The sequence below is a fragment of the Meleagris gallopavo genome, chromosome 6 (genome assembly GCF_000146605.3).
Source record: "Meleagris gallopavo isolate NT-WF06-2002-E0010 breed Aviagen turkey brand Nicholas breeding stock chromosome 6, Turkey_5.1, whole genome shotgun sequence".
Lineage (NCBI taxonomy): Eukaryota > Metazoa > Chordata > Aves > Galliformes > Phasianidae > Meleagris > Meleagris gallopavo.
This window is the reverse complement of record NC_015016.2, coordinates 33,889,090-33,952,950: the sequence shown is the minus strand read 5'-3', so window position 1 is coordinate 33,952,950 and position 63,861 is coordinate 33,889,090. Positions and strand designations below refer to the sequence as shown.

General features: G+C 37.3%; 3 protein-coding genes across 8 annotated transcripts; 2 read left to right on the top strand and 1 right to left on the bottom strand.

Annotated features, from left to right (window-relative positions):
• The first annotated feature begins 1,187 nt into the window (after positions 1 to 1,187).
• Positions 1,188 to 25,616, top strand: ANKRD28 (ankyrin repeat domain 28). The gene is made up of 20 exons (XM_010712827.3): positions 1,188 to 1,427; positions 1,859 to 1,973; positions 2,394 to 2,476; positions 4,105 to 4,168; positions 5,426 to 5,494; positions 7,014 to 7,154; positions 10,594 to 10,705; positions 11,339 to 11,365; positions 12,120 to 12,194; positions 13,402 to 13,603; positions 14,719 to 14,806; positions 15,422 to 15,539; positions 16,146 to 16,365; positions 17,472 to 17,559; positions 17,656 to 17,739; positions 18,212 to 18,357; positions 18,534 to 18,616; positions 19,378 to 19,460; positions 21,305 to 21,396; positions 23,594 to 25,616. Exons 1-20 carry the CDS (start codon positions 1,376 to 1,378, stop codon positions 23,878 to 23,880), a joined length of 2,229 nt encoding a protein of 742 aa, XP_010711129.1. The 5' UTR covers positions 1,188 to 1,375; the 3' UTR covers positions 23,881 to 25,616.
• A 5,241-nt stretch (positions 25,617 to 30,857) lies between these two features.
• Positions 30,858 to 41,263, bottom strand: BTD (biotinidase). 5 transcript variants are annotated; one of them, XM_019616503.2, is made up of 5 exons: positions 41,141 to 41,263; positions 39,635 to 39,692; positions 36,284 to 36,518; positions 34,609 to 34,758; positions 30,858 to 32,781 (listed from the first exon to the last, which is right to left on the bottom strand). In XM_019616503.2, the coding sequence occupies exons 2-5, from the start codon at positions 39,679 to 39,681 to the stop codon at positions 31,597 to 31,599; spliced, it is 1,617 nt and encodes a 538-aa protein (XP_019472048.1). In that variant the 5' UTR covers positions 39,682 to 39,692; positions 41,141 to 41,263; the 3' UTR covers positions 30,858 to 31,596. The 5 variants fall into 5 exon arrangements, with proteins under 5 accessions (XP_019472048.1, XP_031409795.1, XP_010711128.1 ...); XM_031553935.1 differs by lacking the exon at positions 39,635 to 39,692 and adding an exon at positions 40,739 to 40,881 and having other exon boundaries at positions 41,141 to 41,262; XM_010712826.3 differs by lacking the exon at positions 39,635 to 39,692 and having other exon boundaries at positions 41,141 to 41,262.
• Positions 41,264 to 41,400: 137 nt separating this feature from the next.
• Positions 41,401 to 61,475, top strand: HACL1 (2-hydroxyacyl-CoA lyase 1). Of its 2 annotated transcripts, XM_010712822.3 has the most exons (17): positions 41,401 to 41,512; positions 41,597 to 41,701; positions 44,393 to 44,433; positions 45,673 to 45,753; positions 49,719 to 49,791; positions 50,286 to 50,363; positions 51,004 to 51,098; positions 51,539 to 51,651; positions 53,093 to 53,228; positions 54,060 to 54,165; positions 55,188 to 55,271; positions 55,509 to 55,610; positions 56,244 to 56,398; positions 58,016 to 58,174; positions 58,470 to 58,577; positions 59,155 to 59,341; positions 59,754 to 61,475. In XM_010712822.3, the coding sequence occupies exons 1-17, from the start codon at positions 41,462 to 41,464 to the stop codon at positions 59,784 to 59,786; spliced, it is 1,707 nt and encodes a 568-aa protein (XP_010711124.1). In that variant the 5' UTR covers positions 41,401 to 41,461; the 3' UTR covers positions 59,787 to 61,475. The 2 variants fall into 2 exon arrangements, with proteins under 2 accessions (XP_010711124.1, XP_019472047.1); XM_019616502.2 differs by lacking the exons at positions 41,401 to 41,512; positions 41,597 to 41,701; positions 44,393 to 44,433; positions 45,673 to 45,753 and adding an exon at positions 46,907 to 47,204.
• The last annotated feature ends 2,386 nt before the right edge of the window (positions 61,476 to 63,861 follow it).

The window sequence follows — 63,861 nt, the reverse complement described above, 5'->3', positions numbered from 1 at the left end:
AAAAAGGTTGCTTGCTTGGAGAAATTGTCACTTATGTTATATTTGTTCAGTTTTTAAGTCCTTCAGTACAGAAGTTCTTGAAGTAAAATTGATTGTCCAGTCCCTCAAGTGGCTTTAGATTTCTTCTTCAGTGTTTCTTTGCTGCTGTTGTGGATATGTGGATGTGGATGTGTCGTTTGGGTTATTTGCTGTCAAAAAAATCTACTAGCTGAAACATCTGAAGACAACATAGCTGTCATCATAAAGCATTTTATTTCTGTCAGTTTATGTCTGAGAAGCCAATGTTTCCCATAAACACATTGTTCTAGGCAATATGTACTGCTTTTTGCAGTGACGTTGCTGTCAATTCCATGTTCAGGTCATCTAAAACATAGCAGATTTTCAGTAACATATACATCCTTAGAGGCTTTGTCAGTTGTTTCCAAAGGAAGAGTAAAGATGGAAGGCATTTCTGCACAGCAGCCAGCTATGACAATACATCTGTTCATATTTTATGTTCCCCCTCCCATCCTTCACTTATTTTAACTTTGATTTTTTTAATGTTTTCTATTTTTCAAAGCCAATATTTAAAATGTAAAGATGCACTGAGTCCAAAAATGCTTTTATTTTGAGTGCAATTTTTGTGTGCAGTTGTCAAAATTCTTCTGCATTCAAGCTTTCCCATTACCTATGATCAAGTACAGAAAAAAGAAAGTTACCTTAAAGAAATAACAACAGAAAAAAAAACCTGTTTTTGTAAGTGCATTTAGATTGTGCTGTTTAAAATTGCAAGTCCCTTATGCATTATTGTTGGCCTATTTGAAGAGCATATTTACTCGGTGAGTGACTAAGTGCACACTTGGTATGTATTTCAAATGTATAATACCTATTGTGGTTGAATAGTTCTACCCAGGCATTACTTGTGGTTTGTGATAAATTACTTACAAGTATCATTTTACAGAATTTCTGGTGGAACAGAGGAGCTTTTTAATGTGTAAACATCCATAGTAAATACAGCTGTTTTCTTTCAAGAAAGAAATTTTATGTAAAGAAGCATTGTGTTATTTCAGATTTAGGTGGGGGGAGAGTTGGGCAGAGGCTTGTTGTTCTGTCACATCCCCTTGAGAGCGATTATCGTAAAAGAATAATTGTGAGTGAAGGGGCATCATTGAGTTGTCACTCGGAGCTGAAGGAGTGATTAAGAGCACCTCTTTTGTAGAGTTTTTCATGTCATGCTGACTTCTAACTGCCAGCATCCATCTTTCAGAATTGCACAGGAAGAATTTAAAGGAGGGAGTAGAGGTCAGGTCCGATGGGTTACTTTTACTGGACATAAGCAAATGCTTTTTTTCTTTTTTTTCTTTTGCAGAGTAAAGATGGGAAAACACCTTTGCACATGACAGCAATCCACGGTAGATTTTCAAGATCTCAAACCATCATTCAAAATGGTAAAAAAAAAAAAAAAAAGTGGGAAGGAGTAGATCTGTCATCATCTTTCCTGTATTTCATATATTTTCCTTCTTTGTATTGATAGCAGCATACTGAAAGTTTCTTTCATATCCATTGCCAAGTAGTAGTTGGGTTAATGGTGGAGTCTGGTATGTCTGCCTATAAAGTTTGAAAAGTTGCATTGAAGAGCTTTTTATTTTTCAGAATACGGAAAGAGCTAATTTGTTTTTTATAACCAGAGTTGCAGAACACTTGTTCCATATTAGCTTAATGCTTCTCTCCGTTTTGCTCATCGTTAATACTAAATTCAGAACAGTTATTACTGAACAACTATTAATGTTGCTGGAATTATTATCAGTGCTGTTTTTCTAACAGAAGCATCTGCATGCCAACATGTATTCTTAGTTAATTATTACTTTTTACATTATAGGAGCTGAAATAGACTGTGAAGATAAGAATGGAAATACTCCTTTGCACATAGCAGCTAGATATGGCCATGAGCTATTAATCAACACTCTGATTACGAGTGGTGCTGACACTGCAAAGTAGGTAACATTTGCTGACATGAGTGCAAGCTGAGAGAGTTTAGAATTGTGTTTATTAGACTAACAAGTCTAGTAGGATCTTTTCATATTGTCTAAAATTTGAATTAGGAAATATTTTCTGCATTATCCTGTACTGTGCTTTTTACATATCTGCACAATACATTACAATCTGTACAAAAGGGAATTTTTTTCTCTGTAAAGCAATATATTTGAAATAAAATCTCTGTTTTTATTGACTGTTGCACTGAATTAGTACACCCTGCCTAATAAGAATGCATTTAGTATGTGAGGTTTTCCTATGGCTCAGTATTTTAATTAGGTAGTTTGGTGAGCAAGCCATACACGTTCACTTTGGCATAGTCATGTTTGTCTTATTTCAATTGTAATGAAACTGTGATACCTGATTATGGTGTATCTTAGGCGGGGTATACATGGGATGTTTCCTCTCCATTTGGCAGCATTAAGTGGATTTTCAGACTGCTGCAGAAAGCTCCTTTCATCAGGTAGGATACTCTTGAAAGTCTTATAATGGCTTTATAATTCATTTTTATTCCATAGAATAACTTTTAAGTCTTAATTTAGTAACACGCAGGAATCTTTAGAGTTTACTAATAGCCTGGGAACAGTGTGTATTTTGTTTGTTTTAATGGACTGTAGAAAAAGTGAAAGTAAACTTCTGTATATGTTATTTCTTTCCACCTAAAAAAACAATCCATATTGAAATAGTGTCTCTGTAACTTACAAATATTGTATTAAGTTGGTCAAAGTGATAGAGTAACTGGTCCAGGCTATAATACGACTTCAAAAAGAAAGGCTAATGTTCTAATTATTCTATTTAGCATCTTTCATGTCCCTGCCATGATGTCTTTAGTTTTGTACAGGTTGGTTTATTCCTGTCTATTCCTATAGCAGACAGCCTGATAGCTCTGAAGACTTTGTGACTGCTCATTTAAAAACTTGCATTGATGTTTTATTGTTAATGCAACTTCTTGCTTTAAAATAAGTGAAGGTGAGCATGTAGAATGGAATCAGGGAAGTTTTATTTGCATGAAGCAGTTCTGAGGTCCAAGTTCTGGTTAAGATGGAAAGTAGTTTCAATTGCTCTACTTGATTACTGCTTCTGTCTGGGTGAATCTCATGCTGATTTTTGTGTGATCATTTAAAACAGAAGTCAGTATTGTGGGTTGTTTTCTGTAGCTAATACTGCCCAGAGGAGAGAGTTTGTGCCCTTGCTTATTCTTTCCAACACATGTGTTACTCTGTGATGTATAATTCAGGTGCTGCCTTTATAAATTCCGTATTTGCAGCACAACAGGATAAGAATCATTGGGGAGCATGAAGTTTATGAGTAGAAGAGTACGTGTGTGCTGATTGGTGTCAAATTCTAAGAAAAATCCCTTCATTTGGAAGAGGGAAAGAGGGGTTGTCCTGGATGTACAATTTGGCTGAGACGTTTGAGATGTCCCATTTGTTTTGACTGTTTAGACTTCTCCTGCTACAGCTTTTTTTTCAAATACCTATCTTAACAACAAAGATAAGTTTGACCAGTCAGTTTTTAGTTACTTAAATAATAATGCATGGAGGACAGTCTTTCTCGTGGAAATGTCAGGACAAAGTTAAAGCTTATAATGGTAACTCAATATGGATCTCCAGCTTAGTGAAGATCTTTGCCTGACACTAGAGAGCTAAAATGGAAGATAAAATGTAAGTTGATTCTGGATTTGGTAGTGTTGATACCTCCCTCTTTATTAAAAATAAAACAAAAACAAAAATTATCTGCAGAACATGTAGAAATTCTAGCTTATTCTTAAGTTTTCCTATTATCTTCATGGATATTATGTCCAGTACGAAATGATACAGAAATACTAGCAGTTAAATTAGATAAGGAACAACATAACTTCTTACCTCAACATTGCAAATTTTGTTTTACTTTTTCCCTTTCAGTTTTATTTGAATGTGCTTTTCAAAACACTGCAAGTAACAACAGTTAGTTTCAAATTAATCTTGTTTCCAGTGCTTTTTCTCGAGTAGCTGCTAAGTTTGCTTTGCAAGCATTTCTCTTAAGGGTAGATGAGAACAGATTTGTGAAAGCCTGCGTTGCATAACTGCTTTACAAATACTTGATTTATAGGTTTTGACATAGACACCCCAGATGACTTTGGCAGAACTTGTCTTCATGCAGCTGCAGCTGGAGGGTATGTAAAAAGCATTCATGCTTTTATTTTTAGTGTTCATTTTTTAATTGCTGATCATTCCTTTTTTTTATTATTCTTTCTTCTTTGCATCTCTCCTATGCTCTCCCCTTGGAATTATGTAAATGCGAAAATAATTTCAAGATGGATTCCATCTACAAGCAATAAAAATTAATTAAATATTCAGCTGTATAAGTAATTACTGGAGTACAGTGTCCAGGTATCATCAGCTTTATCTTAGGTTTATGCTTGGGGATGAACTGGATTTTATTTTAATTTCCCATGGGTGATGATACAATTGCTTCTAGGTCACCATAGGACATGAGGTGAAAAACAGCAACTTTGGGAAATACGTTTTTACCATATCCACAAACAAAAGATCAATCAAGCAAAATTACAAACTGTAATTAAATTCCAGAGTTTAGATGGATGAAGTGGTTCAGAACTACTTGATAGATCACTTGAGTTGTGATCTATATTGATTATTGTTATTGTATTGTAGGTTATCTATAGCAGCTACTCAAAATTGCCTGGAAGAATTGGGTAATAAATCTCATGATACACTTTGTGGGACACAAAAACTCCATTATAATGATATTTTCATTTTCTATTGCAATGTTACTTAAGTAATACTGCTAAATAATCATTCTCAGTGGAAAGTTACTTGATACGTGCATTCTTGTTACAAATGATTAAGGTTAAAATGCTGTCATTCTGTATAAAAACACATTATTTGTGACTCATTCCCTCATTCATCTACAATTTAGAAAAGTTATTAAGATTTTGTTTAAAGAGGTAGTGCTATACATCTGTTAGTGTGGTCATGTTGTATTGAAAATGAATTGCTTAAGTAAAATATTTGCATTACATTATAACTTACATTTGAGCTTCAAATATATACCTTAAAAACTTGTTTCTGTGTTGGAATCCTGGTAACAAAAATCATGTGCGGTTCAGGTATAACTTTCATTTTATTTTTTTAAGAATTGAGTCTCCTATTAGAAGAGTTAACATCCATGCCCTTTATGCATGCCATTTGATATGTATGTGGTCATGAAATAATTTGTGTTCTTTTCTGCTTTGGTTCTGGAACTGTGAAATGTGTATTACGTATACAAATTCACAGAAAATATACTTTTCAAAAGTTTTCATATAGTTTAGTTGTAAAAAAAAAAAACAATCTAAGATGCAGTTCTCGCATTATAAAGGCCAATATTGCAATAATCTGCAATCACAAGCAATATTGCATTAATTTAATAGGAATTTGGAGTGCCTAAATCTTCTGCTGAATACTGGAGCAGACTTCAACAAAAAGGACAGATTTGGGAGGTAAGAGATTTTAGAGTTGCATATTTTGAAGGGTTTCTAAAGTGTTATAAAATGTTTGCTATGTGGTCAAACCCGTTCATTCCAATTTATGTGTTTTTAAACAATTATGTCCCTTATAAAGTATTCTTCAGCATATGTTATAGAAAGCTGCATATATATATATATATATATATATATATATATTAGTTAGGTAGGTGCTCAGTCTTGTTTTTAAAGAGTGCATTACATACTCAGCTGCAATGCGACGAGCCTTCACTGCTTAGAACATGGATGTAATGAGTTTATATGTCACTCATTCAAAGACATTAGCAATGTTTTCCAAATAGTATGTCAGTCTGTATGTTTGTTACTATTTCTGAAGGCTTTTTCTTTAGTTAAATGTCCAAGGTTTTATTATAACCTCTCATTATATCCATCTGTTACTGTTCCTTTCCTCATTTGTGCTCAGAACTTGTTTGGAATGACATGAATTTCTATTTTTGATGTAGAATTATTTAAGTTCAGATTGCACGATCACTACTTGTGCAAAATCTGACATAACATCCTGAAATCATTGCATTATTCATGCAGTACTCCTGCTGTTCACTTCCTGGAAAATCAGTAGTGCATAAGGAAATGTTAAGGATATAGAGTTGTGTTTCACTTTGACTTCTTCTGTTCTTTCCTGAGAAAGCAACAATTGTTTGTCGCAACTTTCCTCATTGGCAGCTTTGTTTTAACTTGCATGCTACACAAAACAGTTATTTTCATGGATGAAAACTATTAAAACAGTTAAAATTTAAGAAAATTGGAAAAAATTATTTTGAAGAAGTAGAACATTTTGAAGTGCCTCCTACCCTCAAAATGGAGAAATCTGTAGAAGCAATCACTTTTTATAAATAGAAACTGAAATTCTTTATCATTGCAGTGCTAAACTGCTATTTTGAGAACTGAAGGTAGAATAAGTTTCCCTTGAGATGATTCATCAATATCAATATTTCAGTATGTCATGATTTTCTTACAAGGAAACGATGTATATTTTCAAGATTTTTCTTTAACAATACCTCTGATATGTTATTACAGTTAAAAATACTGCATGTCTGTGTTAGCTAAAAATTTGAACTTTTTGCAGAAAATATTGACTTGCTAACTGTTGTATTTCAACCTTGTTTAGTTGCTGTGCAATTCTTAAATTTGTCCATACTTTTCACGTAGCTTGAAATTACCTATTTAACTAAATCAACTAAAATGTCTAATGTAAACTGGTTTTCTCTGTATGTTTAAACAAGAAAATTCATATAGAACTTCGCACCGCAGTATGTGTATGTGCTGGCTGACAAATATGTCCCTAGATAGCCTGTGTTACTAAATGGCCCCTCAAAGACAATTTTTAACATTGTATTTATGCATTCTTCACCACAAATATTTGCTAAAAAAGGAAAGGAGGATTTAAGTTTCATTTTCGTTTGCATTTTCTGTCTCTCTAGTATTATTTTGCTGTTATTTACCTTTGTACTTTTTATTCAAATGTGTACTAAAGAACTCCACTCCATTATGCTGCTGCCAATTGTAATTATCAGTGCCTGTTTGCCCTTGTGGGATCTGGAGCTAGTGTGAACGACCTTGATGAGAGGGGTTGTACACCTCTGCACTATGCAGCCGCATCAGACACAGATGGAAAGTAAGTGTGGCATGCTTTGTCCTACAGAAATTATCTTTAGAAACATCTGAGCTGGGACTTTTGGGTGTTTCAGCTTTGCTGAACGCATCTTTTATATTTTTTTAAAGGTTAAAACTGGCAGTGACTTGTTCATCGTATGGAGAATATTTCTGAAATAAGTGAATGTGTTGTAATTTTTTTATTACATTCTGTAGTGCGGATGTCCTAATGGTGAGCAGAGATTTTGATCCCATCTGCTGTGTAGTAGAGGTTGAGTAAATGTTGTCTGTGGGGGGATGCCATGTAACTTTCTGATGGCTGTAACCAGTAGGGTCATTTTACTTCAAGATCAAACTTTGACGAACAATGGGGTGTTTTGTGGAGGGTTCTTCACTTTGCCCTCAAATCTGCATAGTTAGTCGGAAGTACTTTGTCAAACTAATCTGTGAATAACAGTAGGCCTATACCAGGATAAAGATGAACTAAACATGTAACTGTGAGACCACTTTATCCATTTGGGATTTGATTAAGCTATTCATGTTCAGCATTGGAACTGTCTTGATATAAATTTTTGTGAAGTAGTTAAACTTGTGTTAACGAAATGCATCCAAAGGCCTTTCTAAATCCATAAGTGTCTTTTGTGTGTGTTAGTTTTGTAACTAATGATTGTACGTACGTAAATTGGAATAATGTTAGTGCATACACGTGAAGCTTATGCAGATAGCACAAAATTAATAAGGTTCATTGAGTGTCAGTTGTTGTGTATGTAACAGGCTTAAGGGGAGGGTCTCTTCTGTGTGTGCACATTCACACAGAGGTCAAAACAGACTGGTGTGCAGCATCCCATTTCAAAGGCATACAGCTTCACCTTCCTGGAAAGTAATGCTTTTTGATGCCATATCATCTTGTTTGAGTACAACAGTTTTTAAAAGGTGGAGTAGCCTTTGGAATGAGGCTTGTAACTTGCTGGGATACCTAAGGATAAATAAGGAATATTTTCATGGCCATGTAACTCATGTTTTTCAAGTAAATGCCTCTTCTCCGTAAAGACAAATTTCAAAAGAAAATTGTCTGACAGTTCATACAGATGCACTCAGTTCCTTCTGGAATTTGTTGAGATAGTACTTCTTTAACTGCACTCTTACGTGTGTCATCTGAAATCCAGGAAGAAAACTCTCTGACTCCAGTGTGGTATGAGAAGGCAGCATTCCTTTATTCCTCAAGTCACATACCAGGTGGCTTGACAAATTTGCTCTCTCAGAGTTCAGGTTCTACATCTAAACAGTTAATACACTGGCATACATATTCATTCTTTCCCAAAAACTCATTAATATATGTTAATGTCCCGCTGATAGTGGCCTCTGGTAGTTTTAGACCACTTACTTTCTCCTCATTTTTCCACCATCAGCTTCATCATAGTGACTTTTGGTTGACCTTTAGCTGTTCTTCCTCAGCTGGGCAAATTTCCATTGCATGTTACACCATAATGAGCAACTTTTGCTATCTTAGTGCACTGAAACCCAAAACAATGTATATGAAATCTGGGGAAGAAGTCTTTGCACCTGGTGCTTGCAAAGATAAAAGTAGTCTGTCATGACTCCAGTGCTCCTGTGTAGCAGGATAGTTAAGAATAGCAAGGTTGTTCACAAACCAAGCACTGCTAAACTGTAAAGTATTAGAACTAGAAGTCATTGATTCCTTTTCCAAAACTAATATGTTGGTCTTTAAACTAATATACTGATACCTATTGCTAAACCAGCCTCTTCCACATGTTGAGCTAAGGTTAATTTTAGCTTCACAGTTGCTGAGAAAACTTCCAAACTGCAGTAGTTCTTCAAATGGCATCATTTTTTCCTCCTGCCTTCTAGAAGGGGGACAGTTGCAAATTATGATGGCAATATTGCAGAGCTTTAGGAGATAACTCAAAAGCTTGTCTTGAAAAGCCATGCAGTTTTACTGTTCTGATTAACAGTTGGCTCTCTGCAAGTCGGACTATAGAGCAGAATGGCCCAAGGGAGCAGCTTTTAATGTTGATGCAGCAAGATGATTAGTAACAGCTGGAAAGCCATTGCTCCTCAGCTCATATTCAAAATAGGAATTAAGCTAAAAGCAATTGCTGATCTGGAATACAAAGCCTGGGAAAAATGTCAGGAAGTGATCTACAAGTATATGGAAATTCCATGTGTATTTAAGTGTGTTTTTATGGATTTTGTTCAGATTCTTTCAAGACCGAATTTAGAGACAAGGATGTTTTTGTTGAAAATTATTTTCCTGTTTGTTTCTGTCTGCAAATGCTTCGGATCTGGAATGTACACCCAGTAAGCCATACTTTGGCAATATTAGAGAAATATGCTCACAGACTAAAGCAAGCTAAGCAGCATACTAGGGGAAAAAAAACATGATCTTTCTACATATATTAGAATTACTTAATAGTGCACTACTAAATAAATGGCAAATCTAAATTTATTTGGGCATTCAGAAATTTTCATTTATCTCCTTTTTGAGAAGCCTATTGAAGACACTCAAGTAAAATTAATCTTTCTGGATGAAAAGAAACATTAAAACAATTGATTTGGTTTTTTATTTGTTAGAATGCTACTTGACAACTTTAAAAGACATCACTTCTTGCAGAGCATGTTGAGTTTTCTGCGAAAAGACAAATTCACAAAGTACGAAAGTAAAGGAATTTAGATAAGGCCACTGATGTTCCTTGTTCCTTGCAAAACTTTGGTTAAGTGGTGAACAGCATGAAATTACGAACGCATAGGAATCGTGTAGCGTCCATATATGAAGTATTTCTTAACGAAAAATAGTACTAGTTCTTTAAGAGAGAGAGGTGACATCAATATCCCATTTCTCATCCTCCTGGCTTGGGTGTCAGTGCTTGAAACTGCTGATTACGTTCTGCCTTACAGCCTCAGGTTACAAGAGGAATGATTGGTAGGATATGAGTATGTCATCAACTGTGTTTAGAGTGTGTATATATATAAATCAATACATTAGTATCTGGTAGTGGAATAGAGTCAGTGTGGCTCTACTGAACTATAGATTCTGAAGAACTCAGCTGTTAGTTCTTTTCCTTCCATATTAGGTGCGGAAAAACATACTGATATATTGTATAAAATACAAAAATAGTAATCATTTATATTAATGAAAGTATCAGCAGCTGTGTTATCTAAGAGAAAAATAGCCATGGAATATTAGTTGTAGCCAAGTCCTGATTCAGAAGGTTCTGGATGTACACAGAGAAGGATTCTTTCAGATTCTGGAAACTTTGTGACTGACCTTAGCACTCAGTGTACTCAGTTAGGTGTTCTTTAGTCCCAGCCAATATCGTGTATTAAATTGCTAGTCTTCTTTGTTACATTCTATTTTCCAATTGAATTGGAATGATTTATCGCTTGCTATAAACTTGAAATTCAACGTTTAGATATATGGTTCCATATTTCAATTTAAACAGGTGCCTGGAATACTTGCTAAGAAATGATGCCAATCCAGGGATCCGAGACAAGCAAGGATACAATGCAGTTCATTATTCTGCTGCTTATGGTCATCGCTTATGTCTTGAATTGGTAAGAAAACTTTATTACAGGTGAAGGATGTAACAGCTGTCCTTACAGAGCAAAGGCCAGGGCATTCCTCCACCTTCGTTCTTCACTTTAGCTTAGGTTTTAGGTTTTCAGTTCCTGTGAGAATAAATCTTCAAACACTTGCTACTCTTAAAACAGAGGCAAGATGAAAGCTAAGGTGGTAGATACTGGTGTAAAAAGATAGCATATTTGGAGATGAGGTAAGATGGTTGAGGATATGTGACATTAGTTTACCATTGTTTTTTTTAATTTAGAATACACTGTTAATTTCTTTTCTTTATGGCTGAAGTAAAATACCCACACATATCCTCCTGAGGAGTGTTAAGAAATTTTGCAGATTTCATCTGAACAAGTAAATTTAAATATAGAGAAAAGCTGTCAAGTAAGGATGCCTTAAAGTAGTTTCCACAGTAAGAGTAAATTAACAGCCTTACAATTGAATTTTAGATAGTAGGGCCTCCAGTTTGTTTTTAATGGATTCCTTTGCAAAAACATGCATCTTACTTGATATGAGAGAATTTTGTCTGCTCTGTGTTGTACAAGATATTTTTATTCAGATTGTACTTTTATATTCACATGTATTAAAATAAAAATTCTGAATGTTTTTAATTGCAGATTGCGAGTGAAACGCCTCTAGATGTTGTAAGTGTGCGTGATTTCTCACTTTTAAAGTACTAGGCAGCAAAAGGGAACGTGTCATTTTAAAAACACTGCTCCTTATCGTTAAACTTAGTCAAACGTTTCTTCAGTGCATGGATGTATTATTTAATTTCAGTTGCAATGAAGACTTAATTGCAGTTCAGCATCGTAAAATACAAAAATATTTTTAAGCCATGAGCTGACTGAAATTTATGTGTGACTGCTATAAAATAATGATTGTGAAAACGTAGTGAACTGAACATACTGGGCGTTCACAAACACTGTGTTTCAATTTTGCTACCATAAAAAGCTAAATAGTCATGAAAAAGACCCAGGGTTAAAACTTGAAAAGCATGTGAAAGTATCAAATAAAAATATATATGCGTTTTTTTTCCCTGCAATTGTTTTCTCACCAGTCCTGAAATTCCTTTTGTGTGAATGTCATCTATTTATTTCATACGATTGCTTTGGAAAGTCTTAATTTTACACTAATTTCTGATTTGATTATTGCATTATTGGGCAAAATTTTAAGCAACTTTAGGAGATGAGTAGGGGGGAGGGGTTGCAGTAATTGCAGTTCAAAGCCATTAGAAAATTGGAATGAATCTAGAATTATTAAGGAAATTGTAGTCTTTTATTTTTTTTTTCCTAATATTGTGTCTTATTTTTTAATCTGTGTATACTGGAAGCTAGCAGTTATTGCTGAATGTTTTTAAAGGTGATGAGTTCTTTACTCACTCAGACTTTCTCTGTTAAGCTAATGGAAACATCAGGTACTGACATGCTGAACGATTCAGACAACAGAGCACCTATAAGTCCACTGCATTTAGCTGTAAGTATTTCAGTAGCCTGTGATGAGTCCTCCTCTAGTTGCAAGAGTTGTTGGCATAGTTTTGATTCATCCTGGTTTTGGTTTTTGTTTTTAATTATGCCAATAAAATGAATTAAACCTGAAAATACAATGCATAATCACAGGATGATTTTTGCCTTTCACTTGAAATTTGTGGAATTGCCTTCACTTTGATTCATATAATTAAGATTTATTTTATGAATTATATTAATTAAACTTTTGTAAAAACTTATTCTACAAATAATAGTGTTCTTTTTTTTTTTACCATCATCATTTATTATGAGAAATGTTTATCTTTAATACTTGTGCAAAATTGCCAAAACAGTAGGAGAAGAGCAAACCTGTCGAAACTGTCGAGAAGTTGGGAACTGAAAAACAGCTCGATGTGTAACTTTATTCTTTTCACTGGACTTCCAGCAGTGGAAAAACCTCAATGTACTTTCTGAAAATAGCCTAGGTCTCACGTAGTACGTATATTGCTATATATATGGCTAAGGGAACAGTAATCTTATACTGGTAAAAGAAAGCTGCTAAAGAGACTGTTCCTGGAAATTTCTTTTTCTGGAAATAGAGCTTGTAGGTCTACGAGAAGAAATTCAGAGTTTACTGTGGAAGCTATAAAACCATAGTTGTAGTTGTTTGTTTTCATTACATATTTTGATGCTTTGTCTTGGTACTTAACTACATTTTCTGTTTTGTTTTGTTTTATCCTTGTATTTCCATTCTTATCTTTTTCTGTTTTGTTTTCTAAGTCCCTTCTATTTTTACCAAATATGGTAGCTAATTGTACTGTCTTTTTTACCTACAGAATTTTACACCTTTTTTTCTGAAATGTTTTATTTAAAACCTCTAGGAATTAAATATGCTTGCGTATGTTCTTCACTTGAAATAGTCTGAGGATTATGTAACTTCAGTATAAGGAATGTAACAATCAGTATTCGGAATACTGATGGTTTTACAAATTGGAGGCAGGGAAAAATTTATGGAAATGCTTTGTGGCTTATTTGAAGAACGAAATGAAAAAGCACCAACCTTCATGTTGAAAGAGTTTTCAAAATTAATTGTAAATATTTTGTAATGATCTATATGCTGCATCAGGAGCTCTTCCATATGTAAAAATAAAAATACTGTCTTCACTGTTTCATTTTTGTAGTCATGGGAAAACTGATGAATTTTCTCATTCTTTTAGGCCTACCACGGCCACCATCAAGCTCTGGAAGTGCTGGTACAGTCGCTGCTAGACCTCGATGTGAGGAATAACAATGGAAGGACACCACTGGATCTTGCTGCCTTCAAGGGACACGTCGAATGTGTAGATGTGCTCATTAATCAGGGAGCATCAATCTTGGTGAAAGATTATGTTGTAAAGAGAACCCCAATACACGCAGCAGGTTTGTGCTAACTGACAAACTCTAAAATTTTGGCTTTTGAAGTGGATCTTCCTTCATCTTTGGAAGTCTCTTAGCATTCTAACAGATGGTGTTAAGCAATGAGTGATCACTTTTGGGTTACTGTTAAGACTTCTAGATTTTTATATACTTGTAGGTATAGATTATTTTAGTAAAGGTAACAAAGTACTTACAGTGGAAACCTGTATTAACCCCATAAATCATTTCAGCTTGTGAATTACCATTCCATGCTACTCTGTAAAAGAGTGCATGCAGTGTTTTGGATTGGAAAGGACTTAAGACCATTTAGTTCCAACTTTGTCCATTCAGCTAGCAAGACTAATTGTACTGAGAGGTGTTGGCAGTATGTTCTTGTTTCTCTCCTCATCTTTCATACAGCCCAAATTTAGATAGTGATTTGTGTTGCCTGTCCTGGCTGTAAAATACTTCTATCAGTTTGAGAAGAGACTAGAAAACTGTGTTCTGTTTCTTCCATGTTTTTAAATCACTTCTTACTGCATATTTTCAAATAATAGCAAACATTCACGATGTTTTCTTACTGACTTCCAGGAAAACATCTATAAACTCAAAATATGGCAGTCATGCCTTATTCTCATTTTTTTTCCTGTCTTTGAAAATAGGCTTATTTGAATTGATGTTATTGTTATAAGCTACATGGCTACACTTGGTAACAAATTCTGTATATGACTGTGTATGTGTTTGCTTGTTTTAAGGCACAGGTATAAGTTGTGATATTATATTTAATTATTCCTTTTTGTGGACAATGTGTAAGCATATACTCTTACAGCTGATGTGTGCAACCCAATTTATATGTCAAAAACAAATGCCTGTTGGTAATTGACGGTTGCAGTTGATTCTGTGCAATACCATATAATTGAGAATACCTCATATCTGAAATCATTGAGTGCTCATACTTTTGTTATTATGTATTAATATGTAATACATGTTTTATATATTAAAATCAATTGTATCAGTGATAAAGCTGTACACTGGCTTCTCAAACTATGGAGTGTTAGCGTGGGCAAGTTACTGTGCTCTTTCTGCTGCATACTTGAAGGCAATTCTTGTAAAACTGGTATTTTGATGATGTTTTACAGCTACAAATGGTCACTCTGAATGTTTGCGACTATTGATAGGAAATGCAGAACCACAGAATGCAGTGGACATTCAAGATGGAAATGGACAGTAAGTTTTAAAAATACACAATCTAATATGCACAAATTACTTCATTTTATAAAAGGGTAAAATAAATACAATTTTACATTGGTGATTTTTAGTTTGTTGCTTTCAAACGACTTGATATTTAAACGAAGACAAGTGAGTGCATATTTTACAATAAACAGCTTTGGCAGTGAAAAATACCTTGTTCAATTGGGAATCTCTTGGCATTCTTGAAATAAAGGTATTGCTAGAGAAGCTTATGGATAATCTAAATTTCCAGTGTTCTTTGATAGTGCCCAGTGCCAGAATGAGGCAACAGGCACAAACTGAAACGTGGAAAGTTCCATCTGAACATCAGAATGCTTTTCTTTGCTGTGAGGGTGACAAAGCACAGTCTGCCCAGAAAGGTTATGTAGTCTCCTCAGTGAGCATCTTCAAAAACCACCTGAACATGAGCTTGGGTAGCCTGATCTGGGTGTTCCTGCTGGAGAAGGGGTTAGACCAGGTGGACCCAGAGGTCTCTGCCAACTTCAGCCATTGTGTGTGTGTGTGTGTGTGTGTGTGTGTGTTATATTTCAGCTGAGCACTAGACTGTTACATTTCCATGTAAATTATGCTTTAATTTCTCTCTGTGTGTAGGACTCCTTTGATGTTGTCTGTTCTCAATGGGCACACGGACTGTGTTTATTCACTTCTCAACAAGGGAGCAAATGTAGATGCCAAAGATAAGTGGGGAAGGACAGCATTACACAGAGGGGTAAGAGAATATTTCCTTTCTTTTCCGTTATTGTACACACTGAGTTAAAATACAGGCTTAGTTTATAGCACTGATTAATTTCTTATAATTTTGATAATGCCATTCTTAGCTTTAAATTGTCTTTTTAGTTGCTTTCAAGGCTAGCTTTTGCTTGTTTGCTACATAACCTCAGAATTCTGTTAGATTTCCTCAGTCTCATAATGTTGCTATAAATTGTTGGCTGCAGAAGACCTGAAGTACGACTTTTTGTCATGGGGTGGGGAACATGTTAATGGATGGAAGAAAATTGTGCCAAATAGGTTTGGGTTTTCTGTTTTTTGTTTGTTTGTTTGTTTGTTTTTAAAATCTTTGACAGATAACTGAACTAGCCCTAGGGATGAGTAGTTCATTCAGTATTGTTCCAATAAATTATCCTCTCATGAATATAAAAGTACATTGCTGTTTTTCCAACAGAGTGGCTGTTTCCACATGTTAAAAACAGTAACTGTGCTTATTTTATTATTACTTAGAAATTTAAGACATTACCTAGAGTTTGCTTAGTTTAGTTATACACCTTGACACTCCACATGAATATTTGCAAACTTGCATTTCGTTTCTTTCTCTCAGGCAGTTACTGGGCATGAGGAATGTGTGGAAGCACTACTTCAACATGGTGCTAAGTCCTTATTAAGAGACTGTAGGGGGCGAACCCCTATACATTTGTCAGCTGCCTGTGGGCATATAGGTGTTCTAGGAGCTCTCTTGCAGTCAGCTACATCTGTGGATGCAATACCTGCAATAGCAGACAATCATGGCTATACGTCGCTGCACTGGGCCTGTTACAATGGTAAACATGAAAGCATGCTGGGGGGGATGTATCTCTCTGTAGGCATAGTGTCTCACAAAGGATTTCCAATACAATTAAAGCATTTTGAATCTAATTAAGTATTCAACAATAAAATAAAAATTGAGAATCAAATGAGCCAAGATGAAAAGATTTTTTCTATTATGTTGGGCATTTTCTGTGTGAAAATGTACAGGGCTGTTATGTCATGTTTGTTTTTATTACTTCCAGGACAGTAATCATCACAAACTTGTAAATCTCCCTTTTCAATGATTTGAGTGTCAACACTCTATTGCTTAAAATCATGTATCTCATATCTGAAATCTGAAGTTAAATGTCAGAATGTAGATGTAACTGCAGAGGGAGTCAGCAGTTAGAGGGAAAAGCTGAGGAACAAAACAGTGCATTAACCTTGCTGGATGCAGTGCTGCGTTTGTGTCAGGACCTGGAAATCATTTAATTAATAAGAACAGAAGTTTCTAGTAATTTGGGGAGGTGCTAGCCATTTTTGGACAGCTTTCATTTTGACTAATACAAATGTTTACATTTTATCATATTCTGCAGTCAGTCATGTACATTCAAACTTGATTTCGTACAATCTGTAATTAGTGAAGACAAGTGACAAAATGAAGTTTATATATAAATAGGTTTGGATTCCTTAAATAGGAAGCATCTTCATAAATTAACAAAGCATAGCAAACTAGTAAATAGTAGTTGAAATGGTTTCCAGGTATAAAGAAGTACCCAGATGCTTCTGTTTGATTGTTATATATAAAATGTCCCATTGTTCATTTTGTTCTCTTAGTCTTGGAAAAAATGGGGTTCATCAGTTACAGAAATACAAAGGTTTTCACAGTCTTGTATACTTTGTTTCTCCTAGCAAGCACATGTTCTTTTTAATGCAAAACTTCTCCTCTATCAAATGAGTTGACAGTTAAATACATGTAATTGTTAATACAGAGATAGATGTTACTAATACTTTAAAACTACTTTAAAACTTGAAAATAAAATATTGCTCAATCCAATTTAGATAAATATTTCTTCTAAATCATAAGTAGTTCTTTTCCTTTTTTATTTATTTTTTTAAACTATCTCTGCATTTACTTCAGGTCACGACAGTTGTGTAGAACTTCTCCTGGAACAAGAAGTTTTTCAGAAAATGGAAGGAAATTCTTTCAGTCCATTGCATTGTGCTGTGTAAGGAAAAGCAAGATTATTCTTCATAAACTTAATCGTGGTATTTAACAAAAGATTTATCATTCTGTAAATAACAGCTTTTTTAATTCTTTGTAGGATAAATGACAATGAAGGTGCTGCAGAAATGTTAATTGATACATTAGGTGCTGGTATTGTAAATTCAACAGATTCAAAGGGAAGGTAAGAGTGCATCTGCATGGTGGAAGAATGTATGTAGTGGTTGCATTCACTCTGCTAAATTCTGTTGTTGTTTGTGTTTTTTTAATGGCTACTTAGATTATTTCCTACTTCCTCCTTTTTATTCCTTGAAGATTTAAATTCAGAGTAAAAAAAAAATTTTTTTTTTAATCTAGTTCTGATTCAGTAAACCTGAATGGGCTTTCTGTTGTGTAGGCATGGTTAAAACTGCATCAGTTCATGAGTATTATTTTATGTGTACTTTTTCTGTCTGAATCAAATTCTATCAGTACTGTGAACTACATAGATAAGAGTTATGTATTTGAAACTTGAAGGCACCAGTCATAGCTTAACGTTCCTGATCCCATCTGATCAGTGGGAATGACTGCCCAGTCTCTTACCTACAGTCAGGTCTGATCGCAGTCAGTGTGTCTGTAGAAAGCACAGCTGAGCATGACCGTGTGATCTGTTTCAGGACCCCTCTTCATGCAGCAGCTTTCACAGATCATGTTGAGTGTCTACAGCTTCTACTCAGTCACAATGCTCAAGTAAATGCTGTAGATGCTTCTGGGAAAACACCTTTAATGATGGCTGCAGAAAATGGACAGACAAATACTGTTGGTAAAGTATCTATTTCTGCTGTTCAGTCTGTTGATCTTGCCACAGATGAAGTTGCCTTATCAGTTGATTATTGTGGATATATTTTCTCAAAATAACATATTCGTTTTGCACAAATGTAAACTATTAGAACTTTACAGACTTTGCTTTCAGTTAATAGAAACCTTTATTTCTTGCAGAGGTGCTGGTTAGCAGTGCTAAGGCTGATCTGACTTTGCAAGATAGTTGTAAGAACACAGCACTCCATTTGGCTTGCAGCAAGGTGCGTGCATAGTCTGACCTCACTGGTACTCACTGGTACTTTGTGTTATCAAACACTGTTTACAAATAAGTGTTTGCCTGCAGCCCAGCAGTGTGCCCTTGCAGCCCAGAAAGCCAACTGTGTTCTGGCTGCATTTAAAATGGGGTGGCCAGCAGGGAGAGGGAGGTGATTGTTCCACTCTACTCGGTTCCTGTGAGGCCGCATCTACAGTACTGCCCCCAGGCCTGGGGCCTCCAGTACAGGGAGGATATGGAACTCTTGGAGGGGGTCCAGAGGAGGACCGCTAAGATGATCAGAAGGCTGGAGCACCTCTCCTATGAGGAAGGGTTCAGGGAACTGGGCTTGTTTAGCTTGGAGAAGAGAAAGCTCTTGGGAGACCTCATTGTGGTCTTCCAATACTTGAAGGGAGCATATAAACAGGAGGGGGAACGGCTGTTTACAAGGGTGGATAGTGATAGGACAAGGGGGAATGGTTTTAAACTGAGACAGGGGAGATTTAGGTGAGATATTAGGAGGAAGTTTTTCACCCAGGGAGCGGTGACACACTGGAAGAGATTGCCCAAGGAGGCAGTGGATGCCTCATCCCTGGAAGCATTCAGGGCCAGGCTGGATGTGGCTCTGGGCAGCTAGGTTATCTTTGAGGTCCTTTTCAACCCGGGCCATTCTATGTTTCTATGATAAGAACTTATTACTTTGGAAAGGCATTCAAAGCTTTTTTTGAAGGTTATCTGCTATGTGACAAATGTTTATTCTGTATTAAGGGTCATGAAACTAGTGCCTTGTTAATACTGGAGAAGATTACAGACAGAAACCTCATCAATGCCACCAACGCAGCCTTGCAAACGTATGTATCCAGAGTGGTTCTTTTCAGATTACTTTTTGGTGTGTTTCTGCTAAGACTTTCTTATAAAGAGAAATGTTTTTGCAGATTTTTTTTTCCTAAATTGGTTGAATTTTGTTTGAATTGCTAAATACCAGGAGTTGGACCAACCTGAAGTGAGAAGGTATATTGTTCAAACCTGAACTTCTAGTTGTAGCTGAGTGAAAAGGATGAGAAATAAATCTTAACGTATTGTGATTCAGGGAATCCTGTGTGAGATTACTGCAATCCATTGAGATTATCTGTACACCAGTGTATTTGTTTTACAAATTAAATAATTTTTCACTTAAAATTCAGTTCTTTAAAATTCATTGCAGGCAAATTACATTTTATTTTCCATAGCTAACCATTGAAACCTAGCTAAGTGTGCTTGTATTATTCAGCGTGCTTGTATTATTCAGCATGCTTTCTGTTAGTAAAATTTATCTATTACTGAGATGGAAGACTTTGTTTTCCATTCAATATTATTTTATCGTTCTACATTATATTCTCAATATCCCAAGTTGGAAGGGACCCACAAGGATGGATCATGAAGTCCAACTCTGGGTTCCACAAAGAACCACCCAAAACTCAAGTCCTGTGTTGGAGAGCATTGTCCAAATGCTCCTTTAACTCCAGCAGGTTGGGGCCATGACCGCTGCCCTGAGAAGGCTGTTCCATGCCTGACCACCCTCAGTATTCTCAGTGCTTCCTGAAGATCTACCTTCAAGTAGAATTAAGCCTGTTTTGTTAGCACTGTTATAGGAAAAGCTTAGAATGTCTAAGTTGTACTGTGAAATGTATTTCAGAATGAGCTACTAAAATAACTTTTCTGCATATTTTTTTTTTTCCTTTTAAAGAATGTATTTGTGTTGTAGGTGATATTTAACACCTGATAAGTAGCTAAGTTACACACATGAATTCTTGGATTGCTTTAGCAATGTTATCACACAGACCATTTAGAATAAACACCAAAACTTCTGAGTAACTTGTACATTTCTCTGGCCTTGCATCCCTTCTGGAATCTGTCATGTTCAAACCCCTACAGTCTTACAAACTATTCTGAGAGATCTGCAAGAGAAAGCAGAATGGAAGGAAGCTGATTATTCTGTTTCCTGCAGAGTGGTGGTAGGATTTCTTTAAACCAGTGGGAATCGATTCTGGAAAACTATTTCATTTAAAAAAGGTGTAATCAGAGAAGTTGTGGTAAAGTTACACTTTCCTTGATACATCAAGACACCACATGACATGCTTAATAGTTTGAGGTTTTCAAAAGTAATTTGTTTTCCTCCTTGCTTTATGCAGTCTAAATTTTTCGTCTCTGGTCACAAAGGAATGTAGTGGTTTCTGGAAGGCAGATTGATGGAATGTGTCTTGAAAGCATTAATATGCAATAAATAATGTAGCGATGTTTGTATTCTAATGATTATTGCTGGTAACACAGTAGATCTCAGATGTGACGCAATCTATTAAAACTGTTCAATGAAAGATTTATTAACAGGAAGGTAAAGGTGACTAATTTTTTATTGTGATGAAGTTCATAAGCACGCATATCGTTTCCAGCATCTAGTTCCTCACATGTGGTTCCATTAATAAAAAATCATAATAAGAATACAGAACTATTTCTGTCTTGATTCTCTGCAGCCAGAAGATGGCTTTGTTAAATTTTCCCATCTTCGTTTTATATCTCCTATATTTGGGTGATGTGTAAATAACATACAAGTAAAAATATGTCAGTAATCATTTAACACAATGCATTTTACATTTTATCTGTCTTGTGTATTACATTTTGTTCTAAGGTTTATCTACCAGTTTGTTTGTCTTCACAGACCTCTGCATGTTGCTGCTCGAAATGGACTAACAGTTGTAGTTCAAGAACTCTTAGGAAAGGGAGCAAGTGTACTTGCTGTGGATGAAAACGGTAAGAATAAATTTAACTTTGTTTCCCCATAAGCAGCTCTGCTTTTAAACTCAACTCACTGGAACGCAGTAAGCGTGTGGAAATTTCATACGAACCTTCCAATAGGTTCTGCCATAGAAAAAGCGGCATGTTGATGATGAGTCACTTTAGCAGAGCATTTAAGTTGGATGGAATGGCCACCCATTTTGTCTGGGGTAGATATGTTAGTGTTGGCTTTTACAAGTGAGTGTGAATTACAGATTTCAGTTAGTGGGTCTCAAGCTTCTGGCTCATTAGAGCTTTTTGTCACATGTGAGTAAGAAAACATAATGGAATTTAAAAAATTGCAGAGAATAAATCCCACACATTGTAAGGACATAATTATATCTATGATTTCAATATGCCTAGTAACTAAGAGCAATAGCTGTTTTGGGGTTGTTTTTTTTAGTGGTTGTTTTCTTGTTTTGTTACATTTTTGTGGGATTGTTTTGTCTCTTTTTTTAAGACAGGACGTGCCTGATTAATAGCTCTAACTAGATTTCCCTTTTGGAAAGCTTGTCCTCTCTTGATGTTTGCTGTGACTTTCCTTTTACAGGGCTTCTCAAATTGCACTGCTTAAATTGACATGGGAGATTTAAGGATCATTCCTCCCCTGAAATAGGGTAAAGGGTAACTGCTAAATGAAACTCCATAGAATGAAAAGACAGGAAAACATCTTTTTTTTGTGTTTCAGCTTCTCTTCACAAGTATGCCAACTGGAGACATCATCTGTGTTTTCTGTGGGTTCTTCATGTGCAGCCCATCAGTGCCATGCTGGGGTGGATTTTTGACATAATAGTTGTCCATACAGAAATTACAGTTCTCTGGCAGCCAGAGGATCTAACTAACGTTTACTCTTCTCTTTAAATCTGCTAATATTTTAAATTTAAGGCAACTCCTCAGTGCTACCTAATCTAATTCCTCTCTGTGGTTCCTAGCATTTCTTTCTAATAGCAATTACATTGCTTATAAAATCTCAAGCAGCCTTGAGAGTATTCATAGAGCATACTCTGAGGTGAATGTCCCTGCTCAAAGCGCTGTGTAGACAAAGCCATGAATACTTTGAGGTGAGAGAGAGCGAGGGAAAGAACTAGAATATGGTATTTCATTCCTAGTTATGGAAGCTCAAGATCTAAAATTGAATATTAGTGTAAGTTCTGGGCTTTAGAGTTGTGGTTGTTTTTTTTTTTTTTACTAGAAACAAATCAGTTCATCTTTTTGTTGACCTTCTATTTTATTTTTTTACAACGAAGTGGGATGCTCTGTTCCAGAGGTGAATGAGTATTGTCTTACACATCTGAAATATCCACTTCTTCCATTGCTTCCGCAGACTGTCACTGTTGACTCTGAGCTGTTTAGTCAAGGCTGTCTATTGCTTGCTGTTTGCTTATGTTCTAGTCGCAATGAATTTCCATCAGAGGCCTATCTGTTTATAAATTCTGTGCAGTGTGGTTTAACCTCATGGTAACTATTTCTGAACCATGTCCTAAAACCTGACTGGATCATTTCTGCAGTAAAGGTGATTCCTTAGTGGTTGCAATACTTGCTGGTAAAATAAGCATTACCTCATTTTTCATGCTTTCCAAGTATCTGAATAGAAGCCTATCATGTGGCTTACCATAAAGCCGTGCATTATTAAATGCATACAAGTAACTTTAAACTTAGATGCTGTACACCTTCAAGCTGTGAAGCGGGAGTAGTGTGGGACTTCAGGCTCTCAAATGCACATGGCCATTAGCCTGTCTGCTCAGCAGAATTAGCTGTCACCTGTGGTTGTGCTCATGGTGTGATGAACAGCGATAGGGAAGCTTCTGGGTGAAGAAATATTTCATGTGCTGTAGTTTCTGCAGTGACTCTCTGGTGAGTGCACTCAGTTGCATCCCCTTGGCCAGTTGACCTCTGCACCATTTCCAGAACCAGGCTTTTATGGTTGGCCGAGAACATCTGACTGTTTAAAAAACCCTGACATCTCTGTTCCAAAGAACTCTGACTTCTGGGATGCATCTGTAACTGAAAGCTGTAAAAACAAAATAGCACAAGAAAATTTTATGATGTATTTAATTTTATGGCCCTTTTTAAACAGTGTGGAACTAAGTAATATGAAAGGTTTTTGCAGCTGAAAGATGACATGACCTTGGACAAATTTGTACATTATTGTTGTGTTTTTCTCGGCTTCCAGGTTACACACCAGCTTTGGCCTGTGCTCCCAACAAGGATGTGGCCGATTGCCTCGCGCTTATCCTGGCCACGATGATGCCCGTTTCATCAAGCAGCACATTGCCTTCCCTTACGTTCAATGCCATTAATCATTACACCAACACCTCTAAAACAGTCACCTTCGATTCCTTGCCAATCATGAGGAGTGATCATAGCTCTTACTGTACTTTCAACAATATTGGCAGGGAGGATGGCTACCCCTATACAGAAGAAGACGAACTCAATGACTCAGATTCTGAGACCTATTGAACACTGCATTTTGTAGGGCTGAAGAGTGACCCCTAATGCTGGAAGTCGTCACATCTGTGCTTTTGAAAAAAGCTGTTGGAATTTGAATACAAAAAGAGGACCGACCTTTGGAAGATGCTTTTTATTGTGGTTGCATATAACAAAACAAAATCCATGAGACTCTGGAAGGATTTTTAAGAGCATATTTTGCAGAAGAAGCAGAAATTCTTGAATAAATTCTTGGAAACCGTGGCAAAAAAAAAAAATTTAAAGAATGTCAAAACTGCTTTATTTAACCATTCTGTTTCTGGTGCCAGGAGTAACTTCTGCAGACTGGGCACCCTCGTTGATGTAAATGAACGACACTGTTGTACAACACAGAGGATACTAGATTTAAATATTGTCAATAAAACGAAAATCATTTTGAAGGCAATAAAAGCGTTTGGTACAGTAGGCATTGTTTGTGCTGCAAACTGCCAAAGGACCAAATAACTTAAAAGGTTGTTTTTGTTTTTGTTTTTTTTAATTAAATACATTTTTGTGAAAACTGGAATAGATTATTTGAGAAGTTGTTTTAACCAAACCTTAATTACTTCTGGGAAAGAAGCTTAGATTTGGTTTTAAGCGTTGACTTTTTTTTTTGTTTACCATCTAAAAACCTTCCAGCACTATTAAATGTACCATGAAAGAAAGCAGATTTATTTTTAAGTTTTCTTTTTCTTTTTGACAACACGAAAATGGAACTTGTTGTACTTTTGTAATACTAAAACTAAACCAGCTAACAAGGTGAAGTCAGGGTGAAAAATGTACAGTGTAATAAACAAGGGAAGGGTGGGAGACGGGGGAGGGAAACGGTCATTGTTGCACAGGTTTAGACTGTTAAACTTTGGATTGAATTGAGATTTTTTTTTAATTTAAAATACATAACTTGGAAACTATGAAACTGCATAAAGAGAATGGAAATGTCTCCATAACCCCACTGGGACTGAGAGTTCTTTGCAACGATTGGTCTGCTTCCTTGCATCGAAAAAATTGTACGTAAAGTTCAAATTGTAAATCCCTATCACTTCTTTTTTCTTTTTTCTTTTTTTTTTTTTTTTAAATCCTGGAGTTACTGGGGGAGGGGGAGGTGAATTTAAAAGTGTATTTCCCTATTAGAAAGAAGTACAGTGTCTGGTCTGTGGGAAGAGCTGTGTATCTTTGTTGTGCTCCATTTAGAAATGAACAGCAGAAGCAGGTCCCCTAATGTAGTTCAGCCTCACCTGAAGATTTTTATCTTTTTTATTTATAACAGACTACTGCATTTTTTTAATTGCCTGAAGAATGAAAAAGTGACATAAGCAAGCTGAAGTTTTATCTGTTAAATATGCATATTTACTTTATTTGGTTCTGCTTTAACTACAACTGTTACTTTTCAAGTGAAATGGCTTATGTACATGCAAGGATTCCTTGCGTGTCCTGGTAAAGTACAAATAAATTACTGCAAACCGAATCAAATTTCCTTTTTATCCTTTTTGTATTGTGAAACTGGAAATCTTTATGATATTGTAAATTATCAGCTGGTTTTCTGAACATAAAGTGGAAACACGGGACAATATTTTGATCTGTTTGATAATTTTGTGGGTTTTTTTGAAGAATTAATGAGCATGTACATAGAAATAGTGACTGCTTGAATACTGTATTTACCTGCACTCTTTCAGTACTTCAAGATTCTTGTATATTTTACGGAATATAATAAAACCCAAATGTGAGTTCTACTAAGGAATAATTTATTTGTATCTATTAAGCATTAATGACAAAGTCTCTTTTGTTGAACTGTTAGAATTTATAAAATCTGCTTTCCAAAGGCTTTGTAATCCTAAACTGAAGGTGAGCTATTGGAATTTCAAGTAACCTTAAATGTTAGCTTATTAATTACTCCTCTAGGCTTTAAGTATCACTTTCTTAACCATTTGTGCCTGTGTTTGTTGTTTGCATATGCAGTGTTTGTCTTGGAACAGAATTAGATGACTTCAGGGCGATGGTGATCTCTGTCTTCTTCCCTCTCAGTCTCTCAAAGTACTCCGTGGGGATGACTGACGTGCTTTGGCCAAGCATGCGGGCAGCTCAAAAGGTCTGTATTGGTCTGCCTTGAGATTCACTCCATCTATCTAAATACCGAGGTTGAAACAGCCTGGATCCATTCATCCTCACTTGAATCAGAATGGCAAGTAGCATCTCTGCTACTGGAAAGGTAACAATTAGGTGTTTCTGTTAATGAAGCTGCCAAGTTTTTAAGATGTTTGATTTTTACTACAAGTTGTTAACTCTGTTTAGGGATTCAGAGTTGCATGTATGTCTCATCATTTAGAGCTCACCCGGTGAGCCTGGGTATCTCTGTTTGCATGAATTTACTTAATGGACAGGTCAGGTCAGTAATTCTGCCTTGTAAGTGGGACTCCTACTAGAAAATATGATTCCTAAAATGGAACAAAGTTTGTTTAAAAAACTTAATGCTCTTGTCTGCTTTCCTAATGAGAGGTCAAGAAACAGAAGGTTCCTTGTTTCTGTAAAACAAATAACACTGCCTGCAGTGGGTATCACCGGGTTTTTTTAATCTTCATACCTGAATGGAGGTCTGCTGCTTTCCAGAAAATGATTCTGCATCCTCTTCTTTTTTCCCTTCATCCAAACACCCACTTGAGTTTTCACCAGAAAAGAGCAGGAAAGTACAGCTGGATCATTGAAGCAATGTAGTGGGATAAAATAAACCCTTTTTATACTAGGGGAAAAAAAAAAAAAAAATGAAGGGACTTCGGTAATGACAACAACCAGCTCTGATCAGTTTTCTGTGCACTCTGCTGCTGTGTTTTATGGGTTATTCAGTTCTTAGGATAAAAATTACATAGTAGAAAATGCCAAGCTAGCACAGAACTTACTGGACTGAGTAACTGTTGTTTTCAGAGAGTGCTGTGTTTGTGTAAATGCCTGATCCTGACACAATCAAGAGTTCATCTTCTTTCTTCCTTTTGTTGTTGCTGTTGTTGTTGTTGTTGTTGTTGTTGTCCTTTTTCCTCTCCTTTCAGGAGTGACTCCTCTATAATGAAGATTTTCTTGTAGCATTGTATAAAGTCTTGCCTCTTACTTCTTTATTTCCTCCTACTACTTATTGCTTATCCAGCACCTGGATTTCTCCAAAACAACCATATAAATGCTAAAAAAAACCAAAGCTGTTACGTTATGTATGACTGATAACGTTCATAGGTTTTTCAGTAATCGTGTTTTTAAGAATTAGCTTCCTGTCTTGCCCAAAGATTCTGTCCATTTAAAAACAACAAATACTGTAATAATCCAAATATCGTTTTCTGTTTCTATTCTAGTTTGAGAGAGAGAGAGAGCTCAGTAAAACCTTCTAAGCAGAAGTGAATACCATAGAGAGCAGATAGTTGTGAGAAGTTGCACGATTAAAGATGCAGGTAAACATTTTAACAGTGCCAGATGTGTCAGGGGAGCTTATAATCCTAACTCCATATTTGGAAGAGTGAAGTTCACCTCTTAAAAGCAGAAAGCTATGTTAGAAGCGGCAGCAGTTCTGCAGAAGTGGAGGGCGTGCTCTTTGCTAAGAGTGGTGTACAGCGGTGAGGGGAGGATTCCCTGCCTGCAGTTGCAGGAGTGCTCTCCTCACTCCCCCCTTTGTCCACTCTGTGACTGTTGATGGTTCTTAGCCTCTTCTCAATGCAAAGGCCACTGTTTTTGCTTTAAAAACGTTCATCTGTGATTATGATACTCCCTGAACTATCCAGACTAGTTTCAGAGTATTAACTTTGAAGTGGATGGTCTTTATCGTGTGCTAGTAAGTACTTCAGACTTTGAACACCATTTCCATAGATCCGTATTTAAACTTAGTTAAGTACATTTTAAGATCAGTTGAAAAACAGCAAGTATTGAAATTCTTGAAGTTTATCCAGCAAATTCATATAAGTCCTTAAATCTGAGATAACTGGTAATTATGGCCACTTGCAGTAATCTCTAATACTGGTGACAACTTCCTTTTCCTTTAATATGCTGCAGTTGATGGATGGTCGAAGAAAAATTCTTCTAGATTAGGAATAAAACACTTTATAAATCAGTAACAGTGACTGCTGTATGAATTGGACAAGTAAGAATTTATAAAACCTTGGTCTTCTTTACAGACTTAAACCAGAGATTCTAAATGTAGACATAATACAGATCTGTTGATTTCTCTTGTTAAGATGACAGCTTTGGCTTTATTTTCATGTAGTCCTTCTCGCTATAATATCCATATATATTTTGAAGACTGTTAAGGAAGGAACCAGATCCTTTTGAAGTGTCAAAACAACTGGTTATTCTTAGAAAACAATACCCTGCTGTCATGTACAGTCCTACAGCTGGGCCCTTAGTCTGATCCACACATCCTTACCTACCTACTGAAAGGAAAACTGAGATTTCAGCCGTTGGGAAGAGTATTTCCTTCAGCTGTTCGGTCACCTGAAGCTCAGCAAAATGCCTTGTTTTTTCTCTGGGGAACAAAGCCTTGACTAACATCCCCAAACTGCACTGTGATTTTGTTTTTCTGTTTCGACTCATCTCTCACTGATGATGGAACTCTTTCCAACCTGGCATCCTGATCTCGTAGCATTGATACTTTACTTCAAATGAAGCAGTATCTAAATTATCAATGCTTTCATAGTCACTGTATATCATGGTAAACTGAACTCCCTGTCTTCCCATACTGCATTTTAACAATTTTCAAGCTGAGTCTTGCAATATTTCACCATGTAACTGTAAACATGGTTGAATAATATGAAACCTGAGGAGTATTTCAAGCTGTCTTAAAGTTATTAATATCATAAACATTTAAAAACACCTTACGTTCTCTTGTGCATCAAAATTGCAGTAGCAGTGATCAGAAATTTAGTTCTTCAAATTCACAACAGAACAAAAGAGGCCCTCACTTCCAGGCCTTTTCAGTGACAGATGTGCAGGTTTTCTCATTGCATCACAGCTCAGAAGGACACTGACGTCTCAGCCTCAGACGCTGTAAGTTTTGAAGCAAAATGTAATGTTTCATTCCCTCTTATATCTCCTCTCCCCTGCCAAACACCCATTATTCAAGCTGCCTCCATAGTTTTATTTAAATCTTCAAGATATTTCTTGAAATTCATTAACTTCTTACCAAATTCAACTTCTCTTCTAATCTCTTCTACTAAGAGCTTGACCTGCTGTGGGTACCACTAACTGTTGGCTGTGGCTTCTGCTGTTGCCCCAGCTGCAGGCACAACAAATGTCTGAAATATTCCTGTCACTACTGACCACTAAAAAAACTGACTCAGTGAAAACTCTCACTTTGACCTCTGGTTATTTGTAATTAGTGATATTTTGTCGCTTTTGTTAACATGCATAAATGGAGGTGGGCATTAGTTCATTCTAGCCCCTGAATCTGTGTGTGTCGCTGTCATTGTTCAGGTTCTCTACAGTTCTGAATTATCATTTGGTTCTTTTCTTCAGTTCAGCTGGTATATCTGAAGCAGCCAAAAAGGGAGGTCAGCGTACTTTGGTGCTCCTCTTGGGCTTCCTGTGATGCCAGGGTGTTAATTAATACTACAAGAAAGGTCACAGCCTGGGCAAGACTAGGCCATGCCACACAAGGCTGGCACCTCTGTTCCATGGTGGTTGCAGCAGCCTCTCGGTGCTCAGTCACTTTAATCTAGTCATCTCCCCGTAAAGGTCTACTTGTACAAGCTTGTGCCAACTTTGTGTTTTGAAGATCTTTGTTCTGAACTGCTTGTCCCACGCCATTACCAGTTTCTAACATTCTGAGCCTGTTCACATGCCTCTCAAGAACTGAACTCCAAAGTCCTGTACATGATGTTTCTTTGCTGTATTTTCTGGCAATTACTTTCAATTACTTTCAACATATTCAGAGTATCTTCACAACTACCTGGATAACTCGGCACCCTTATACAGAAACCCCTAATACTTCTGGCTTGTGTGCTGTTACTCCTAGCTGGACAGGGCTTTTCTGATTTTCTTCTCCCTCAGCAGTATCAAGATGCCTCACAGATAGCATTCCCTACTCCTTTTCATGTTGTTTCTTTTGTCTCAGTACGAACATCTACATCCTGAACGCATTAAAAATAACCTGTTGATTTAAAGCTGTTCTTGATTTAAGATCTGTTTCTTGTATGGCAAAAAGTCCATGCTTTCTGGTTTGATTTCCCTCCCAGACAGAAAACATTTAGGAAACTTCACTAAAACTGCTTATATCCATTGAAGGGAAATGATGGTCATATGGGTGTGTTTCTTCTGCCTGTGTGACCTTCAGCTTTGCTAAGGACTTCTCACTCTTTCAGTAAACGGTGTGACTATTTTCCTTTATGAAACCTGAAAGTGAATTTGTCCAAAGCAGATTATTGAGCAGTGTAATACACTTCTTGCTGCAGTTCTTTGAGTTTGAACACATTTTGGAACTGCCTCAGCTAAATTGAGAATTACACATCTCCTGATCACAGCTCCTCCCAACAACTAGGAGAACAGATTTAGCACCTGGAAGACAAGGATGCACCAAAGGAACGATTGTGTTTACTAGTCAGTTACTTAACAGCTATTACACCGATGAAGTTATAAGAGCCAATGAGAGCTCCCAAAATTATAATGGTTCAGAAGGAATTTTCTCTAATTTTAAGCCCAAAATAATATCCTTTAAAACATCCTTTTGCAAGCATTTCCACTGCAGTATAAGTTTGTCATTGTGTGACAGTATTTATAGTATCCAATCAAGCTATGGGAAGAATGCTGTGTTTCAAGAGCAGGAACCTGCCACCTGGCACACAATTTATGTAAAAACCCTACTGTCCCACAATTCATTATCTGCTTTTCACAGCTCTTATTGAATGAATTTACAAACGATGTTTGAATTGGCTCAAAGTCAAAACAGGCACGCAATGACTTCTCTTTAAAAATGGGAAAGTCAAAGTACTAAAGTAGTACATAACATACTTGCTGGTATTTGTTATTGAGCTTTATTTAAACATAATTTCTTACACAGGAGCATGGAAATTATGCTGTAATGAAGACTAGTGTTTCAGTGTAGCAGTTGATATACTCCTTCTCAGACTGGTTGTTCCACAGATGTTCACAGTGGTAACACTTGCTTAGTTACTGTTAAAAGTTGAGATAACTTACTGAAGTTGCTAACAGCCAAGCAAGTGGCCAGTAAATTGTAAAGATTTCAGATGGGAGCCGAGGGAAGGGAGTTGAGAATAAGGAAGAAACCTTAGAACTCTAAACAGAAATCAGGACCTGATGCTATTCAAGCTATATGCATCTATTTTCTTGCATATATTTGTGTAATCCATGCCATTCCCTTTCCTACTTTTCTTCCTCTTTTAATGGTTTTCTACTTCTTTCATTTCCACCCCCACCAGAACCCAGGAGAACCAAAGAACTAAATTAAAAGGAGCAAATTCAGTTGAAATGAGATTATTTTCCTAATATAAAGTATCTCAAACGCACTGTAACAAGCCATTAGACTTGCAAGGCAATTCACTTACTTGTGGAAAGACATAAGCTTCCAAGGGACACACTTGGTTTATAGTCTCTTTGGTCATCATTTCAAACGTAGAATCTTATTATAGACAGTCACGTAACAAACATACCTGAAGATTCTGAAGTACAGATGTTCAACAGTTCACGTTAAGATAAACACTGAAAATCTGATGCAGTTAGATATCTGTGCTAGTCCTTTTCATACCATCGTCCATACAGAGCAGCTGTCAGTAGACCATTAGAAGTTCTATTTTTGCTTAGGAAATAGTGGTTGTTTTTCCAGCCCATGTGATCAGCAAAGTCCAAGGTAATACCAGATGTCAGCAGTAAAGGAAAGATATAAGGCGTACTCATATTTCCCCATAGCTGGAAATCTATCAGAGCAGTGGCCTGTGTAACCTCCTGCCCGCAAGTGCTAAAGCTGAGACCTCCACACTTCACTAATGCACAGGCCTGGACATAGTATATGCCATTCACTGTATGGAGCCCGTCAAAAACTCCCAAAGCGTATAATTCATCAGTTAAAACATCTCTCTTATAATTTAAGTAGCAACAAAGAGTATTGGCACAAACCTGAAGTTCTCCTTTTTCCGCCCATACAGGAACAAAAGTAAAATTGTCATACATCATTTCTGCATAGAACAGGGGAGGCGACTGTTCATTTCCTTTCTCTGATACTTTGCCAGGGGCCTCCTGTCCTTCCGTAAAGCAAACTTGGTCATCCCCTGAGGTACTTGTAGAAGTAGTGCATGAATGATGTACATTCTCTCTAAATCTTTCATTACGCTCCAAATTGGTTTGGTAGTCTGTGCTAATGACGGGAATTTCTGCTACTATGAGCTTTCCACCATAACTTTCCATGTTGTGGTAGATAAATGATTTGACAGGAGTGTATATGCCACTCCCTGTCATGCCCAGGGCAGGGTGGTGGATATTAGCTGCTAAAATATTGACACCAAAAGCTGTTGCAAAAGCTTGTTGAAATTCTACAGCAGACAGGAGTGGGAGCTGGTTCATCCAGGCAGTCGGATAGACAATCTGTTTTACATTGTATTGTCTGATTAGATTCACTGCTGGCTCAAAGAAGAGTATGTCAAAGCAAGTAAACATACCAAACTTGCCAGCAAAAGGGGTATCAAAGAGCTTATAGTCAGGCTCTGGAGGGGTATCAAAAGCATATTCAAAATACAGATTGTGTTTACGGTACGTGGCTACCAGTGTACCAGAATCATCGAACACCACGTTGGTATTGAACTGGTATCTTCCATCACGTGGACAGTGAGGGTCGGTGTGCTCACATGGTTGCTTAGTTCCTAAGTTTGCCACCAGGAATATTTTGTTCTTCAGTGCCATGCAGCTCAGACGTTGAAGAACCTACAGAACCAGGAAATGGTGAGGAAGTTTTACTTCAATATATTTAATGCTTTTCAAATTACTATTTGCAACTGGAATTTGTATACATTTAAATTTAAACATAATGACATCTTTATGATGAAAGATATTAGAAATCATTGTTTTCTAGACCAAAAAGTACTTCAGATACCAATTACAGAATGGCCTTAAAAATTATCTAATTTTTATTTCCTGCAAAGTAAGTAAATAAATAAATCTCACCACTTTAAGGACTTGAATTTTCAGTAGCTTCTGACCATTGCTTGGAACATCAGTGGCTTTAAAACACCACAAGACAACTGAAACCTTTGAGCAGACAGTGTAGCTGATTTGTGTGCAACTTTAGAAAAGCAGATCTCTGATACCAATTATTTGCACCTGTAGCAGTTTGTTCCTGCAACTACTTTAGAATTTTTATTATAAATTTATTTAAGAAAACTATTAGCTGCAACTCACAGAAGCAGAGATGTAAACACTTTTTGCTCAGTTGCAGAAAAGAAATACTGAATGTTGCAGGCTGTACTGTTGGTATGTTTCTTCCAGCTCAGAGAAAGCTGTATATTAACTGCCGTTTATTTTCTTTGAAGGTATGACTGCCCGGCCTGATGCACCACAGTGCAGCTATTTGAAGCTAAATCTGAACAAGTACAAATAACTGTTGTTAGAATTTAAATCATTTTCCTAAGTTGCACCCCTACACTACACAGTGTTGCTGAGAAGGTGAGTGTATCGCTCAGGAACAACACGGTTTACTGGCTTCTGAGGCCCAGAGCACTTGGGATTTCTCTCCATGGCACTGGACCATTCAGATCTATCAGCCACCTTCACTCAGACTGTGCAGATATTTTTTAATAGCTTTTCACATAATGGTGGGCTACTGCTGTTGTCTAAAGCTATGTGTTTATAGAAAACTTACAGCTTCAGAACATTTTTGATCTGATATTCTGCAGTTATGCTGAAATAAGAACATGCAGTAGCAAGGCTACTGAATCCTGCTTAACTGCAACAAAAACCAAAGCATTCCAGTATTGCAAACCGAGTATAGGATCTGAATGTCAAACTAAATTTTTGCTTGTGTGTGATATAATATAGTAATAAAGACCAATAGGCCAAAGTAGGTCAGAATTTACCACTGTACTGTTTAAACCCAAACTCTGCTATCTTAGTTGGCACAGAAATAATTACTTAGTTTCAGTGTATTGATTACTGTAACATTAGAGGAATAAATAGTTTGTATTCCTAAGCATGGCACAGTTACTTTAACATTAGGTCCAGAAAAGTAGATGAAAATACTGTTTTTGTGATTTGCAGATCACTTCCTCTGTAATTACACACGATTTATGTTGAACTGTGACTTCTATTACACTATTGCAGGTCCTTTCCTGTTTCTTGAGCAAATCAATTAATACACAGTTAAATGAGTCAGAATGTTCTGAAGTCATTATGTCCACAGAATGCTTGGACTATTAAAACAGAGTAACAAGGAGGTATCAAATGACAATAGTACAATATTATTTTATTAAAACAATAGTCCAAATAAAATCCCAAACTACTACTGATGTATCTTATTAGAATGCCATTTCATAGGTTGGGGAAAGGGAGTTTAAAAGCCCATAAGACTCATAAACAAGCTGAACTTCTTTCATGTGTCTATCCAAAGTTTTCTAAGAATGAAACCAGCATAAACAGAGTCCATTAAAACAATCTGGTGACTAAGAATTGTTACAGTTCATTTTTAATTCCCTAAGCAAAACTAGATCTGTGCTTTTGGTTATTCCCCTTCTGTACAGAAAATGTTCCTGTATTTACCTCTGTGTCACTGAACAAATACTTCTCCCTGCACGGATTCCACTTCACAGAGCCGGAATGCGGAACAAAGTCTAAATAAGGATAAATTGATCTTCTTGTGAAGTTGAAACCATGGATTCCATCTTCAGGAAAAACAATGATCTGTGCCCCCTGTGTGTAAAACAAAGGCACGTTTTGGAGGAATAGCAAAACCAACCTAAGTATGAAATGAAAAAAAAAAAAGGCAATATTTTGGCTAAAGAGAGCTAAGGAAAGTTAAGATAACTCAAGTAGGTTTTGATTTGAACGCTGTTTGAAAACATCCTCTCTTTAACAAACATAGTAGGTGTAACTGTGTTAAAAAAAAAAAACAACAACTCATTTAACCTGACTCCTAACTTTACCTTGAGAAATAACTGATTTGGTGTTATTTCAGGAGAATGCAAATATGAGCAAACTTCATCTAAATTCTTACCAGAAATAGTCTCCTTTTATGTGAGTCATGAGAATATTATCATGCAGGTTAAAGACTTGTTTTCAGAACTATGCCATTTGTGGACGAAATGTGGACTATCAGAGGTGCAGTATTTGCATCAAATATGCAGCAACTGTATCAAAGGTGCAGCACAACTTGAGCACAGCCTCAGATAGGTACATAGGGTTGGAGAGGGCACTGGTAGTAGTTTTCAGAAACAGTTTGACTGTGGAAGCAGTACATGCTTTAGCAGCCATCACAGGTCTAGGCTGGTGCTGCCTAAAATTATGGGACAGCTGTTGTTATTAAAAAATATTAATTCATTTTAAATCAGACAGAGCATCAGTCACTCACATCCCTGTGACTTCTAAGAAGTCATTTCAAACGTGCTATCTTTGCTACTGCTTTGGGATCATTTATGTTATCTCAGATACAGAACTGCATTAAAATAGCAATCGTGTTTCTGGACTGCAAGGCCTCATAACCTGAATTTCTCAAACAAAAACAAAAAAATCCACATTCTGAAGTTATGCAAAAACAGTAGTTGTTCTGTTCCAAAAAAATAAGATTTGTTTAACTTGTGTAACTTGCAAGTCACTTCTTCTCTGCATAGGGACAGTAAAGCCTATTTCCTCTGGGCTAGAACCACGTTGAGACTTCATCAGGAGGAAAGGAAAGGAGGCTGTGCATAAGAACTGCCAGAAATACCACTCTTTCTCCTCAGAATATATTTAGACTGAGTACCAGCCCACGGAGAGAAGGGGAAAGGAATGGAAAACTTTACTTCCACAAAGCTGTTAATGGTGGAACATTCATTTCCAAGGCATTAAACTTCAGTGTTTAGAAACATGCAGGAATTTCCATTGAGAGTGCTGGAATAAAATCAAAGCCAAAGACAGAAAACAATCTTTTAATAAAAACATTCCATTGAAGAAAACAGAAAGGAGCTGGATATCCAGATTAAAATAGAAAATTAATTTCTCTATACTAAATAACTATAGGTACGTTTTTCCAAGCTTGGAATAACTCGTCAGACAAGCTGCTAATGGGCTTGATTTTTTTCAGAGCTGCTGGCAGGTCAGAATGTCTGAAAAAACAGACCATACTTATGTATATAAATACGGCTGTAGTTGCCTGGGAACAGAAATGTGCAAGATTATCCTCAAAGAGCACTTACTGTATATACAGATAGGACACACGCAACTGCTGCTACGCCACTACCTGTCTTGCAGCAGCCGCTACTTGCTGGTCATAGATGTCCAGGTTTCTGCCCATGAGTTCCAGCGCAGACTGTCGATCAGTGAGGGCTGTTGGGTTAGGACTCAGGATGGACTCATGTTCGTACACAGCAGCCACGTAATGTGCCTCCTCCTTAACTCTTCCTGAGACAACTTGATAGCAGAAAAAGCAGACAGACAGCTTCCAGCACAGATCCACCATGTTGTGTGCCATAAATCTAGAGCAAAAAAACTCAAACAGGTGTGGAAGAGAAGGGGGAGCTTCAATGACAACTCATGCCAGGAATTTAAATTTAATATTAAATATGGACTGTAACTGAGACTCTGCAGCGTTTGAACTGAGTGTGTTGTTTTTAAATTCCTGACCAAAGACATGCATATTGTGTATTGATAGGCATACATATTGTGTATTGATAGAACTTCATTCTATTTGTGATGTTGTTTTAAAAAACTGCTTTTTGCTACATATCTAGTTGTACTGTCTCCTTGCTTGATCTCCCTTCAGTTTTTGTTTGTCTATAGATCTATTGCACCACGTAACAAAATATCTCTGGGAAAAGCTAAAAGCAGCTCACAAATGTGCACTTTCTCCCCCAGCTGGTAAGGATGGTGGTTTACAAGTAGCAATTCTTAAAATGACTTGAAGGCTGTATTTAGGAGACAAGTAACAGCATATACCATTTTATCCATTTAGATAACTGCCAAAAAAAAATTTGAAACTACTGCATTTATCTGTTTTTCTATCACAGGAATGGCTGTCCTGATGGATTCTGACTTTTCATTTTATTCCAGCTCTGCACATGTGATGAATAGATTCATTTGGCTTTTTTCCAACATCTATAAAAATGCTGAGTGCAATTCAGATCCATGTTCCTCCTGTACAGTGCAGACAGGTAACGTAACACAGTTTGTGGTAATAAAACAAAGCAAGAATCCAAACAAATACAAAAGAATTGCATAACTGAGCTTTTCTTAGATTTAATTCTTTTCCCACCTGGTTCAATTCCCTAGACCTCAATAGCAGCTTCCTTAAAAAGAACGCATTGGAGAAAAAAATATATATGTATTGGAGAAATCCCTTTATGCTCCAAAGTTCAGAGGCTGAGCAGCAGAAACAAATGAAGAATTACAGAACCTGAAGGCTGGGGCACCCTCTCCAATATGGGCCCCCTATGACTACATCCTGTACTTACACAGTAAGATTAACGGGAGTTCAGTATTTGTTACCCGCGTTAAGAAGCATTAAGAAATTAAATGTTGGATATCACCAAAGTTGAAAGAACAGGAAGGAGAGATGTGCTGATGTTAGATAGTGATTGCCTGCAGTATTCAAGTTCAATTACCAACTTTTTAGTTGTATTTCTTTTTTGGTAACACTAATTCAGAAAAGAAGGTGCTAAAATGCAGTGTTTTTCATTCCTTGTGACCCACAACACCCTGACCTTTCCAAAGCAAATATGACGAGCTTTCTCTAGCTCTCACTGGGAGGAGTTCAATGGGAAAAAGAGACCAGTTTTAAACTGCTCCCACTTTTATTCTTATTCATGTCACATCAAAAGTAGTTTTCTACTTAAAAAAGGAAGTGTAGGCACACTAACTTAAATTCCAGAATAAAAAGCAGGTGATAATCAATCCTCAATACTGGTATAGTTTTTCTTTCTGTTTTTTTCCCCCCTCATTTTTCCTAAATGCCAACTTGACCAGTATTCAGCAATGAGCAATTTGAAGTGTGCAGGAATCCATTCAGAAAGCTAAGTAACATTTTAATTTAAACTGCCTGTTCATTTCCACGAGCTTTATATGGAACACTCGTTTGAGAGCAACACAACCCTGTGTAGGACAGGAAAACCACAACCTTTGTGATTAGACAACAGATTTGTTTGCATAACAAAAACATTCTAGTATGCAATAACACCTGTCAGGGTCCAGGTGTGACTTAGCTATTCAGTGCCACTAAGTTCAACATTATATTTGTTTTTCTTGACCTTGAATCTGATTGTGTGCCCATATATACATGACTTCAGCAGTGAACTTAAGTTACCTAAAGCAGCGTAAAAATAGAATACAGCATTGGCATCTCTGGAAACAGTTGTGTTAAGAATACTCCATTTATATAAATAGTTCTGACAGCGATGTACAGTAAGTTCCTCTTGCTATTCTACAATGTAAAGGAGTATTTAGCAGGAGCAATTTGGCAATGCACATCAAAACCTGAGGCTCCAGCTTTGTCCTGCGCAGCTCTCTGCTTTGCTAACGAAATCTGATCAGCATTTAGCAATACCCAGGTGCAAGAAAATATATAAAGCAGTAGCAGGGAATAGTAGAGAGAAAGGAAGCCTCTCACTGTTAAGGAAGCCAATGAAAATAAACACGCTGTTGGACTTCAGTGACAAAACTATCTTTTCTATCTGTCATTCCTTCTGTGCCAAAATGCCTATTTAGGACAGGAATGGGTTCACATCAGCCATTCCTTAACAAAGCTGTCACCTAAGATGTAATTAGAATTCTTCTCTACTAGCAATGGAAAAACTTGCAGAGTTTCAGATCACAGGATTGAATTGTAATGTATTAGATATGTCTTATAAGCCAAACATACCAACACAGAACATTAACAGGGCATCCAAAAAGGAAGGATTCACATCAGTATCTCAAATGTTTCCAACAAGCAGAAAATAAACCATGGCTGAAAACTGAGAATTCTCCAGGCTTACTGGTGAAATGCAACTTTTTGTAGTAGCCCTTCTTTTAGACGCACAAGAGCTTTAGCAGTGAACCTCTGACTGTACAAGCTCATCCAGCTGAACCTGTGACAAGTAAAGTAATTTACTCACTAAAATGTTTCCCAAGCCCTTACCCTTGGCTGAGATTACTGTTAGTTCCATGAACAACAGCTGAGGGCTTGGGAGCGCTCCCTAAAGCCCTTCCCCTTCTTGATTGCTTAAACAATGGGACTTCGCTAGCAAAGACAGTGCTCTGAACAAGGAAAGCTGTGGCAAGCTCCAAGGCTTAGGGACATTAGTAACATTTCCAGCCAAAGGTAGGACACCACTGGGGTTTGCTCATCACTTTTTATGTGAAACTCCAAATAAGTTACATCCTTTTATTTTTTATTTCCCTAATGGAAAGCACTATGCTATCTAACAAATCCTTTCCCTGAAGAGAGGATAATTTGTTTAGGATCTACAGAGTTGTCAGCTCACCTAAGTCACAACTCAAAAAAAAATAATTAATAACCCAAAATGCTTTACAATTTTATTTATTTTCCCCATTCCTGTAATTTACACGATCTGTTGCCTGGCAGCTGTGCTTCAGTATGATCGTCTTACAAACCCACCTGCAGGTATTTCGTAGCAGTATTACCAGCATGCAGTTGCAGTACATTCATTACAGCACTATAGAAAAAGGTAGAAAGGCTGCTGTTTAAGTTCAGATGCTAATTCACAACAGTTTTTCCCCTGGTTACAGCGTGGGATGCTTTTCTATTGAATCTATCAGAACCATCCACTCTCAGCACAGTGAGAAAGTGCAGAACCCAGACACCAGTTCTACAATGACTTTGGAAACTTGCCAGTTTGCCAACTCTCGACACACATGGATCTATACACAGAGCAAAGCAATGTACACTCTGCTTCTTAGCACTTTTATAATTAGAAGAATCTAACAGACCGTGAAGCAGCACTTATCCAGGTCCTCTTAAATGAGTAATAGCAAATGCCTGGTAAGCCGTATTAACAGTGATAACTAACAGGCAAAGTACTGACTTTACTAAGAAATAAAAGTATTTTTTTTTCAATTGAGTTATGCTCACAAGTTATGCAACGTTGCCAGTGTTCATGCATAGGTTGCTCCAAAAGTAATACCTGCTATTCATTTCCATACAACAAAAGAGCACATTAAAACTATTTGAGCAAATTATCAGCTAGAAAAAAAAAACAAAAACCACTATTTTTTCAACATAGTCACCACCACGAGCAGTGCATTTTCAACAGTGATGAACAAGAGCCTGCATGCCATGCTGAATAAAATCTCCACCAGCAGAGGTGACCCCTGCTGCTATTGCTGAAACACATCAGCACTGCCTCACCGTGTTTGCATCCATTGGTTGGTCTCCAAAAATGTTCAACAAGCACTGATCAATGTCAATGGGTGCCATTTTTCCTGCACGGAGGAATTCAATTCCACACCTTCACTTCATCCACACTTCCATGTCAGATGCTGTTCTGTCAGACTGCCCCTCTGCTGCCATCTGTCACATGGCAACAACATGGAATGGAATATTGGTGGGAAAGCTCAGCCTCTGCTGCCATACCACCAACATCCACCTCTGACATCATTGGCCAACATCATAAAATAGGAGGCATTACTTTCAGAGCAGCCTCCACATAGATATACAAGCACACAAATGTGGATCTAAAAAAGTGACCGACCTCCCACTAACCTTTTTCTGTCCCCACTGACTCCTCCCATCTGCTGATTTTGAATCCCCTGCCGTCTCTTAACATTTAATTACGTGTTTTTATGGTGTTTTTCTTTTGGCAACGCTGTCACAGCTCGGTGTAAACACGCGTCCCGCTTCCATTCCTGCTAAGCGTTCATTCCGTAGGTTAACAGGTTACATAACCTCACTCCGACTTCTTGCCTTTTACCCAAAGCCAGACTCAGCGCTGCCATGCTGGGCCCTAGCAAGCCAGGACGGCGGCAGCGCACACCGCGTCACTGGAGAACCGTACGAAGCTGGCGGCACCGGTGACACCGTGGGCAGAGCACGCTGAGGAGGACCTCGCTCTACACCTATGCTCCTCACGAGCACGGTAACAGGGAGCCCCGCACCCCAACCCACCTGTCCTCCGCCCCGCTCCACGCCACAGCTCGGCCCCGCCCGCTGGCGCTGCCGTTTAACGGTCGCGCACGCGACGCGCCTCAGCGCCCCCTGCCGGCACGGCCGCGCACGGCGGCGGCCGTCTCCCGCCCTCTGACTGGGTGACCGCTCTAGCCAATAGGAGCCCTCTCACCGCCCGCCCGCTGGCTGGGAGGCGGAGACTCGTCTCCTTTAATCCCGCCTCCTCCGCTGTCTCATTGGCTGGGCGGCCTGCCGGTCACCGCGCGACCTCCGGCGCTACATGAGCGGCGCTGCGTCTTCCTGCTGTGTAGGAGCGGCAGCATGGAGGAGGTCAGCGGCGCTCAGCTGATCGCTGAGGCTCTCAGGGCGCAAGTAAGAGCGCGGGGCTTATGCTTGGCGCGTGTTTTCTAAGCCGTCTTTTGGGAGCCGTTCTGATCTCTAATGTTTCCGTTTTAGAATATCGAGTACATGTTCGGCGTTGTCGGTATTCCGATCACTGAGGTGGCAGTCGCAGCGCAGGCAGCTGGAATCAAGTACATAGGAATGAGAAACGAGCAGGCTGTAAGTATGCCAGCTTAGATCCCAGGTGTCACGAGTTAGCCTCAGGGACGTGAGCGTTTTGATGGCATGACGCTGGTTCTGCGTTTGGTTTTTGTTTTATTTCCCACCAACATCAGGTTTATATCTGGCTTTCAAGAATTGCTCGTAGATTGCTGCTGGATGGCTCACAGATGGCCTGCCAGCTTTCTGTGCTTGGATTTTCACCTCTGTCCTTATCAGTCTTCTTTAGCTGGCAGCAGAGAACAAATAATTTCCTTCTCTCCTGAACCAAGTGGACGTGAGCTGTGTCTTTCTGCTGTCTTACCCCAGCGTTGTTACATTAATGAGTGTGAGGTCTTAGAGAGGAATATGTGCCTCTATGTGGAAGATCTCTCTCTAACACTAGAGAGGCAAATACATACTGTCATGTTTTAAAGATACATTTGGTTCCTTTGAAGGATTGGATTTTGATATTCTTTATATTCCCATAGGTCATTTAGCAGCTATTCTAACTTTAGTTTTGGTTATTAACATGATAAAAATTAGCTTAGTACTGTCTGTAATTAACAGAGAAGATTCCTCTGCAATGCCAAATTAGATGCTTTTCTACTTATCACTGCTTACTAGACTCTTTTCTGATAGAACAAAGAAGACGAGAAACATCTTTCTCTGTAAATCATAGAATCATAGAACGGCTTGGGTTGGAAGGGACATCAAGGATCATCAAGTCCCAACCGCCCCCTGCCTTAGGCAGGGATGCAAGCTGCTAGATCAGATTGCCCAGGGCTCCATCCAGCCTGGCCTTAAACATCTCCGGGGATGGGGTATCCACAACTTCTCTGGACAGCCTGTTCCAGCACCTCACCACTCTCAGTAAAAATATTCCATTTACTTCCAGTACATAGTGAGATATTTTTGCTTAGGGGAAGAACAATATTATGATGGCTTATTTTAGTGTCAAAATGTTGAGATTTCTTTAATGGCATCTTGTGAGGGTTTTTGTTTTCTTGATTACCCTCAGTGGAGACTTTGGCAGTGAAGAGAGCAAGATCCTTGTACACACAATATATTCAGTGTACATTTAATATTTATGCATCGTAGTTCTAGTTGTCCAAATTTATTAGCTGTATTGTTGTGGTGCTTGTGTGTACAGCTCTGTACTTCCTTTGTAGGTAAAGGTAGATGTCTGTAATCTGAGATTTATGGAAGTCAGATGCACGCCTCATTTTAAGACTAGCTGTAGCAAAAGTTTGCAGAATAAACTGTTAGATTAGAAATATCAGATGAAAGCATGAAGTTGAAAGCTCAGTGATACTGTCAGTTATCTTTAGCTAATCTCCTATGGCCTGCAACATGGTACAAATGTGCTAGTAGTAGTTTAACTCCTGTCCCACATGGCCCTTGAACTGGGTGGTTATGTTGCAACTCAGTAGCGGCGTGAGCCTTTCCCTGAGTAATTACAGATTGCTGTGATAGATTTAGAAGATTGATAGGTTAGTTTTAAACTTAAAAAAAAAAAAACCCTATTCATTAACACACATTAGTAATGTTTACCTCTTTAACAACAGTTATCACTAGATACTCAAAGCAGTCTGATTTTGAGAATCATATCCTATTTATGTCATGAGTATTCAATATACTGCATCTAGTGCAGATGCTCATAGCTGCCAAGGAACCAAGCTTGAGAATCTTCCAGTATAAGGAAAGAAGCAAAACAGACCTCTCAGGTTCAATGCCCCTCAGGTTCGTGATCTCATTTTGTACAATCTTTCAGCCTGTGAACAGTTTAGAACCCTTGGCCTTCCTGCCTGAACTACGGCCAGTGCAGTACTGGATGGGTGTTAATCTCTCAGGCCAGAACAGGTGCCTTTCCTATTACACCTGGGTTTTTTTGGTGTGTTTTGTTGGCTTTTATTTTCCCAAGCTGAGCCACTGCCACTTTTTCTAAAGCAAAAGCACAGTCTCCCCAGCTCTCAAAGCAGCACTTTTGCATTGGCCAGTAATTGGCCATCAGCATAGTTGTTTATTATTCTGGTACCCCCGCTTTCAACCTGTGGCCATATTTTCAAGGCCTGTAATTAATCTGCTCATTGTAACAGAATCTGACATCATGTACCAAGCATGAAGTTCAGGTTGGTGCAGCAAGATTTTGCCACACACTGATTGCAAGTCTTAATGCCAGTCCCAGTGCATTTAGCATAAGGGGCTGCAGGGTTGCTCCTTGACATGGCAGTATTATTTTTACTGGACCAATGTATACAAAAACACTTAAATATAATTTACTAGTTACATTATGTTAGTTTACTTGTATTTGAGTTGAATTTGAGGGTAGTATTTAATGAAACCCTCCTTGTCTAGGAGCAGCAATCCTCTGCTTTGGCTATCTTTCAAACCCAGTGTTCACATGAGTGGTTTCAAATTTGAAGTTCAGTGCCTGTATCTGTTCTACCTGCGTTTCTTGCTCATGTTAATTTTAAGGTTAATGGACTTGATGGTCTTTAGTGTCCCTTCCAACTTGAGATATTCAATGATTCTATAAACACATCTTTGTAATGGCAAGGGCAAAGGGCTGCTTAAGTTCTGTTTAAGCTGTGATTATCAGGGAAACATCTTTACCTGCTTAATTTCAGTACTGCTGTTGAATGTTATGTACATACCATGAAATGTGCATATGTTAATAATAACTGTATAACTCCACAATATTTTCCATAGGCTTGTTACGCTGCATCTGCTGTTGGATATCTGACTGGCAGGTAAATTCTATATTTATCAACATTTATAATGATATAATTTATATCAACTATATTATATTCAACAGAAGCTTGGTTTGGAGCTGGGGTTTTTTTTTAGTGTGTGCAGATGTAGAACAATTAAAATGAAACATCAGTTTTAAACTATTTGTCAATACGGTTATCAATATTTCTATTGGTACGATTCAGGGCAGGAACAAAGAGATGCTGAAAGTCATGTAATAGTGTGACTCTTATAACTGCCTTAAATTTTTTCCTTTTGGTTTCTTATGTGTAGTTTAACACTGCTGGTATGAAGGGCAGAACTAACAGCCATTGTTTGTTGCAACGTGGTAGACCTGCTCTGCTGTACCTTAGTCTTGTCATATCACTCAACAAACACCTTGTTGATATACAGAGACTAATTACATGGTTGCCTGTTTATCATGTGCTTCTCCTGACACGAAATGCTGGATTTTCTTCTTCTCCTGCATTTTGCTCTTAGCGCTGCTGGGAAGCATTCTGTGGCCTGTGAAATAAAGGGTATTGCTGTTTGGGTATCCTATGGATCTTTTCCTGAAGTCAGCAACTGGTGTGCACTTACAAATGCAGACTTGATGCAGATGATCAATCCCTTTCCTATCTGCAAATATTAGACCTGTTTTGAGGTTTTTCTTCTTTCAGTAATCCTCAAAAATAAGCTTTTCTTTTTTTCTTCTTCTCATTTCTACATAGCCCACAGAACTGTTGGAGAATGCCCAGTAATTAAGAATGATGATTTTTATCTCTTTATCTGGAATAAGATGTGCCTGTGCTTGATTTAGACTATAATAAAGTTTGCCTTGAGTCAGATCCTTTTCTCTCCTTGTGAGCTCTTTTTGTTGATACCCAGTGCTTAAGTGGAGTTGAGACAACTTAGGTGGCTTACCAAATTCCACATAGGCATTAAATGATGGAACAGATGTGGCAAAACAAATAAAGTGCTGCGTAATCACGATGCTAAGTATGATAAGCCACCATATGTTTTGGACCTGTTTGTGGGTAGCACATGACAACTGTTCACTTGCTTTTTTATTTGCACTGGTGAAGATAAATAATTTCTGATTGCATTATCTGTGGTTAGTCCTTCCTACAAATCCCACGTTCATGCATTTGGACAACATGAATAGAATTTTAATATCTTATTTTTCAACATCTTACTCATTTTTGTTTGTGACTGTACTCACTTTCCTTTTTTCTTTCTTTTTTTATTTTTCTGTCCAGGCCGGGAGTATGTCTTGTAGTTTCTGGTCCAGGTTTTTTACATACCCTTGGTGGGATGGCAAATGCAACGATAAATTGCTGGTAATTTAATTCCATTTTCTCTTTAAAACTCTTCACTGTTATTTGTTGTAGATATTGAGCTCTGCACTATTTAGTATATGACCTTCTTTTCTTCTTGTAGGTAGCGAGTTGTGAATTCTTCATTTGTGCCCCCTAAAAGTAACTTTTTGTGTTCAGCTTTTTGTATCCTCATGGATAAGTTTTCCTTTTTGCCCTACCCTAGTATGTGTTTATTGAAAAGTCTATTGATATATCTTATTACATGGATGCATTTGAAAATGAAGGAAAGATACACCTTGTAACGCTTTACTGAGTTTTGGAAGAATTTTAGAGTTTTTTCTATACTTGAAAGCCATAACGCTTATGAATTACTGTATTTTCCATATTTCATACAAGAACAAATTGACAACTGCACTGTTAAAATCTGTATTTGCTCCCCACACAGACATTTTGAGGGGTGATTAAGCACTGAATTAAGTGATGGTATAGAGTGATAGCGTTTACTCCCACAAACCTTCACTGAAATGTGGCAACCTTAGCTGGTGGTCTGCCCCTAAAAGCTGTTCAGACTGCTGCATGAAGTACTTGGGGCAGAAGCTGTGTAGTACCACATACGCGTGACCTGGAGGAATAGGTTTGTAATGGCTGATTGGAAAGGGAAGGTTGGTAATGGGAGCTCTACTAAACAAAGTCTCTGACACTGAAAAAAGTTCTGTAGTGTTCAGACTTTTTTTAATTTGTCAGTAGCTATTGACCAAAGTTTTGCTATCCCTACATGACTTTAGATAAATAAGTTTTTCTTTTGAACAGTCATGAATTTAGCAATAAGAATAAATGTTTATGGTGCTTGCTGGTGAGTTTACAGGACGTGTTGTTCTTTTCACTCAAGCTGATTCTTGTATGAGATAAGCTCTGTTTACTCAACTTCATCTTGTGTAAGCCTCTATTCTTGGCAAAAGGATGAGGGAGTGACTTGTTTACTTGAAGACACTGTAGTAAGAAGGAGATGGTTTTCACTAAACAAACCACAGTTTTTGAACAGGCATTTTTCCACGAGCCCCATCAGCCTTGCCTTTTGCCTGTTACGTGCCTTAGGGAGAGAAATAAGCATACACGAAAGCTAAATTCAGCTTTATGAAAGTAATTTTCCGTGAGCTCTTTCATTATTCAGAGCTTCCACTGAGTGTTAGAGAGTCTCAAAAGTGTTTTCACCTTTTCAGTTGGCATTTCTGGTGAAAGACATGGTGCTTTGCTTCAGAGAGGAAGACTAGTGATTTTTCTGTTGAGTTTACTGATGAGGTTTCTAGTCTATTTCACTAGACAGCAGCATAAAGACTTGGTCAAGCATTAAGGAGATAAGGTGTTAGAAGGGAAGAGAAGCCAAGCAAAGGGAAGGAGAGGATCACTCCCTTCAGTAGCAGCTGTTCCTTATTCCTGCTTAATGTGATGATGAAAACACGATACATGCTAAGGTGCGTGGTTATACCAGTCTAATTGTCTGCCATGAAAAGGGACATAGGCCCAAATATTCTCCACTCATTGTAGGGCAAGATTAGAGTTCACTGTTCATGTCTTGTGACTCCATGGCATGATACCTGGTTTTGTGACATGCTGCTGTGATCTGAATTTCAACTTGCTTCTCACAGAAGTGGGCTAATAGCTGAACTGGCCCCAATGGTTCTGACTTTAGTAACTTAGTGATAGTCCTTAAAGCTCAGTCTGAATTATCCTCCTTGAGCCTGGAAAGCCATTCTTCTGATTCCCCTCTGTTTAGCCCCTCCCAGGTGAAAAAACTCTTATGGAATGACTGGAAGAAAGTCAAGCACTGACTGACTGAGTAGAAGTGCCTTAGTTTACCATGAAAGCTTGTCCTACCAAGCCGTCAGACATGTAAATCAAAACAACTAGGTAGCAAGTGAGGCCTTGGTAAGCTACATTTCCGAGGGTAAAATGTGTTAAAAATTACCTACAGGTATTCCACCTTCTCTCCTGCCTCATTCTGAGTAAAAGTGTTTGTATTTCAGGCTGTAAAAGTAGTCAGCAAAAAATAGTTTGCAATAGTTTTAAGATTTCATTAGACTGGCGTGGTGCAATACTGTTCTTTACCTGAGGTTGCAGTTGAAATGTTTTTTCAGTTTACGTAAGTTCTTCACTTGCAAATCCATGCTTGGTACTCTTATTAGTTTAATTGCAGTCATTGTTCTTCCTGTTTCACTGTTTTGGACTTAATTAAATCTAACTAGCAGTAATAAGCACTGCTCTTACAAATGCGTACTGTTGGACCAGAAGTATAGAATGGTGATCACATAGAGGAAAACTCTTATTTCTGGTTGCAGTTATGTAACTCAAGCTCAAAGAGGGTAGATTTAGGTTAGATATAAGGAAATAGTCTTTTGGAGTGAGGGAGGTAAGGCAGCGGAACAGGTTGCCTAGTGTTGTAGTTGATGTCCTGTCTCTGGAGACTTTCAAGTTGAGGCTGGATAGGGCCCTGGGCAATCTGATGTAGCTGTGCATGTCCCTGTTCATTGCAGGATTGCTAACTGATCCTTAAAGGTCCCTTCCAGCTCCAAGGATTCTGTGATTCTAAAATTTCAAGCAGAACCAGATCTTTTTGTAGTATAATTGTTGGGGCTTGCCATGTTAAATATATAACATTCTCTTCATTGTATGTGTATGTTGTATATTGGAACTACTACTCCTAAATAGTATTTATTTTGTTTTATTTATTAGAACTTTTAAATAAAAAGAATTGAAAAAGAGAAGTGAAAGGAATGTAAAGTTTGTTGCAGTGAAACAGACTGATTGTATATGGATAGAAGTAATCATTTTGCTGAGAGGAGGGGAAAAAAAAAAAGTACCATCAGCAGAATAAAATATCTACAGAGTATTCACCAAATGCATTTTCCATAAGGATTTGTAATAGAAGTGAGATACAGCCTGAAGTTCTAATCTCACCATGTCCAGGTATTCAAACTGAGGTTTAATATGTGGCAGAGGATAGTCTGAATACGAGTCTTGGATCTAGATAAACATATCCCAAAATATTAGGAGTGTCTAAACTTAGGGCTATGCTTTGAGTGTGCTGTTTATGTTTCATCTTAACACATTGTATATATAAATGCAATCAAAGGAAAGGCTGTGTCTAAGGAGAAATCATTTAGAAGCCTGAAAAGCTAGGCTTGAAACATTGGGTCAGTGTTTCAGTTCAGTATGGATGAATGTGCAAATTAATAAGAGAGCTTTCTCTTCTTGATCAGCATTTAGCACTTTAGGAAGTTCAGTTTTGACCCACAAACTCAATGAAAGACCAATTTTCATTCACCGTGGGATAATGATTGTGTTTTGCAGAACTGACAACAAAAGTGTTTTAATGTGGAATGTATTACCCATATTGTAACTTAGCACCACCTTTCACACATAGCTGTAACCAGTTTAAGAACAGTGCCCCTTATAATCATGTTAGGTTTTTGTTTGTCTCCTTGGTCTTTGGAGGTTTTTTTGAAGTAAGAACTGAATGCAAGGAAAAGAGCTGTCAAATACTTAGTTAATTTCTGTTGCGTTCCAAGTGGTATGCAAAGAAAATTGATTCTGAAAAGATCACTTTCTACTGTGTTTTTTAGTTCTAGTGTCTGCACATTAATTGTCTCTTGCAAACAAATCTTAGTATTTGTTATGAGAGAAATGGTCATTTCTCGCCAACTACTTTGTCAGTTATGCTACCAAACTAATTAAAATAGCTAGCAATATGAGTTATTTAGAATTTTTATTCTAGATGGAGATCATCTCATACGGCCAGAATGTCCTCAGACTGGTGAGCGCTGCTAGGAAGTCAAGCATGATATTTAGGATTTACTCCTGTAGTATGCTGGTCATATTCTATTCCTGCTGAGGTCTCGACAATATTAAGATTTGATTGTAAAGTAAGTTTGCAGATGTGATTGCAGTTATAAAAATATATGTATGTATGTGTGTTTATACTTTCCTAGGCCTTTGATTGTAATTGGAGGCTCTTCTGACAGAAATCAAGAAACCATGGGAGCTTTCCAGGAATTCCCACAGGTACGCAGACATATCCATTTCTCCGAAATGGCTTCAGTTAAATAACTGGTGATATTTTTCTTTAGCATAGGAGTAAGAATCCCAGACACTGGCATTTCCTAACAGATTTTATAATGCTGTTGATTTGCTCCATCTACTGGTTTAAAACTGTCACTATGCACTTCACCAGACCACTTGGAATTTCTTTGTCCACAGCCACACTAGAATTCGTGCTGGCCTTCAGGTTCTCAGCTGGGATAAATCACCCTTGTCCGTCTCATCTGAGATGAAAGAAAGAAAAATAAATTTTCCAAGAAAAAGAAACATCTCTTTCTGGGAAGAAATATGTAAGAGCCTCAAGAAAAAGTATAGCTTGCCAGTTTACACCACAAGAGGAACTGCATTTTTCTGCGTGGGATTTGATACCTTGTTGCTTTTAATTTGACATTTTTTTCAATTTATTCATGTTGAAGTGAGTTGATAAATCAGTGTAATGGTTATATGCATTTCTTTAGGTTGAAGCTGCTAGGCTGTATAACAAACTATCTGTCCGCCCAAGCAGCCTGGAAGTCATTCCTGCTGTTATTGAAAAGGTATGAAAAAGTACTGAATTAACAGCAGAACACCAAGTAGATGACTCCTACTGCATAAGGTCTGTGGGGTTTTTGTTGTTGCTGTTGTTTGTTTGTTTGTGTGTTTTGGGTTTTTTGTTTCTTTGTTTTGTAAAGTTGTAACTACAACTACTTCAGTCCTGCAAATGTTAGGCAGTGGAGTAAGATCACAACCAGAAAGGTTTTTTTTTTTTTTTGTAAATTCTGCAGGCATCATAGCTGTTTTCAGAAGTGCAAATTCAGCAGAGTATTTACCTGTAACAGAAGAACTAAGAATGTAATAGAAGATAGTTGTCTTGTTTTTCTCTGTTCATGCTACTTGAAATAAAAATTCAGCATAAAAGTTTATTTTAGTGTTTCCAAATACAACTGCTTATAATAGAGTTGTCTTATGGCAAATTAATGAAAGAATATAAATCTAGTACTGTGCATAAACAGAAATGTAAATAACAGTCAAACCTTAAATTAGTTGGTATAAAACAATCCGAGGGAATTTTCCCTGTGATGATTCAGTAATTTTGAAACAGCATGTTTCTTCACTGCATACTGTGATCTTCAATCTTAGGGGTTTTTAACAACCTTTCAAACAATGGTTAAAATTCTGATTATCTTTCCTTTCTAGGCTGTAAGAACCAGTATATATGGCCGCCCAGGTTCCTGTTACATTGACATACCTGGGGATTTTGTGAATCTTCAGGTGAATAAGAGCTCTGTCAAGTGCGTACAGCTTACTTTTAGTTTCGTGTACTTTAAGTTTTTTGCCTTAAGAAAAAGATAAACAGCAACAAGAGATTACATGTTTTAGTATAAGGCAGCAATAATAACATGAAAAATTCAGCCTTGAATTTTAACTTTCAATTATAACATGTGATATGGATTGTAGTTTATGTTGAAATGTGTGAAAATGAATAAATTCCTGTGATGGTGTCTTAGTCACACCAATCTGTGAATCTCTGAAACGATGCATGTTTCTTTAATCGTGCAAGTAGCAACAAAAACTTCAGAATCTGTTTTAAAGATGTGCTTGTCCTGTTCTGATAAACTCTGTGGGTAATGCAGGGATTTTTGTGCTAAGCAATAGGTTTTATTTTTTGTTATTCCTTGTTTTGATTTTTTTTTCTTTTTTTTTTAAAGACCCTCTTCTGCTTTGCTTCCAGGTATGTAGAATGCTGCCCACCACCTCCCATCAGCACAGCTGAGCACTCTGCTGTATCTGAAGCAGCATCCATCATTGCTCACGCCAAGCAGCCTTTGCTAATCATTGGAAAAGGTAGTATGCTTTGACTGTATAAGTGTAGGACGAGAGCAGTGACTAAAGATATTTCTTTTCCCCTCCATTTTACATTCTACATAAAAATATTGAAAGTTGACGTTAAAATCTTTTTTTTAAAGCATTTTATTTTGTTCTGTTTTTCATCTGTTAAAAGAAGAGGCAACTTATGAAATACAAGTTAAAGAAAAAGAAAAAAAGAAAAACAAACAACAACCAGATAACTGTATTCTTAACTGTAGAACCAGTACAAGAAGTTCCAAAGTTCCAGACAAATTGCATTAGAATACAGAAGTGATATTCTCTACCACTGTCAAGAAACAAATTAACCGAAGGTCACTTTCCCATGTGGACTTACCGAAAGAGCCAGGCTATCTGTCATGAAGCAACACAGCAGATGTTGCTGTTACTGCTGCTTTGTAGATTTTCCATCGTACTCTGCCAGTGTATTTCATTTCTGAAAGAGGAGTGTCCCTAAAGACAGGGGATAATTATTTTCTGTGCTGGTTCACTTACTTTAGTCGCTTCTTCTTCTGGAATGTCAGTCGATGCAGGAGCATTTCTATGGAAGATATGGGTTCACTAGGTGTAGTAGAACTGAAATAACGAACTAATTTCATCCACACAGTTCTCCTTCAGACTTTGGAATAATCTGCATCTCAGAGAAAGATTCTGTGTTTAACCGGAAACTGAAATAATTAAGATTAGATGGGTCTTATTATTAATTAGGTAATGAAACTGTAGATAGTAAGTATTTCAGAAGAAGTTGGTTTGTATTTTCCTTCCCCCTGACCTGATACACATGAATCAATGGGTGTTTCTGTGACAGGTAGAAAGCTCAATGTGTTTTGTTGATGTCAGCAGTTGAGAAATGCTGTTTTTTCTACAAATGTAATCAACAGATGTATCCAGATGTTCTTCTGTGTATTCTTGTTAGCACAAACTCATGGACTTAAGCCATTGCACAGGGACCAGTCAATTCTCAGCTGTCTGGGCATCCCTAATTCAGCTGCTTTGTACTGCAGAAAGCACCACAGAATAAATGTGTGCACAAATACTGATCTTCTTCTTGAGATCTTCTTTGAGCTTCTCCTGTTTTCATTAAAGGCTTATCATAGACCTGCTGTGGTAGATTGTTACAACACCTTTGATACAATGGCATAAACAGGGCAAGCAAAAAAGGACATGATGTGACACAAATGCCATCTCCCATTGTTGCTGCAAAGCTCTCTGTACCGTAATATAGAACTTCACCTATGGGAAATGTAAAACCAATACCTCTTTTTTGTGTTTTATCTTTTGAGTTCTCTAGAGTGAAAAATAACAGACAGCTTTCATAATGGGAAGTACTACTCTTTCTGCCTCTAATGTAATCTAATTGAAATGCAGGTGGATGCAGTAGGTTTCTGTAGTGTTAAGCAGTCCCTTTTGTTTCATTCAGGTGCTGCTTATTCACGTGCTGAAAGCAACATCAGAAAGTTTGTGGACCTTTCTGGACTGCCTTTTTTGCCTACGCCAATGGCAAAAGGAGTAGTTCCTGATAACCATCCAAACTGTGTAGCTGCAGCAAGATCCATGTAAATATAAAGCAAGACTTCTAACATCTGAGGAAACAACTGGGAACTGGGGAGGTTTACAAATTCCAGGGAAGACAAAATGTATACATAAGAAATTGTTTCAGCTGTATTTTGTACTTCATTATAGAGCTCTGAGGATCTTGCTTGAAAAGAAGCAACAAATTTAGGTGTATTGCTTCTGACAATGCTTAGAATGCTGGCCAGGAAGATAATTCATCTGAGAGATAATATTCTGTAGCTAATAAAACCTGTGTTGTTATCATGCATTTGATGACGTTAAAGGAAACTGATGAACAGTTCATCTGAAAAACTTAGCTTAGTGGTCTAGAAAAACTATTAGCCTTTTATTTTAACATCTTAAACAGAAGCGTAAGATGCACGCATTGCAGTTCAAGTTCTGCTGTCTGCTGTATTTGCACGGTGTTTGCAGTACACCTTCACAGAACAGAAGTGTGGAGCAGTGAACGTCAGCACAGTGAGGTGGTGGGTGGTGAAACACTGTTCATAAACAGTGGGTCACTTCTGCTGGTGCAGATGTCTATGAGCACAGTGTGCAGGCTCATGTTCATTGCTCGCAAAAATGCATAGCTAATGGTGGTGACTATGTCAAAAATAGTGTTTTGTAGCTGAGATTTTGCTCTGTCATATAGTGTTCTCATGCTCTTCATATCTGTTGTGTAGTTTCCATGGATATAAATAGGAATTACTTTCTGAGCAACCTATGTATATCCTTGTGTTTACTGCGATGGTTAGGATTACTTGTAATTTTGAAAACACTGTTAAATTTATCAATTATTCTTCCTCATCTAATTCTCTTATTTACCTTGGTAGGGCATTATTACATGCTGATGTAATCATCTTGCTTGGTGCGAGGTTGAACTGGATTTTGCATTTTGGACTTCCACCAAGGTTCCGACAAGATGTAAAGGTTATTCAGGTGAGGAAGAAAACAGTTGTCAGTTAAGGATGTCCTCTGTGTTCCAGCATTGCCTAGAGTAGTTTTTGCTAATTATTTTGGTAGCATAGTTCATGTGAAAAATACTGCCATGCATACAGTGCAATTGAGTGTATATAGGTGTGGTAGTTCTGTAGAAATAGTTCTGATTTCTTTAATTTTTATTTAGTTTTTACTTCCTTGTATTTTTTAAAAAAATAGTTAGAGTTTTTCCAGCTGTTAAGGAACTGGTGTTGATGTCGTGGGAAGAGCAGATGCTTGTGTGCAATTGACTAATGCAGGATTAGACTCATGATGTGTATGTGAGATTTGGAGCACTGGAATTTCAGTGACTGAAAACAAATTGTCCTGAAATTTGAAACCTTTCTTACTGTTTGACTGCCCTCAGCTGGATTTTTTCAAAATATAATTAGTTTCAGATTCAGAGTCAATCAGTCTTTGCAAGAACTCAGTCACTCAGTAATGCTCATGGGAAAAGAGAAGGAAAGGCTGTTCAACCAATTAATTATTTGGATGTGTGCCAGCTCATAGAAAAGTTGTTAAACTGATTATGCCCTCAAAATCTTCTCCTGTAAGAGTCTATGATTGAGAAGTAGTTGGCTTACTTTGATGTGCCTCTCCAGCTTTCAGTGGCCTGGAGCATCATCTCTCTTTCCAGAGGAGTAGCAAATTTTAAACTAGAATGCCTTTTGACTTTTCAAATCAATATATCTCTTATGTTTTCTTTTTCTTTAAAAAAAAAAAAATAAAAAAAAAAAAAAGACATCTTTTCTTTAAAAACAACTTTTTAAGCTCATTTAGAGTTGCTTTTTCACTGTCAAAGGTGAATATTAAAATTTTATTTTCAATAAAGAATTTCCTGATGTCATTTCAGTGAAAGAGAAAGAAAACTACCTGTACAGCCTGAACAAGGTATAGAGTCAATGTTCCTCACTTGAATCGGGGGGAAAAAAAATCCCTTTAATATTTTTGAGTTAATGGTAGTCTTTCTTTTTGAAATACAGATTGATATTTGTGCAGAAGAGTTGGGGAATAATGTGAGGCCAGCTGCAATGTTATTAGGTGATATAAGCACCATAACTAAGCAGGTAAGGTAATGTCAGATGTCTTCCTGTTTTTACCTTAGTTGTCTCTTACGTTAAATTTTAAAAAAAAAAAGAGCATTTTCTTCATGCAATATTTTCATGCTTTGTATCCGGTTTAGTGCCAAATTAAGTGGTAAAGATTATGATTTGTGCAGGGATCTTTCCTGATAACATTCTTGATGCTTGTGGTATTTTTAAATATGTTGAAAGAAATCTGCAACATCTCAAATATTCTTCCAGCTTTTAGAAGAATTCAGCAAACGACCTTTAAAATATCCCTCTAATTCAGAGTGGTGGAAGAGACTAAGAGAGAAAATGCTGAACAATGAGGAAAGATCAAAGGTAGTATTAAGTTAAACAAATCTGTTTTCTCACCTTTAGAGGGACTGATACACAGTCAGTTTTATCACTGCTCTGTACTCAAACTCCTCATTTACTTTGGACATTCACACAGAATGGATTCATTCTTTGTTTTCCTCTGTAATTGTGCTGTTTAGCAAGGCTGGTGGCTGCATAATCTATGTCAAATGCAAATAGCTTTTAAAGCCAAGATGCCACAGATACTTAGAATGTGTGTAACTTCATACAACTTGTATTCTGCATGTTCAGATGCACTTTTCCAAAGTGGATTTTTAAGTAGATTGATTGCATCAGACCGCCCTTTCGAACTATTTCCCAGTACTCAGATGACAGTGCTTAGAGTGATCAGCAGTGGGGAAAAAAAATGGTTGAAAAAAAAAATCATGCATCTCTCAGGTTAAACTGAGGTTAAACTGCCAGCCAAGGGAGCAGGTTGCTGACCACAGTGAGCCTCAGATAAATATGTTGTGTCACCAGAATAGATAAAGCAGACCTGGAAGTATAGCATGGAAGTCCAAATAACTTCATCCCTATCTAACATAGTACATTTTTATTTCCGTAGTTTATTTACATGTCTCAGATCTGCATCTTATTCTAAATTCTTTTATTTTTAAGGATTTAGCATTACAAAAATCCCTGCCCATGAATTATTACACAGTCTTTCATCACATCAGAGAACTGATACCCAAGGACTGCATTTTGGTAAGCGAAGGAGCAAACACCATGGACATCGGGCGCACTATGCTTCCTAATTATCATCCCCGTCAAAGGTGTGATATTTTCCTTGTGCTGGCTCAACAGACTAGATTTATATAAAACAAAATTTTTTGTTTTATATTTCAACTTAACTTCCAGTTAAGTTGGGGAAGAGTTTACATTTTTCCCTTTTTTGTAAGTAAGGACACAGTAATGTTAATTGCCTTTTTCATATGAGATCGCACGTGTCTGAAAGCAAGTTTTAAAAGCTAACCCTAGAATAATCTAGTTCTTCTTTTGTATCCATTATGTGCTTCGGATTGAAATGATAAACAAAATTAGATTTATATAAAACAAAAGCATCGTGGTCCAGAATTTCTGTCATGCTTTTTAAAGATTCTAAGTAAAATAAATGTATTTATGTTGGAGAAGATCTGTAGGGATGTTATACACGCCTATACTAATGTCCTTTTGTAGATTTTCATCTTTCTCCATGATCTGTCTGTGTAGTTTGCAACACAAGAGTGATAGTTTCTCATTATTTTTTGTGGAAAATGAGTAAGAAGCATCATATTAAATTCCCAATCTAGGTGCTTATTTCTGTAGTGTAAGGTAAATCTTGATTTAAAATAAAAACATAAAATAGAGTCTGATGCTGAAAAGAATTCATACAAAACAAGTTTTTCTTTGAAACAGCACTTGAAAACAAAACAAAACAAAAAAAAAACAGGAAAAATGTAAGAGGAATGACCTCATCTTGAAAATTGTGTTATATATTGAGCACACTTTCATGTAAATCTGCATGCTTAAAATGTAGTCACCCAAATTTGAAAGTATAGGTATGTCATTTTATGGACAGCTATCCCACACTTAAGATGATTATAAATGGGAATTAAGTACTATTTTTTGAACAGGAAGGAAAAGAGCAAGTTCTGACTGTTGAAGTGATGCTTCTGATCTGACTGGGAAGCTTAGAGCCTTTTTGTGAAATTAGCACTGAAGTTTTAAGTGACCCTAAATATTTCTTTGTAAACAAAACAAAAACTAATCAACCGACCAACAAAACTTACTTCCAGTTAAGTTGGGGAAGAGTTTACATTTTTCCCTTTTTTGTAAGTAAGGACACAGTAATGTTAATTGCCTTTTTCATATGAGATCGCACGTGTCTGAAAGCAAGTCTTAAAAGCTAACCCTAGAATAATCTAGTTCTTCTTTTGTATCCATTATGTGCTTTGGATTGAAATGATCTAACTTAATTACAGATTGCAATTTGATTTCTGAAGTTGAACAGAAGGCTGAAGTTTGGACAGCATTATTTAATTGATGGCCTTCAGACTAAATTTTCAAGGAATTAAATATAGAAAGATTTCATGTAGTCTGCATATCTCTGGAGTAACCACATGTTTTTTGAAATATTGTTACTATGCAAGTTAAGAGCGTGTAAGAATAAACTCTCTTTATCGGAATACTACTAGTGTATGATAGTTCTCAGTTTTAATTAGTTTTGGTATGTTTGTCTCAAAACATTTGCAGTCTTATCTAATATTTAACTGAGTATTAATAATCCATGTCTGGTATCTCTATACATATGTTTATGAAACAGTATTTTAATAATCTGTGAGGAATTGTTAGAAGTTGAGATAAAGCTTGAGTAGTTAACTTGGAAAGTAATTGTGTGTTCTCGCCCTTAGGCTTGATGCAGGTACTTTTGGAACAATGGGAGTTGGACTGGGTTTTGCCATAGCAGCTGCACTGGTGGCCAAAGACCGAACGCCTGAGAAGCGAGTCATCTGCATAGAAGGAGATAGTGCTTTTGGATTTTCTGGGATGGAAGTGGAAACTATTTGCAGGTATTTGGTTTTTTTGCTCAGGAAGGCCTTCTTCATATATTGCCAGTATCAATTAAACTAGAAGGCTGAGACGCTGCTATTAGACAGGGTGCACTTAAAAATGCATGAAAACAACCCAAAAATATACAGAGTAGTTTTTCTGTTCTGCCACGCGATGAGTAGATCACTTTTCAGATTGATGTGATATATATGTATATTCTATTAATCATTTCCTTTTTACTAAAAAGGAATACTTTTAATGCCTTATGAAAAGGTGCAGGTATTTCCTAATTCTTCCAAATACATCTCTTTGTAGGTACAACTTGCCAATCTTGATTATCGTAGTAAACAACAATGGGATTTACACTGGTTTGGATGCAGGCAGCTGGAAAGAGATGTTACAGTACGGAGATCCTATTACAAGGTGAATTAACAAGTATGTCTTGTTAATTAAAGTAGAAGTGGCCAAAATGATCGTTCTGTTTCACTTTTAATGCTTTGTGATCCAGATGGAAGTCTTTCATGAAGTTAATTTAGCCCTGGGGTAAGTTCATGTAAATAAGAACCTGTTACCAAAGGCGAGGAACTAACTAATATTCCAGACTATTGTTTGGACAACTGTGTGGCATAGAAATTGTACACTCTGCTAGTCATCTCAGGTTCCTGCAGCAGTTCAAGCTCCATGGTATGGAGTTCATAGTTGGCCAACCTCCAACATGCCAGTCATCTCCAAAACTACCTGAGGCTTTTGTTGCAGCCTCTACATTGGTCTTCTGCTTCTAGAGCTAAGATCCCTGTACAGGGGGAACTAGGCTAAAAGACTGCTCCAGATTAAAATGCAGCCTAATAGTGGCAAAGGAAACACATTCCTCTAGCCCAGAAGAATTTATCAGGCTGGAACAATAATAATTTCATACTTGAAAATCAGTGCTAAAGTAATTAAATTTGTCAGCCTGGCAACTCTTCCTTGCCTTTTATCCAAAGTTTCTATTTCTTCACAGTGTACCTCCTGTTTCCCTCCTTCCAAATGCACGCTATGAGAAAATTATGTCTGCCTTTGGTGGTAAAGGATACTTCGTTAATACACCAGAAGAACTGCAGAATGCTGTGAAAGCAAGTTTGGCTGACAAGCGAGCACCTTCTCTTATAAATGTAATGATTGATCCACAGTCTGAGAGAAAGAAACAGGTATTTATGTCTTCTATTTTTTGTGAGCTTCACGTGGGGATACATCTTAAGTACTTAGGAATCATCATAAAAGCTGCGAGAATGTTGAGGTGATTGCAAGGCAAAAAGATTCTCTTCAGATTTGGGAGATTTACACTGCGTTGCCTTCTTTCCTTGTTGGTGGTTTTTTTTGTTTTTTTTCCTTCACTGGCTCTTAACAATACTCAGTCTCTTTACTGACTGTAACCATAAGTAGCAGTTGTTCCTTTTCACTCTTGACAAAAGGAGACACTTTTTTTGTGATCAGACATTGTGAAGTAGATTCCATCTGGTAGTTAATACATCTTTGTATCCTATTCCTCTTACTGTGTAACCATTCTGATGCATATTTTATTCTATTGTTGTTTTGTTTTGTTTTTGTTTTTGCTTCCAGGAATTTCCCTGGCTTACTCGTTCTAACCTGTAAAAGAAGATGAAGTTGGCCATGGTGCAAGACATGCATGAAGCAAAACTAAACTGGTTTCCGGAAGAGGGAACAATGCAACTCTTACGTAAACAGTGGAACAAAATGGAATTTAAAAATTGATATCAGAGTAATCTTTAAGTGATTAAATTAAGTAACTGTGAAGTGAACAGGACACATTTTAATGTATATCAGACTCTCTTAGCAAAGATGATAAGGCTGCATAACTTTTCATTTACTCAAACTTACAGTCATCAAGATTTGTGAATTAAAATTTTAGACGTTCTGGAAGAAGAGAGTATGCTGACAGTTTTACACTGTTAGAAATACAGAAATTGTAGGCAGTCTGCAATTAGAGTAGCTTCGTTTTTAACTGATGCTACTTGTTTTGAGACCTTATCTTGTGATTACTGAAATGAAGTATTGTGCAAGTGCTCATTGGCATAATTGTGCTTTGGAGCCAAGTGGGGAAACAGTCACTTAATAATTTTACATGATGCTTTTTTAGCTTCTAGTCTAGATAGAAGCGGTGTGTCAGAAATAACTTCTTTACTGCAAGGGTGATGCAGCACTGGAACAAGTTACCCAGAAAGGCTGTGGTGTCTCCTTTTATGGAGATACTTATGACCCATCTGGACACCTACCTGTGTGACCTATTGTAGGGTACCTGCTTTAGCAGGGAGGTTGGGCTTGATGATCTCTTGAGGTCCCTTCCAACCCCTGCAATTCTGTGATTCTGTAACAAGGACTGATTTTGTCTATTGCACTTGAGTTTGAGATTTTGAAGAGGGCAGATTAGTCTTCTTGAGGCTATATCTATTGCATCTTCACCTGTTGTTGCATCTGGCAACCTGACCTAGAGCTCACACTTTAAAAGGAGCTTTTTCTCTGTGCTTCTGTCACAGTGACCTACAGCAACTATACTTCTGCAGTACACTACCAAGCAGGTTGCTTTATTTGTTCTTCAGTGCACTGGGAGGTTCTTTGTTGTTACATATGTATAAGAGAAAACTGTGGCTCTGATTGGGTTTTGGTGTCTTTACTGTCAGTTATTTCACCAACATTAAGTGTTACTTAACCAATCAAAGACATTTGTATGAATGAAGATATTGACTGAGCTGGCATGAGATCCTTGACTACAGTTAGGTTTGCTGTAAAAAGCAAACCTTAGTTCTTAAACTTCAGTCTGGGCCTGGCAGGAGGCTGTGGATTACTATTAAGCAGCATTATCTCCACACACTTCTCACAAGACAAAGATCACTGCAGATTACTGGAGATACCACTATGCATGCAGTGTGTTTAGTGATATTCATAGTGCCGCATGGCTACTTGAGTCTATGAAGGTAATATCCACAGGATGGGTAAGAACTGTAAAAAGATAAAATCGACTGAGTAGATGCAACTCATGAATAAGTATGAGACAGGAGAGTTTTGTTCTGTGGGGCCTTCTGCAGGAAAAGTGGAATGACATTGGATCTTGTCACAGATTTTCTTTCATTCTTCCTTCATGCTCTCCACAAATTGATTTTAATATGTTGCAGCAATTAAACACACTGCATTATGGTGATTCAAAATATCTGTAGAAGATAATGCTGGGACTAATCAGAGGGGAGATCATTTGTATTAGATAAGCAAATACAGAGATTCTTGTTTTATATTTTTTTAAATCAATAAAAAGTGATTTTCATGGTGTTTCTTCTTTAATGATAGAATCATAGAGCCATAGAACTAACTTGAATTACAGCAGCTTTTTATGTCAGCTGTTAGAAATCAGTTTAAGTTGGATTTGTAGAAAATCTTGTTGAATAGCCACAATAGCATGCACTGTTCATTTTAATAGTTCAAGACAGATGGAAAATGGAAAGTAAAGAATAGAAACTGGAGAGGTGATAATATCAGTTTAGATGCCACTGAGCTTTTGAAAGTTCAGAAAAGAATTGGCACAATTTCTGATAGTTTTTAAATAGACTAATGGCGTGATATAACACAAACTCCTACGTTGTAACAGCTAAGGATAAGTATTTCACATTTCAGTAGAGATGGAATGTGATCTCTTCACAAGGAAAGTGACATTTGTACTGCTTTGTTTATGTGGCATAGCTGCTTGATGCTGTGTTTTACACCATGGAACTGCATCTAAGGGGGATGTTTGGGCAGATTAAACTGTATGAAGGACAGAGCTGAGACAGAAAGTTGGTATATCTGAAGTGTCCCCATATTATTAAAGGGAGCGAAATCTCCTCAGAAGGTTTAGAATAGTATTTAAATAGGTACTTCTGGGGGCTTTCAGGTAAATACAGACCATTTGAAATTTTGGTATACCTGTTTAGATGGGGAAGGAAACCCAGTGTTCAGGCCCGCAGCACTTGTCGTCTGTAAAGAGAAGACAGCAGTATGCACTGAAGGGGCCTGTCACAAACCTGTGACGTACAGGAGGTACAAGAAAAGCATTACAGGTAATCTAAGTCTGGAACCACAGTTAATCAGCCAAAACAAAACCAAAAAAGAATTGCTAGGTCATTGGAAATGAGGAATAAGCAAATTTCCTCACAAGATAGTGTGATGTGTTGAGTATGTGTTTCTGCAGTCTCTTGGAATGCTCGGCTTGCTAACGGTTAGTTTGTAGTAATTTTTAATTGTTTTGTGTGAATTTTAGTCCCTAGTGAGTCGTGTTCTGCTTTGGGAACATTTGGGCATGTGATGAATGCTTACTTTCACTTGTTACAGCCTTACAGCGCATATTCATCTTGATGAGGAATCAAATGTGTATGTAATCTTTCTAATTTTGTTTTTAAACACCAATGCAAAATCCCAAATACACCTGAAACAAGCTGCAGTGAATCTTGAGGCCTGCCACAGTACCCAAGAAACCAGCAAACGCTGGCTGTAAGCCAACGGAAGACTCACTAAACGTGAGCAACTTCTGTCCTGACCAAATCATGATGCTTTATGTAGGAATCAAAATCCCCATTGCAGCTTTTATGCTATTTACAGAGCTTGATAGCTGCAGTTAATACAGAAAAGTGTGTTTTGTACTCCCCTGTACTTAATGACCTTGTAATATCAGACACAGGTATCAGATCTGATCATTGTAACAACATACTGGCAGAGGGACTACTGACTTATTTAATTATAACTAACTGGGTACTGTAATGAGTGAGAAACAGTAATTCTGAAGGAGATGTATACTGTTTCTTTTGATGATTTGATGGAAACCAGATGGTTAAGGTTTAAAGAGGCCCTTCCTGCTAATTATGGCACATGCTAATATAAATGGAAACGATTTCAGTGTCTGTTGTTTCCAGGAATATCTAGCCTGCCTTCAGTAGTGTAGAAATAAGTAAGAGAAATTAATAGGATGACAATTGGCTTACTTGAGCTAATAGGCCAAAAAAAGTTTTTGTTTTCATCTATCTTTTCAAGGCAGAAAACTACAGGAAACACACTACTGAAAAGGTTGCATGGAATAACTTATTTCAGACTTTTGTGACTTTTTAAGTTGTCAGCTCCAGCAATCTGTGTAGTTGTGTAATATCCTAGGTCAAATTCTAAATGGGATGCAATGAAGGGATACTTTTGAAGACAGTGTTTTGGAGCTGACTAAATGCATTAGCAAATAGAGAACCACGGACGTGAGTCGGTAATGGAATGTCTTTGCACCTAGCTGATGGGAGACTTGCCTGTAGAATGTAGTGTTTCTTATGCTACCAAATGAGGAAATAGTGGAAGGCTCATGTAAGCCTTTATAGACCCCAAATGTACACAGCAACACCAAATTTTGTCTATTGCTTCCAGAAAACAATCACTATTTTTGAGCATTTCTGTGCAATGTCTGACAGTAGCTGTTACAGCATGAGACATAGCATAACCTGCAAGCCTACCTGAGACCCAAATATGTTGCCAGGTGAAGAGGCCCTCCTGCTCTCTCTGTGATGGCTGCTCAGGTTTGCACATCCCTATACCTTGTACCTACAGTGGTGACTGCCAATATATACTCAGGCACTCATCCAAGCCAGAGCTCCGCACTGTCTGGGTAAAAGACTTTCTCTAATGAAATCAGCACATCAGAAGTATTAAA

What these genes read in the sequence shown, in the direction of transcription:
- BTD (XM_019616503.2), bottom strand. Translation starts at nt 39,681, where the DNA reads ATGTACTGCAACTGCATGCTGGTAATACTGCTACGAAATACCTGCAG. An exon ending in CTGCTACGAAATACCTGCAG is followed by an intron (nt 36,519 to 39,634) that starts GTGGGTTTGTAA and finishes TTTTTGCTCTAG; the next exon opens with ATTTATGGCACACAACATGG. An exon ending in TAGCGGCTGCTGCAAGACAG is followed by an intron (nt 34,759 to 36,283) that starts GTAGTGGCGTAG and finishes TTTTACACACAG; the next exon opens with GGGGCACAGATCATTGTTTT.
- HACL1 (XM_010712822.3), top strand. Translation starts at nt 41,462, where the DNA reads ATGGAGGAGGTCAGCGGCGCTCAGCTGATCGCTGAGGCTCTCAGGGCG. An exon ending in GAATGAGAAACGAGCAGGCT is followed by an intron (nt 41,702 to 44,392) that starts GTAAGTATGCCA and finishes TATTTTCCATAG; the next exon opens with GCTTGTTACGCTGCATCTGC. An exon ending in AATTATCATCCCCGTCAAAG is followed by an intron (nt 56,399 to 58,015) that starts GTGTGATATTTT and finishes TCTCGCCCTTAG; the next exon opens with GCTTGATGCAGGTACTTTTG.
- ANKRD28 (XM_010712827.3), top strand. Translation starts at nt 1,376, where the DNA reads ATGACAGCAATCCACGGTAGATTTTCAAGATCTCAAACCATCATTCAA. An exon ending in CATGCAGCTGCAGCTGGAGG is followed by an intron (nt 4,169 to 5,425) that starts GTATGTAAAAAG and finishes TTAATTTAATAG; the next exon opens with GAATTTGGAGTGCCTAAATC. An exon ending in ATCGCTTATGTCTTGAATTG is followed by an intron (nt 10,706 to 11,338) that starts GTAAGAAAACTT and finishes TTTTAATTGCAG; the next exon opens with ATTGCGAGTGAAACGCCTCT.